This window comes from Halictus rubicundus, chromosome 9, assembly GCF_050948215.1.
Source record: "Halictus rubicundus isolate RS-2024b chromosome 9, iyHalRubi1_principal, whole genome shotgun sequence".
NCBI classification, from domain to species: domain Eukaryota; kingdom Metazoa; phylum Arthropoda; class Insecta; order Hymenoptera; family Halictidae; genus Halictus; species Halictus rubicundus.
This window is the reverse complement of record NC_135157.1, coordinates 12,749,608-12,820,861: the sequence shown is the minus strand read 5'-3', so window position 1 is coordinate 12,820,861 and position 71,254 is coordinate 12,749,608. Positions and strand designations below refer to the sequence as shown.

The following is a 71,254-nucleotide window of genomic DNA, read 5'->3' as shown; positions in this document are numbered from 1 at the left end:
CGACCGGTGACGCTCCGCGCGCCGATGTTTCGAGTTTCACGTGAGCTCGGGGACGCCGGTCGTCACGACTACGTAACGAGAGAGGCGTCGAGAAAACTATTCACGGACTTTGACGAAATAAAATAGTGGTTCTCTGTAGGTGGCGAGCAAACGAGCGAGCGTCGGAAAGAGAGACGAAGCGAGAACGGGAGAGAGCGAGAGCGCAAGAGAGAGAGACGTGGTCGAGTCGGTATCGGCTCGGTTAAATGAAAAGAGAAAACGGGAGCGGAGGCATTACGTAGGCAGCGCGAACGAAAGTGAGAGCGGAGATCTCGTTGGATCAGAGAAGTAGGAACGTGGAGCTCGATGACGATGGCCGGGGGTGAGGGGGAGGAGGAAAAGGGATCCACGGTAACGGGAAAGAGAGAGCCGAGGCGGTTTGGCTTACTTCGCGCTCGCGGGCAAGTCGAACGAGCGCGGCGAGAAACCGTTTATGTCTCTCTCTCGTAACCGCTTAACGTAACAGCCGTAACTAGTACCATTGCCAACGAAAGCTGCCGCGGAAAGTAAAAGCGGATGAGCCACTTTTCGCGCGTGACGTGCCTCGCCGGCTAACGGAGGGACAAAGACCGGCCACGGGACCGAACCCGAAGAGGAGGAAAGAACTTTCGCCCATTCATCGGCCCCGCCGCTCTATCTAGCCAGCTAGGCTAGTTAGCCGGGTAGCTGGCTGCTAGCATGCTCGCTAGATAGCCGAAGCGAGCTAGCTCCGGCCTGGCCCAGGCTCTTGAACCGACTCGCCTCGGGATTACTGTTGCGCTTAATGCACCGTCTTACGCGCCCGATATAAATACGTGGCTAGGTGCAGACACGAGGTGCATCTGACCGTGTACGCCCTGTGTGTGCCCACGGAATTGGCACGTGCCGATGCGTTTACGCGCGCGATCCTAAGCGCACGCGTACACGTCGATCGGCGCGGCGCGGCGCGCGAACCAACGACCACACGAGCCACGCTAACGCGCCGGAATCTAGGAAACGCGACGAATACTCGGCGAGATTTTACCAGCGGATTCATTTGTTTACTCGCTGGCTTGTTTAACCCTCTGGCAAACTATTCGGGCCGACGCGGAGCCGCTCACATTTATTTTAGTGATTATTTATTGTGGAACTTTGTAGTTAGCTGAAACCTTGCTGTTCCGCTTCGTTTCTATTTACCATTTCGATGGAGACGAAGATTAAATGTTAATATAACGTCGGATATGATTTAATGCATCATCGAATTTTTAAAGTACATTTTCAGAGGTAATTCTCGTTAGCTCTACTTCCTAAAATATACTATAAAATAAAATAATATAGAATAACACCATGTATATATTAATGAATAGAAAATATAAATATTCTTTTAATGGTAAACTAAATTTTGGCATTTTTCTAGGACTTAACATTTAGGACTTAGGACTTTAGGATTTAGGTCTTCTTGTATCAAGGGTGAGTGGCCTAAGTCGAGCCACTTTTGAAACTTCTATAGGAAAAAATAGGATAGGAAAAAATATTTCAGACAGAAATTGTTTGGAGCTGCTTAAGAGATTGGAAGGCAAACTTATTAATTTTTTTTTTAATGGAGCCACGTACCCTCGAACACCTACGTGCGAGCCCTTCCGTTGGCGATTCCTATGACCATGGCAATCCAAGGTAATTCAAGGTCTGAGTTAGGTTTCGTTTAGAACATTGCAAAAGCGAGTGTTTGTGAAGCGTTTATTTAAATACCGTAGATAACGGCTATTTCCTAACCCGCAAAGACACATATTCGTGAAAATTCGAAGAATTCCGTAGTTCAATGGTAATTCGTTTGTATCCAAAATATTGTCGGTATCGCTCGAGTAATGCCACGAGTTAACTCAATTTTCTTTAAACAAGTTTGTACAATTATCGAAGGAGATAAGCAACGAACGAATCCTTCCGGTCGGACAGATTTTACGATCTCGATCGGCCGTCGATCTGGCCGAACCTGTTGAGGATCGTGCGAAATCAGGACAAACAGAATGGTCGGTGTTCGGCGCGAAGCAAGATTAGCCGCGCGGTTAACGCTCGGCAGTTCCGGCGTTAAACGCGGCGAATAAAATGGAGAGAGGATCGTGGAAAAGTGGCGAACACGTGAAAACGAGCGATCGCGTAGAATTCCAGACAGAAATACGCGTTAACGCTCGCCTGGCGTTCGTCTGGCTCGGACAGAATTATTTCCCCGGGAAATTGCCGGTCATTAGAGCCGGCGATCATTATTATTGGCCTTACCTTTCGAAGACCGGGTCTCCCTCTCCTCCTCTCTCTCTCTCTCTCTCTCTCTCTCTCTCTCCTTCTCTTGTACCCGATTCGCTTTTCAACCTTGACGCGCGTTATCCTGTTGCTGCTCTCCTGCGAAGGCAGCGCTTGCTCCTGCAGGAGGCCGCAGCTCCTGGCATTACTGAAAACATGATCTCGTCGGTCACCAGATTCCATCGAGGGACGACGATGACTTACTTTTTCCCCTCCGTTGGTAACACCATCCCCCGGTAAATCTCCCTCTCGTCTCTCCCTCTTCCCTCTCTCACTCTCCGCTCTCGTGTTCCGACGCGGATCGCAAATTTTTAATCATACCCGCGGCTGATTTTTCGGTCAAGGTCGCGCGCGCGCGCTGTCCTTGGCTTTTCTTAATCGCGATCGCTGATAAAAAAAGAACCGGCCGGGTTGCACCTCAAGGTGCACAATCAATGCCCGATGCAGCGGACAGATACATAAATTGCGTGCCGGTAACACACACCAAACTTCCATGGACTAAATACATAAATATGATTCGCTTGTTACACGAGCATAATAAACGGCGACGACGGATACCTTTATCGCGGGAACGCGAACGCGCGAACTTTCACATTTCGCGGAGACCGAGATCGGCCATCGAGATGGCACGACGCACTGTCTCGTCGAAGCCTGGCCGGACACCGTTTCGACTTTCGATCGTTCGACGATTTTTTCGGCAGAGTACGATCTCTGGAGGAGCCATTCTTGTCGGCCCATTCGAGCTCGTTTCTGAAACAGCGAGCCGCACGTTTTTCCGGTAAACGATTCGCTTTTGTTCGCGATTGATTTTGTATCGATTCGCTTGAAATCAACGTTTCTAGAACTGCGACTATGTGCATTTATATCGAGCAATGCGACGTCACGAGTTGAACTCATACGGGTTAAGTATTCTGTGCACAATTCAGTGAACGAAGGATCTTACGACGATCGTGATTGAATTGTTTGCTAATAGACTGCGGATTTTGTATGCATTCGCGAGAAAACTAAAAGTCCACTTATTGTTCGTAAAATTGTAGCTTTATTTTCATAACGCTCGAGTAATTTCGTGAGTTCGTCGGACTCTTTCTTATTCGACGGACGGAACGTCTGATTTTTAAATTCGAAACTACGACTCGGTCGCGTGGAAAAATTGGTTAGCTAATGAATGCGTAATTAGAAGAAAGGCAAGGTTTAACGAGGAAAAATAGAAAATGTTCGACCGATAAATCTGAAGGCAATCGACTAGCCGGGAATTACCATTTTCCGCTGAATTGCCTCGTCGCCGTGCGATTTCATAATTCATTCAAAAAAGAAATTGAAAACACACGACAGTCGTGCCGTCATCCTCGTGAGCAATCGCGACGGAATTCGCAAATTCACTTACGTCCGCCGAGCAATTATACATACCGATTCGGTATTCGCCACGCCAATATCAATAACAGCAATCAACAAAACTACCAGAAGTAATAACAATCCTAATCTATCGCCGTCAACCGCGAACTGTTTTCGCGATAGCTCGGAGACTGTTTTAAAAGCAACAACCGGCATGATATTTACTTATCGCGCACGATTCGATAAAAAGAACATTACACCATGACGAAGAAGAAGCGCTCGAGCGCTCGACACGTTTATCCGAACGAAAAATACACGCACAAGGAGACTGCGAAATAAATAAATAAATGCCGCCGGGTGCAAAATTTCCCTCCGACCAAAATTAAACATACCTCGCATTGCCCTTTGTCCATTTCAATATAAAAATAGTCAAACTCCTCAACAATCTCACAGCGAGCGTGCCCGGGCATCTCAAGGTCACAAACTTTGTGACTTTCATGTCTGTCGCAGTTTTCGGTGAGTAATAGTTTTTCAAAAAATCTGAAAATTGGTACCTTCGGACTAAATTGAAATTATCGCAATTACAAACAAAATTTGTTTAAATATTTTGTACTGTGAATAGTGCGTGAATTTTAAAATTTGTACAGTTTGGGGGTGAATTTGTCCAATAAATAAACTCGCTATGGATTACCTTGAGCTACTTACATCCGAGGCATGATGGGATGCGAAAGACTGCGGACATCGGAGATTCGGATAATCGCGATTCTACTGTATTTGCAAAAAGGTGGAAACCGGTTCGGATAGAAGATCGATGGGAACCGTGACGATATAGCTGATCGGCGTGAACCATTAACCGGCACAGCGAGCAACAGAGTAACATCTCGATCGTAGCGCGCCGTGGTGGTTCGTCCTTTTCTTTATTTTCTTTTTCTTTTTTTCTTCTCGTCGTTGGGAGCCTTGAAATTCCAGAGCGGTTCGATTTCGATGGGAGACCGGGTGCGAAATAAATGGCCGCGGCGTATCGACCGACGGAAGGCTTTTTCTACAGTAGCCGTTTTTCTCCGGGTGTCGTTCTTCACGGATCAGCTCTATCGGATTTTCGGGGGTGGGGGCGGGGGAGAGGGAGGAGGGCGTGAAGCATCACGGGGTCCGAAAACTCGGCTTTACTACCGGTCCAGGCCGCCTTTCTCCGTCACGTCGGGGGAGACTTTTACGGGGGCCGAAAGGACAAGAGACGGTTCCTTAATTACACCACTCTTTCTCTGTCCGTCCCGTTCCTTCCATCTCTCCTGATCTCTCTTTCTCTCTGTCTGGCATCCTCACGCCTCGATTCGCTGTAAAAGAGAAAATGCAAACATCCCCTGCGGCCCGGACTGTCATCGGGGCATTGGGTCACTGGGAACTCCCGTTGCGAAAGGCACGCAATAATTCCGAACAGTATTTCCAAATATTTACATCCGCCCTTAATTTATGGCCCGGCACCCTGTCGTGAAAGCGACGGCTCTCTACAACTCTTCAAAGGGAGCATAAACTGTCGCCTAACGTCGGGAAAGATACACCGGGGGATGGCTCAGGTAAAGCGGAGCCGGTCTCCCCCCCGGCAATTTCTGGAAAAGGCGCAACGCTGATTCCTGCTCCTGTCGGGCTCGAGATTACGCCAATATAATCATCACAGGACGGAAAAATTATGGACAGCCGTCCGTCCGATGGCGGTTCTCTCCCGAAGGGATGATTTAGGCTAATCCTCCGCTGGACGGGCTAATTTATTGCCCGAGCAAAAAATGTCCGGAGAGCAAACGAGATGGAATAACGTTTCAGATGTTGCTCGTCGGACGGATGACTTTAATTTAACTCGTTCACGGTTTAGTCCGCGCGACGTATGCGCAGAGCAATAGCGCGCTGTTCCGAACGCGAAAATAAAAAAAAAGAGCAACGAAAGATTTATCACGGAGGGGTTAATTGGTAACATTGAAGATGCAAAGAAACAAGGTAAAGTAACATTTTTTTAGTAGAAATGGCAGAATTTTCAATCAGAAAAACTGCTAGAAAACTTTTCCTTATTTTATCGGCCCGTGAAAAGGTTAAACGCTCGACGAGCCGAGGAAGCAAACGGTAGCCGGCGCGAGACGATTGGAATATTGTTTTTAATTAGCGGCCTAGGGTTACCGAGCGTGTGGCTCGTTCAATGATACGGCCATTAGGTCACCAGAGATCTGTCGCCACTATGGCAATAACGTGTACAAGCATACGGTTGTTTATTTTTTGCCGTGAGGTAATCACTGTGTCACTGGATTGAAGACACGGCTGCGTTGTTCGCCGCGTTTCGAGGAACAGAAAACAACCGGCGCAGTCGTGCACCGCAAAATTTGATTCATCGGTTCTAATTAAGATCATTTCCAGAAAAAAAATCGCCGGCAGAACTGGTACAAGGATAACGTTCGATTCCGAGTTGATTCGAGTTAATTCACAAATCTGAAATAACTCTGTATCTAAAGTGTGCGTACTTAGACACGCGAATAGAATCCTAAACCGGATCCGTCTACAATCGAACAGGAGCGTGGAAAAAGATTTCCCGCAACTCGTTCATCTTCAAAAATAATCCTGTTGACGAACAGTGTGTTGTCAGAAACTTCTTAGGCGCGGGACATGCTCTTCCACAAGTAAGAACGGTTGCCAAAATCAACACGAGCGTGAAAAATTCGTTCACCGATCTTCCGAAAGTGCGTTCATTCTTTAAATAAAAAAGAAAAAAAAAACAAAGGAGGTATACAGTGTTGCTGGTTACTTTTTCGAAACGTTCTCTTCGTGCTAAAAGTTGCTGCTGGAACCGATTGACCGGTGAGAAATGATCATAAATTTTTTAGAATTATTTGATTATTTAGGTTGAAAGGAAAGAAAAGACAAATTCTTCGCATTGAACTAGAGGCAACGAGAGGCGATGGAAAAAGTTCCTTTTGGTCCCGACTGGTTGGACACGGTTCCCAGTTACTTTTTGAAAACGTTCCTCGATCGCCAGGGATCGGGGCCAAAACCAACACAAGGGTGGAAACCGTTCGTCTGGCGTTGGTCGAGCAAGCAAAAATGAGAGACTCCGAGCGAGACGCGAGCGCGAGAATCTATTACGACAATATCCTTATCTCTCGGACAGATAAGTTTCCGATACGTGGGCGGACACGGTTTCGCGGCCGGATTTTCGCGGCGTTGCGTTCGCGCGGCTTAAGGTCCATTTCGAATTCCATCGCGTGTCCCAGTTGCAAGGTAATAAAAATGGGAGACGACGAGCACCGAGAGGGTCGTCTGGGATATACGTATACATGGTCGGCTGCGCGGGACACGCAGACAGATAGAGAGAGAGAGAGAGAGAGAGAGAGAGAGAGAGAGAGAGAGAGAGAGAGAGACGTGCACACATGCACAGACATGACTGCATGCGCACACGCGACCGGAGGGGTACATCCTTGCTCTTCTACACAGAGAACTGGTCTACGGCGTCCTTTGCCATAGAACGAACGGATCCGCACGCTGAAACGCGCGCACGCGCGACTTCGCATCTTCCTGCGTCCGTGTGCCCGTCCGTTTCCCTGTCGGTGTGCGCGTTCGTGTTGCGCGTCGTAACGTACACCACACACGTTACACGCACACAGAGCGAGGATCGCGAAGCAGTGGTGGGGGAGGTATGCATTTACACGTACACAGAGGGAGGAGGTCTCGGAGCGTGTGCGCACGCGAGCAGTGTAGGTGCACGCGCATGCACGTTAATGCACACACAGTTAGACGTGGTCTCGCGATATCCCATGTGGGTAAGTGTGTCAAGGACGTGCGAACTGGCCTGCAAAACGCCAGTTCGCATTTCGTGGATGAAACAATCCTCTCTCTTTCTCGGATTCTCTGTCTCTCTTCCGCTCCTCCTCCTCCTCCTCCTCCTCCTCCGCTTATTCTTCTTCTTCTTCTTCGTTCGCGCCCGGTTTCTTCTATTTCTCATTTTTCTCTTTCATCCGGGCGGAGAAGACGATTTGCGCAATCCTCGACGGGCGAAAACGTCCCGGGGAATCGTTTCGCAAAGAAAAAGGGGATCCGGAGGACCACTGAAGAAAAAAATAGTGTATATTGTACGCCCACGCGCGGGGCCGTTTAACGTTTCACGCGACTCCGGAAAAATGGTCCGGTGATCCGTGTGAAATCCATACGTGACCACGCTCGATGGATCGCTTATTCTTCTTCTTCTTCTTCTTCTTCTTCTCGATCCTCTAGCTCGGCTAGACTCGGAAGCTTTTCGACGGAGGGCCGGGCCGGGCCGGGCCGGGCCGGGCCGGGCGTTGTTTCATATTCTGTTCGCGTCGCCCTAAATGAATTCGACAGTTCCTCGGTGACGGCACGACGAAAATATATGTGTTACGGTAACGGGCCTCCCTGTATAACAGCACAATGAGTTAGATTTTACTTTTAGTTTCGAAAATGGGATTGCGGAGTGGGGCGGTCCTTGGCACACTTCACACACCGAGACACGTTGTTCAGAGTAGGAGAGAGCAAAAAGAAAAAGAGAGAAAGAGGGAGAGAGACACGCGGGAGTAGAAGAGGGACGCGAGAGAGCAAGAGTGATAGAAAGAGAGAAAGAGAGAGAGAGAGAGAGAGATCGCACCAGGCTCATATTCTTTGCGTCGAATATTACGAGTTATAGATACCGTACCTGCATAGCTAATGCCGAGATAGTAATCAGCCGCTAGAAGTCGATATACAATACATCTCTCTCTCTCTCTCTCTCTCTTTCTCTCTCCTCTTTCTCCCCACCACTCTCTCCCTCTCTCTCTCTCTCTTCTTTTCTCTTTCTAACGGGAGATAGAACGACCTTAATATACATATTAACATTCCATCTTCAAACGCAATGTTCTTCGATCTATGAAAGTAAGATTACTTTCGTTTCTACCCTGAATACATTTATGAGTCTCTGACATAATTGATCTGGGAGCGCGCGCGCGCTCGCGCTCACGCTCACGATGCTAAGTATAGAGTTTAAATGTTACCGTTGCCCGTAACGTACCCGAAGACTCAGTTTATGAGGATTCCGCGTTATTAGATTATTGGACGCGCGGTGCGGCGGATTTTGGTCGCGTGCTCGTTTATCGTCCCGCGAACGGGAAGTGGCGGACTAATTAACCGCACGCTTTATCGATTAGACCCTTCGTCTGTCTCATCGATATCGGTATTGGCCGTGTATTTCATCGCAGTGCGATAAACAGTCATACATTGTTCACGAGGAGTCCCGCTGTTAAACTTGTTCAGCATAAAACCTTATCGAAAAATAATATCTCGCTATTTAGCTTCCTAGAAGAGAAGCGTGTCATTAAAAATCTAGTTTGTTCCAATTCGAAGTCTAACCCGATCACTGGACCGTATATTTGCACATTTGACACAGAAATTAGTATGTCAAACACGAAACAGTAAAAATACTTGCAGAATTTTGCGAACACTGTTGCATTATCCTCAGATTCTTAAGACTAGGTTTACGGAGTGGCTGTTTAACATTACTTTGTACAAAAGTAGGAATAATACATAGATAAATGAATTTGTGGAATAATTCCACATAGTCTTCACAATCTCGATAATCCGTAATTTTAATGGGTCCCTATCGTTGAATATTTATGCGAAATAAAAATTTTCCACCTCGATTGCCAGAGACAGGAGCCAAATAAAAATGTCCGTCTTTCAATGCGAAGATTTTCAATGGACTGAAGACAATTTATTGAAATACCACTGTTTTATTTGCTGCACCATTGTTAAAGGAGCAAGGATGCATCGAATCCGTTGGACTCGAGTCGCGCGTTGACGTTCGCGAAAGTTATATAAATAACATTAAGGTATTATGGAAATCGGCGGTACTGTGTACGACGTACCAGCCTAATCACCGCCATTTCCGCGTCTCGGCGACACGGAAAGGCGGAAACGCTTGTAAACAGAGCTCCTCGCGAGGCCCGGTCTCTATCAAGAGGTAAATTACTTCCGATAGCCGCAATTCCGCGCGTGTCCGCGACGCTGGCTGCTCGCCTACGAGCGTTTAAAGGATCAGCGCGATGCTAATTGACCCAGAAATAGCGTAATGCCGATAATGATCGCGCAATTCCGTCCTAGACGGGGGGAAAAAAAAAGGACTCCGGCGCGCGTTCCGGCGTTGCGCTCGTCGAAAGCGTTTTTCAACGTCGAACGAGAAACCGAATGGTCTATCGACGAGCAATGTAAGGATATTTAACCGAGGCTTCTGGAGCGTCGCTGTCCTTTTCTACGTAGATCAAAGAATAGTTTCTCCTGACATATGACTCTCGCGGACATTTATGGAGAATTCACTGTACATAAAATAAGTAACGCAGGTCATCGGATACGGTCGCGCGAGGGTACGTCAAGCGACCGACGATTCCGCCGAGACTGTTGAGAACGCGTGGGCATGCTTCGTCGTAATTTTTTCCCTTCCGAGGCGGCCGCCGAGTCGTTCGACTCCGGTTCTAACGAAATCGTCGGTTTTATCGGGTGTCGAAACTGTAGAACCCTCGGTGTATAATGATTTATAATTCCCGAACGTGTCGGTGCGCGCGCGCCATTTACATTTCCAGAGTTTCTGGGTCACAGCTTTCACTTTCTTTCGACGGTTCTTCCGCCCTTTCGGCCGCTCCGTGCGCGCCGCGCCGCACCGCACGGCCCTTTTCCCTTTCGTTCGTTCCTACTCCTCAGACTCTCCCGCTTCTCTCTTTTATGGGTCTCGTGGTCGCGTCGCGCACGAACGAAAAATTACGAAAACGTGCCCGACACACGGTTCTTGCGATCGTAACCTATTTCTTTTTCCCTCCGAGCCGATTGGCCACTCGGTTTCGAACACATCATTTCTAAGAAATAAAAACTCGCTCGGTAATTTCACTTTTCTGTCGTGAACGCAGACCTTAACACACTGACCTATATAAAACACCGTGGAGTTCCGTTCCTTCTGGTCGCCGGGACTGCGAATCTTTATGCTAATTCACGTTTTCATGAAACTGCTGCGAGCTGTCTCTACGGCGCTAGACATTGTTCTCAACTTATCAGGAGTATCGGGGAAAGATATTTGTATGTGGTTCCTGTGTCCTGCAATTGACAATGTTCATTTTGCGTGAAGATCCGCTGTCTATCGATCACTTTACGTTTTCTGAAGACCTTGGGAATGCTTCTCTCAAATTTAATATTAATTCTAAAAACAGTCTATTCGGTCTTGTGTACTTGAAACTGAGTCATCTTCGAAATACGAGTTTCTAACGCCATCTTGAAAGTCATTCGGTCTTAAAACTTTTAAGGACTTCTTTTAGGAAAGCACCAAGCGGTTCCTTTTTGAAACTTTTAGAACCGTTTGTTTCCTATTAACACATTTGCATCATTAGCGTATATATGCGCTCAATTTTCCTGGTCACTATCACCAGAGCGTCAATTTATTTTTTCTGATAATGCTGAAATATGAAGTTCTTTTACTTGCAGTCATTTTTGTACTCAAATATAATAAAAAAAAAAAGTTTGGTGACAAAGGCCTTCTTTTCATATTTCCTTACGATGCAAATGGGTTAAAGGAATCTGTAAATAAATGAATAAATATTTATACAAGGTCCCATAATTTTTGCCGGAAACAGCAAAGACTGGGGTTCTTCGAACGATAATTTACGATTTCAGCAAAGAAACTTTATTGTTGATACCAAAAAAAAAATTGTCCATCATTTTCGTAAATGTATCAATTCATTAAAGACGAGGATTGAGGATTGAACAGTTTTTCTTCCCCGTACGCTACTGTATCGTGACCTGTATCTGCACAAGTACTTCGAACTGGTGTGTGTGAAAGTTTGGGAATACAATCTTAATGCGTGGCCCCCATTGATTAAATCACGAAAAAGCGTTACCCTCGTTGACGGGCAAGGATCTCGATGCAGGCTGCCCGCGGCTTAATTATATTTGTTCGTGAATTCTGGAAAAGGCGATTTCGTGCGTCGGCGTTCCATCGTCGCGCGGCGATCGTGATTGAACCGGGCACGCAACGGAACACGCAGGCTCTTTATTCTTTCTCAATGCCCCGATGGAAATAGAATCGCATGTGTGTTGGCATGGTCGTGCCCACCGGGCGACCAGGGCGGGCAGGTACGAGTCGTTTCCGATTTGCTCCCGATGAGACAAAAAACCGGTGTGCACCCGCGTTTCGGCGCGCACACTCGCGCACGGATCGGGTGCATATACCCGCGTGCGCGTTCGGAATCGGCCGCGGAGCACAATGGATGAGAACACCGGAAGCCCGGCTGCGATCGAAACGCCCGCGTTCCTTCTTTTCACGATAACTCGTGACGCGGGCCGGCCGTGCGTTTAAGGGGTCATCGTTAAATAGGTTCGGCTCACTTGTTGCGTAAACGGCAGAGGAACCGAAAGTAGAAAGGGGCTTTAAAGGGAAAGCGGCCGTGTTGCTTCCGATTTTACCCGACCTATTGCTTTTCCACCCGGGTTACGGCTAATCGATCGGGCAGGCCTCCTCTCCTACCCGGCGTCTTAATTAACAATCCAACGGAAACGCCTCTCGTTTCTCTTTTTCGGCTGTGCGAGCGTAACGAGGAACGAAACGCGTCGTCGCGCAATAAACAATCCGCTGTTCAACTCGAATTCACCCTGCTCTGGTGCCCTCTATTCTTGGACCACGGACTGTCTAGAACCTTTTAAACGGATTACAAAATATTCAGAAATAGTTTTATTCCGGTAAGTGGATTGGTTCGACGGTTTAATTTCTTTTTTCAAATTATCTGCAGTGGTAGTTATAGACTAGAAGAACAATCGAAATATGTGTGAGAAGCTACGAGTTGTTATCAGGCAAAAATTAGTACGCAGACTCCGAATACCATTGCAGGGTCAATATCACTAGTTGATACGCATGTAATTTGTTAATTCGTTGGAATAGCGGATTGAACTTATAAGCCCGCCGGTGCGTTCGTATCTCGTGCATAGTTGCTGCTAATGCCTAGACTGCGGATTGCTATGCAAATACGTAGAGATTATAGAAATTTGTTCACCCTGTTAAACGATAGCGTTATCTATCATCGGACAAAACGGTAACTCGACCAAAAAAAAAAAGCTAACTAAACTATTCTTTCAGCTGTAAATAATGAAATGGACGCATAGAATCCGCTATCTAGCCATTACGTGTACTCGCGGTGTGCGATGCACAAGCATATCGGTGTGTGCATATCGGAGTGCAATCGATGCCCAAGCTATGCAACTCTGTCTACTTCCAAATTCTTTGCAAATACTTTCTCGCTCGCTGTGACACGCTGCTTATACTGTCTGCTTCTTTTTTTTTTTCTTCTTCTTCTTCTTCTTTGCCTCTCTGGTGTAATTAAGTGTACGAATATATTTTTAAGTGGTTACGTAAGGTCTATGGAACGAGCGGGTATCGTGCTCGAATCGAAACTCGCCGCGCGTGTTCGATTCTGCCCGTCGATTTAATGTAAACGAAGAGAAAAGATGATTTCCGTTTCGACGGCGATTCGAGCACGAAAAACCCGACCGATTCGATCGGGTTCCGTCGATCAGGTAAAACAAATTTCGTGGATCATCGGTTCATCCGTGATGCCGCCTAACCTCTAGGTGCATTGGATACGACACGAAACGACGACGATGACGACGATGAGACAACACGCTCGCAATACATAGTTGCCCGCGTGCATTCGTCGACGACACGGTGTGCGGCGTCGCATACACACACACACACACACAGGCGCAACGTCTGTACACATACGGGGCACGGCCGCCGCGCCGCACGTAAACGCGTGTACACGCTATTACGGCAGGCGCGCACGGTTACTTGGACGGAAAAGAGCGCGACAATTACGTTCGAAGTGAATAAGCAAGGCGCGGGGCAGAATGAGGGGGCCTAGGATGCAGGGCAGGGGGGCGGGTGAGAGGGGGAGGGCATTCGAGAGAGGTAGTGTCAGAGAAAGAAAATATCCACGCTCCGTCGACGGAGAAAGAGAGGGCAGAGTAGAGAGTAAGAGAATAAGAGAGAGGGAGAGAGTAAAGACGACATGGCGGAAAAAGGGGGAGCAAGGGTAAGACAATAAAGAGAGATGGACAACGGGCAGAAGATGAAAGGAGGAGAAAGAAGAAAAAAGATAGCCGCGCGAGTTTAGGGTGGCGAAGCATGTAGAGAAGTATGGACAGGCTCCGTGCGCGCGTGAAACAGAGACGGAAGACAAGATGGGAGGGTGGGATGCGCGAGCTGGATACTAGAGGGTTACAGAGGGCGAAGGGGAAGAGAGGGACGGAGCAAAAGAGAGAGAGAGAGAGAGTGAGAAAGAGGGAGAGAAAGACATAATGAGAGGGAGTGAGTCGCGGCTGCGTCATGTTCTCAGCGAACTGGGTCAGTGGGTCTCCCCACCTTCTCGCGTCGTACATCTACTGCGACGTACACACAGAGAAGCACTGGCACTGTCGGGGAGTGCCAACGGCGTTACTGTTGACCCAGCCACGGCCTGTATGTGGCCTGTGCGCCTGCCCTGTGCCCGCTTGCCGCGACTCTCTGTTTGGCTCCCCTGTGCTCTTTGAAAGCAAGAGTTGTTCGCGGGACTCTCTATACAGTCTATCCGATCTTTCTCGCGTTATCCTGCACGCAGGCGAAAAAAAAAACAGGACCGTGCGTACACGCACGATCAATTGGTAAATACGTCGCGTCGCGTTACACCGGGCGCGTCCACGAATGGGGAAAAAATAATAATTCGTCTCGATCCCCCCTTGTCCCTTGGTTATCAAGGCTCGGCTTCATCGAACGAACGCAGTCGGCCGCCGGTAGTCTCGAACTGTTTGAAACGCGTGTTCGGTGAGAAAATCGGTCGTCGGGATCGACCGGGGTTCGTATCGATTCGGATCGGATCCCGTGCGAGCTCTCGTGTGCACACGTGCGTCGGGGTATTCGCCGGCAGCACCGACGACAAATACGGTCGACAAAACGGCGGCGGTAACGGCGGCAGACCGGCGCGGCGCGGCGCGGGAGCGTACGGGGACAATACTTCTTCGGCCGACATAGACCTGGTTCCGTAAGTAGGTCATCCCCTCCATCCGGCGTGCAACCTCCTTCTCCCCTCCTCCCTGAATCCCTTCGACCGCGGCAATACCTCCCGACCTCCCCCGCCCTCCTCCTCGCCCTGGTCTCCCTCTCCTCCCGAACCGCGTGTCGCCCCCCCACCAGACGGGGCCCTCCGAGGCACCTCCACTACTCCGTCGGGCACCTGGCCGCGCGCGGTGGCATGCGCTGCTGAATCACTTTCACTTATGCCGTGCGCTGTGTTGGTTATACCCGCCGTGGTTCTCTCTCTCGCTCCCGCGGTCTCGCACTCGACCCGTGCCCGTCGGTAAAGGGACACACGCGCGCGCTCGTTCTCTCCTCTCCTCTATACCCACCGAAACGCGAAGGGAGCCGAACACGGTGCGCGCCTCTCGCCGTTCTCCCGGTTCTGCCAATTTTATTTTACTCCCGACGGTGTCACGGTTGAAGCGCGTATCCGTCTCTACTTGTGCCGGCCCGAAACCGAGCGTGTTTCGTATAGGATCGCGAGCGCGGAGCACCAGTGTGTCTTTCGTGAACGCGCGTGGTGTTTGTTAATCTCTCTCTCTCTCTCTCACTCTCACTCTCTCTCTCTCCCTCTCTTCCTCTTTCTCTCTGTCTCCCGGCAGTGACGCGTGTTTTTCTGTCGCCCGTGAATCGACGCAACAATAACGACAACCCAGCCACAGGACCCCGTGTGGATCGTCGTCTCTTCGTTGTTGTACGTTCTTCGTCATCGTGCTCGTCGACGTTGCTGCTGGCTAGCTGGCTGTGATATACGTGACGTGTGTCTCACGAGACGGTTCTCCCGACTCTACCTACCTCCATGTGTCGACGGTAGGGCGGCTGCGGGGAGGGGGCGGGCCCTTCGGGAAAGCAACGAGGCGAGAAGACAACTAGTCGTACGCAGATAGCCGAGCTGTCAAGTCGTGCGTCCGGGGAACTGGAGGATTCTCTTTTCCTCGCTCTCCCTCTATCTCTCTCTGTCTCTCTCTCTCTCTCGTTCACTCTCTCCTTCTGCATCGGTCTATCGGTTCGTTCGTGTTACTCGGTTACACCAGCCGGACATTTGGTTACGCACCCTCTTTCTCAACGGAGAATTACTTTTGGATTATTGCAGTGTGTGTGCGCGCTACCACGACTCGCCGTCCTATTTACCTCGCGGGTCTGCGGTGTTACTAGTTCTGTGACAACGCCGTGGATTAAACTTTGTTTTTGCGTGCGCGCATGCGCGATCGCCCCGTAAACCGAGCACCGGTTCGCGTGTTCGAGGAAACGACCGGGCCGATTGTTTTTTCTGCACGGTGAACCACTCGAGGCGGTCCCCGGTTGCGTGGACAGCCGGTTTCGGTCTCGTGTTGTGCCGATCGTTGGTTCCGTGTCACGATCTAACGCTGGATTATCAGTGTCTTCGCGGCGAGATAGGAACGAGGGACGACGACGTGGTGGTTTGTTGTTCCGCGAGCATACGGAGACGCGTCCACGGGGCATGCGACAGTGACAGCCATCTTTCCGTTTTTGATATATTTATGGGAACACGACGATCACGTTCTACGATGATTCGGACGTAGTCGCACGGGTACGGATGAAGCGAGAGTGGTGCGCGATGGGTTCGTTCTTTGACGTGTGCCACGGAAAAGCGTGACTGGTGATCGATATTATACGTGCCAAGGGAGGACCAAAGTGTGTTTATGCGCTCGCCTTCGTGTATGTTGTCAACGTCGTCGTCGTCGTTGTCGTCGTCATTATATTGTCATAAGTTACCGGTGGTACTCTAGCATCGGGAGTACTACAACCTTGCACGCAGTTCGTGCGCACCGTTTACGCTTGAAAGTTAAAGTGAATCTATAACCATCGCTGCTATTGCACACACGCTCACACGCCGATAACACACAGGCACACACATACACACACCCATACACGCGATACGACATTTGCAAAGACGAACAAACCAAACAAAACAAGAAAAGAAAAGGAAAAGAAAAAAGTAACACCGTTCCCGTCTGTGGCCGAGTCAACTGTACCGCGAAGTATCCACAGCCACATATATGAACCGATACGCCACGAGCACGTTCCTCCGTGCAGTGCTTGCGCAAGGGTGATATGTTATTGGAGATGGAGCAGCATTCGGGCCTGATATCCCTGAATATGTCGCCGTTCCATCTAAGCCCGCAGGGTAGTCCCCAAGGTGCGGCCGGTGCCGGTCAACAACAGTCCCAGCAACAGCAACAGCAACAACAACAGTCGCATTACGGTTCCTCGCCATATGGCAATTGCGCTCAGAGCCCGCCCGCCACCATGTGTCACCAATCGCAGTCCCAACAACAACAGCAACAACAACAGCAACAGCTGTCGGTGCACAATCAGGCCCACTCGCAGACCGGTATCTCGAGCTTCGACGCGGCGTTCTTCGACTCGACCGCTCTGGAGGAACGGTGCCCCATGTGCGGCGACAAAATGTCTGGCTATCAGTACGGTCTGCTCACGTGCGAGTCTTGCAAGGGTTTCTTCAAACGCAACAGCTCGCCGTGCAGCAGCAAGAAAGTATACACGTGTTTGTTTTCGCCGACCGGTGGCGGGGGAGGTGGCGGAGGAGGAGGAGGAGGAGGAGGAGGCGGCGGTGGTGGTGGCGGAGGAGGTGGCGGAGGCGGTGGAAACGGTAACAACGGCGGGACCGGTGGCTGCGCCGCATCTTCGGCACTCGAGATCGGATCTTGCGGCAACAAGAAGGTGTACACGTGTCTATTCTCGCCTACAGGGGCCGGAAGCGGGGCCGGAGGTAATGGCGGCAACAACGGCGCGGCTAACGGCGCAGGGGGCGGCTGCGGAACGTCGACTGCCCTCGAGAATGCCGGAAGCGGTTATAACGGAGGACCCGCCAGCGGCGGAGCGGGTAGCGGTGGTGCGGGTGCCGCTGGCGGCAGTGGGCCCACCGCTGGAAACCCCGCTGCTGGCGGCGGTGGTACCGGCGGCGGCACAGGCGGCGGAGGATCCGCTACGGTAAGCGGCAATGTCGCCATTCCAACTACCACCTACTCTTTACCAACTGGTACCCTCTGTCATCCTGGATTGGGCCAGGTCGGGGTTGGCGTCGTGACCGGCTCGATACCGTGTCCGTCCGACTTCCCCGACACCAAGGACATCGTGATCGAGGAGCTGTGTCCTGTTTGCGGCGACAAGGTCTCCGGCTATCATTACGGGCTACTCACCTGCGAATCCTGCAAGGGTTTCTTCAAACGCACCGTCCAGAACAAGAAGGTCTACACGTGCGTCGCCGAGAGGTCCTGCCACATCGACAAGACGCAACGGAAACGGTGTCCCTTCTGCCGTTTTCAGAAGTGCCTCGAAGTCGGCATGAAGCTTGAGGGTGAGTTTTCATCTTTCTTACCTAACGCCTAGGCTGCTACGCCGTTCCCGTGGCAGATCATTCTGCGCCTGCAAAAATTAGAAGAAAGTCCATACCGTTTTGTTTTCAAACTGTCAACGATTAACCCTCGAAAGGGTAATTCACTTTCCATTTCTTACCTAACGTAGAATATTAATTTTGTAATGCTCCGTGAATGTAGCGTTGAAGAGGCTTGTGACAGCTGTACGTTTCTGTGTCTCGCACCACAGTCTTCATCAAAGGCTGTTCGAACGCAAACATGATCGCAGAAACTATTAATCGTTAACAGTTTGAAAACCAAGCTACTACAGCGGTCTCGTCGTTCGTGATTTTCATCTTAGTTCTAGATATATTACGGAATTACCACGAGTATTCTATTATACGTAGTAGATCATTCTAGAGAGGTTATGTCGTACCACGCGTTACCGGTACACGCTTCGCTGCAATCGCGCAAGCGCGCGCGTTTATTCCGAAAGCATCCGCGAGATTCCGAGACAGAGACGGTCCGGAACGATTACGAATGGTAAATAGCGACGGGACGAATTTCGTGAGATTTCGCAAGCAGATTTTATTCGGTCGACGATATGGGCGCGTATTCGTTTTTTCTTTTTTGGGATGTGAAAGCGATGCATGCGGGTGTCGTTCGTCGTGACTTTTTATGCAGAAGGTGAAAGATCGAAAGCGCACGCGTGTGCGCTCGCGTAGACTTCGATATCGAATTATGCAACATAATCGTGTGTCGCGGGTTTCTCTGCGCGCGTGCGCATTCAACGTTCTGTCGGAAGCGTCCCGTTGAACCGGGAGCGTGAAAAATTTTGGCGTAGCACGGTGCACGCTTTTGCTACTTTATCACCGGCAACAGGTTCATAATGGGTACACGCTGACGAAATATCGCCGGTATGTAAATGGCCTCCACTGTGACCATAGATTATACGGGGTAACAAATTTGAACTTTTTTACGGGTTTCAACATTCAGTGGGCGATAAAACCGTTTTCCTCTGTTGCATTCGATATTTAAACATTTCGCTGTGAATGGTATTCAAACGTTGAGCCTACAAAAGTATTCGAAAAATTGGAGCACCGTTGAAACGCGATAAGAAATTATCTCGAATAAGTAAATCCATGAAAATCATCTATTTGTTTGCGGGAGCATCGAAAAGTGTCGGTCTCGAATTCTATTGTGCGACAGGATTATTATTTACTTTCACCGCGTGTTAACGAGCGACCGGAATAGCTCTCACGATATCGGGCCGTGCGTTTAATGTTACCACATTATTATCAACCTTTTCGTTATCTCTTATTCAATATCTTTACGCGTACACGTACCCGGCCGATACGTCAAAAGTCGTTTACGCGCGAGAACGCGTGCATGTCGGTTCGGCAGGATTCGGCGAACCTCGGCCAGTCCCGTCCGCGCGGGTTCGGCCCCCCTCGGCGAACCTCGGCCAATCCCGTCCGCGCTCGACCGTTCTCGCATCACGCTCCTACGAACTTAACCTTATTACACGCCGCAAAGCGATCAACCGATACTGTCTTCCTTCGCGAATTCTTTCGACGTTCTAACGCTTTTTGACGCGATCCAACGAGCATGCCCTCCTCTCTCTGTTCCGCAACGTCGATCGAACACACGGCCGCACGCGTTCCATTGTCAATTTTAATATCGTTACACGGCCGCGCCGCGGCATGGTTCGCGGACACATTCGAACACGAAACCGATTAAGCAAACCGTTCTTATACATACGCAATAAAGGAATTCGCGATACGCGGCGCGCTGAACGAAAGTATTGGCACATCGAGATTACCATCGTAAATATATTAATAAGGAGAAAACGCGCCGCGACGGCAACTTTGTTCCTTAATGAAGTACTAACAAGGGAGCACGCGCCGAAGTAGCCATTTTCGTGCAACATCGGTAGAAAGTAGTTCATCTACGGTCTTGCGTTAACATATTTCAGGAAAAATCATCTCTTTTCGCAACGCTCGAACCAGTTTGCACACATTTTCCTTCGGATTCTATAAATTATTTATTCCTTCTCTTTTTTTTTGTTTTGTGAGGTTGGCTAAACTGTCCGTTTCGATCCAGAACGTTGAGCAACGTTCTATGTTGAAAGCATGAAAGCAGCAAGTTGGGGGCGGGATTGGTTGTTGAATATTTTGGAAACCGCTAGAGATAGAAGGTTTGTTGCGAACGACAAAGTTGTGTACTTTTCAATGAAGATTGCAGCTGTGTCCTCGAAACATTACATTTGTTCAAATAAAGAGGGCGTAGAATTTCTCCGACATAATCGGAGCCGAAGAGAAATGAAAATATTCGATGCAAGAAATATGTAAAAATATTTTCGTGGGAGCTGTACTTTTTTAGCGGAGAATTAATTCGCTCGTGATTAACGGTACCTCGGAGCGTTGTTAACATTGCAGATTTTGCCACGACGCTTTGGCTGGTTTCACTCCGGGGAACCGAGTTGTTTTTGCACGGATTCTTATTCGATTCGAGACGGTTCGATTTTACGGGAAAGTCGCCGGGCAACAGATTAACCCTTTGCACTCGAGTGGTGACTCTGAAGCACCACTAGAAATTGTTGTGGCATTATTTCAAAGAAATTACAAAAAATATTACAAAATATTTGTTACATTACAAAATTTGTATTTAATAGATTACTAAACATTTAAATGTAGAAATCGGATCGGTTTCGTATGAATAAAATGAAAAGATTGTAAGACGGAAGAAAAATTTAGTTTTATATTGAAAATAGCGCCGAGTGCAAAGGGTTAATGAAATCCGAGCGTCGAGCGCGTCCGCCGAAAAATTTGTGTCGTTAGGGGGGAGGGGAGGGGTGGGAGGGCCTCATTGCTAGGTGGACGACGAGAAGCGTCTAATGCAATTCGAGTAACTGGGTCTAGGCCCTCAAGGCCCGGCGATTAAGCGAATCTCGAAACAGGCTCTGTCGCAATTGCCGCCTTTGCACGCCGTTTTCCACGGCGTTCCTACACCGGCGCAGAGGATTGCTTAACGCGGAAAGTTTCCAGAGTGCTTGCGAGTGTTTACGAAAGGAAACAGTTTCTTACTTGCACGCTATTCAGAAATGTAAAAACACTCGTCACCGTAGAAAAGTTCGACCGTTCAAGCGGAACGGGTCTTTCAAAGGGCCTCGTCGCTTGTTAACCAAAATTCATCATTTTTTTTTACTCTGAACCCCTCTGACTCATCCACGTCCACTAAAAATTCAGAAATCCGAGGCTCTTGGTAAATCAATTTGATACTTTCTTTTTCTCCGTTAGGTAAGAGTTACCTAATTTTAATTGAATTGAACAACTTACCGGGTTTTAGAATATCTTTCAGCTGGGTAAAAATCGAGTCACCTACATCTGAAAGAAAGACCGCTCGATTAGCTCCTTTCCGTTGAACGAAGTTCCCGACGCGCTGGAGCTGTTCAAACACTTTTTCTGCTGCTAAGGCATCATTCCAGCGATGCACATTTTTTTTTAGAAATACCGGGATCCGTCGTATCCATTACCTACAACAAACTTCGTTCGAGTTTTGTCGTGGAGCGGTTCTCGCGCAGAATCGGCCCGGTCTTAAAATTCGAGATTACGCAAATTGAAGCTGATGGTCGCACATCGCACACCTTTGTGTGTTTCTCGAAACGTGCCGGCAGTACGCCGCTGCGGTTTACGGCTTTGCGAACGGTGTTTAAAGACGAGTAGAAATCGAAGTTGAAACAACAGTTAAATACACTCGTAATCGTGCGACGACACCTGTCACGGTTCTGCAACAGACCTGGCTGCTTGCACTGGCCCATGAATACGGGAGCAAGGCTCATTCAGCATAATGAACGTTACCTCGGATCTGCTTTCGAGTCGATTGAAAACCTGGAAACTGCGAGCACTGTGCGTATCGACACTTACACGAGATTCTAGAAACTAGTTTTCACGGTACTCTGATACAATTCGCATTATACTTTTGCGCTACTCGGATCAGCTGATTGATCAACTGAATTAATCGTCACGGTTCTGTCTTTGCGAATTTAAATATAACATGTGTTTGATCGATCAAGAAAGAAATAAGTAGAAAAAAGAACACATAATTGAGCGATCAGAGAGGGTATCGGTGATTAGCCAAGAGCTTCTCGTAATCTGAAAATTAGCCAAGTCGGTTAATAGAAACCAGACGTCGTCGTCGCTTCGATCGAATTTTCAATTCCATTTTCGAGCGCGTGCCATATGCCCGTGCGGTCGCGATCAAATATTGACGCTTCGGTTTCGCAGCTGCGAATAATTTGCCGGTCGGTCCACACGTTTTTATCTATTTCTCGCCTGGCCGGCGAGCCATCGCGGTTTTGTCGTTCGGAATCGATGAACAAATTTCGTCCCAGTTCGACGCGAAAAATCGGTACGGCGCTCGAGTTCCGTTTCCGATTTGTTCGTAAAATCGCAACGTCTCGCAGCCGGGAAAAAAATCTGTTCTCCGCGCATTAGGCGAGGAACGGTCGCGGCCGGCGACGTGTACGCGAAGGCAAACACGAAGATCAAACATTCGCGAGGGATCGACGATTCCGCAATGTTTGCGTCGTGTAATGGTCGAAACCGCGAAAACGTGTCGTGCAACAACAGCAATCGGGGTGAAGGGGGGGGGGGGCATACGACACGGTGAGCCACGGTGTTTGTGTTTTGCAGTTTTAACATAACAGGCTTGCCCAGCGTTACTTCCCGAAATACGCTCGTAAAATTATGTAACGAGATAATTGGCCGGAGCGACCGATACCGTCCGAGGCACGATTATCGCGCGAAAAAGCTTGGGATATCTAATGCAACGATAATGGCACCGGGCCTTAATTTTTTAACGAACCGCCTTCTTGTTGTTGCGTTCTTTAAAACGGACAACGACGTTCTTTCACTCATTCATGCTCGCGCGAATCGTTTCACGCGAAAAATATTTTTTTCGTTGCTTTCGGAAACACAAAAGACGTCTTTGTAGCCATCATTATTTTTGTCGCAACTTCTGAAGAATTGGTCTTGCGAACGCGATCGTTGAAACGACCTCACCGAGGCGTGTTCCGAGCTATTTCCTCCGACACAATGCTCCAATAAACTATTGAATTAATGTATCTAAATAACTAGCATCGTTAACACTTTATTTGTACTAAATATAACCCAATTATCTCTGATCCGAGGAGATTAAAGGCGCCGGGAGGTTTAACTGCAGCTTTTATCCATTCACGGGAGTGTACAGATGCGTAAAGCGTAATGAAACCGGAGCATTATCATTTCACTTCGACTTTATATGTATACTTTAATGATACGAACATGTGAAAGTCATACCACCAGGGATACAGCCTTACGAAAATCAGATACAAGTTTCATCAGGATAATTATGTGTAATTAAAGTATCCAGTGTTTAATTACTCGAACAACTACCGCGTACATTTAACACATTTCTATATTAATATATTTATTCCCTTCGTTAATAATTAATAACGCCAAGTAAATTACGGTAAAATCCCTCCCCGGTTGGATCGCGGATTTTATGGCAAACGTAAAACACCATACTGCGATTCGTAGCATTATAAACCTATTAAATTGTTAAGTGAAGCTATAACATTCTACTTAATTCACATTTCCGGCAATTGGTGCGAGAAATATTTATTTTACGATGGATCACGCCCGAAGACAGGTTCCTTACGGTCAGATTGCGGATTTGGTGGCAAACGTAAAGCAACATACTAAACTTACTAAATTATTCAGAAAACAACACTCTATTAAACCACTAATTGGAATACTGGGGTCTCTCGTGACCCCGACAAAATTTTTCTGTACACTCACTTTTTGTTTCACGTGTTGCCCGATAATTGCAAACACAATTTTGTCTCGAGAAACGGCAAATGGCTCTGGAATCAGTGTCGCCAGATGAGGGGAGGGCGCACGAATCGAGGGGAAGAAGTTACCCCCTCTCCGCCAGTACCGGATAGAGACGAAACGCGTCACGTGACCGGACCGTGGTGGAAGCGTGGGGGAATAGCGCGGTGGAAGGGGAAATTAGAGTGGGGGAACAAGTCTTGATCTGGCGAATCGGCCACTGCCGTTTTTCGGATTAGAGTGCCTATTAGACTTGCCTTTGTTCTCGAGTGGCCGTAGAGTTTATGGGTCCTATAAAGTTGAGAAGCAACTTCAAAGTTGCTAACACTAATTATGTAGTGTTTCCCGTAATTGATGCGTGAAATATTGATGGTACGTTTAAATACGCAGCCTATCTCTGACGTCCAGGTGTCCATGGAAGAGAGGGATAGCAAGGATTAAAAAATCCTTTTTTAGCCGATCCTTTCAGCGGATTTTCCGTGTGGGCAACGGCAGATTGGCCACGAGTGTTCGTCTCCGGGCACGGCAAACCGGTAGAAATTGCGTAAGCGGAATCTAGAAATTTGAGGTAGGACGTTGCCGGGCTCGTTCGCATATAACACACACCGTCCGGTGAAAGCCTTTCGGCTCGGCAATTTCTATTAGACCGCCGAAATATATTTTCACCCGGCGACACCGGTCACGGTGAAATTATACCCGAAACACTCACCGGCCACTTTCGACGCCGAAAGTCTCGGCTCGTTATGACACGGCGAGAAAAGATTCGCCGGGAGCGCGCGTGCGTGCGCGCGCGCTACTTAAGTATTACTTAACGGTGTTACTTAACGAAACCGCTGATTCGGCATTTCTCCTGGTAATCGGAATACATCTGTTCGAATTTCCCGCCCGGTCGTCCACGTAAGGAATTTTAAATATTTAATTTCTCATCTATAGAACGGTGGTTGGGTTTCGTTACACATAACCGTTGCGCAAGTTGCCCCCGAAAATGGTAGTCTGTTCGCGTTGCCATTTTCTCTGACGCAGGGATGCTCGGTTTTGCAGATGTAGCTAATGCAGAAACTCGCATTATAAATACGGATAACTGTGTCCCGAAGGAGAGAGACATTTTCTTTCACCTAAGATTTACTATTGCAATTGCTTATGCCGATTTCGAAAGGACATGTGTTCGAACGGTTGAGTTTATGATAATGGCACCTAATGTGGCCCATGTACAATGGTTTGGTGGAAGGGGCGGCGGTGAAATTTTTCAAGCGTCGAGCGGTTATGGTACTTCGTGAGGCCCTAAGTCCAGAGCGTAATTGGTGGATGTAAAGGAGGACCGGGTCAGGGCCCGACGGTGTTTTCCCGTCGAAGAGGAAAAATGTTGACAGCCGAGGGGCCTGTGTAACGGCGGCAAAGACGGGCCATTAAAAGTAATAACGAGAGTACGTCGTTTACGACTGCGAAAAACACCGGGACACATCTTCAGCATCTGCCGGCCACATGGATATTCGTGCACGTTGTCGACGAACGGTCCCTCTGGCCGGGGAATATTGAACGTTCGATTAGCCCCATCGATTCTCGGGCACGCGGTTCCTGTCGTAAAAGTGAGAGCGGTCAATGGGTCTGCGGGCCACTCGAAATCGGTCAGGTCCCCTCGGCCGGTTTCTACAGAGTGTTCCCCGAGCAGAGAGACACGGATTATTCTCTGCGCGAAACAGTGCGCAAGAGACACGCTTTCGTAATCGCTTTTACAAATAATTATTCAAATATCGCTTCGCTTCCGGTTAGACCCCGCGGCACGCCAAACGAATTCGCGATTGAACGGAGAGCTTAATAAGATAGTTCCAGCGATTGAGATTTTTGAGAATTTGCATCTGTTTTTTCGCACAGTGTCTAATTTACGGTCACTGGTAAATCAGGTTCATCAGGCTCCTCGGGAAGCTTAACCCCTTAACTTGTACGCTCGAGTTAATTCGAGCGCGCTAAACAGGCCCAACTGTGCACACTCGAGATAATTCGAGCGGCGTTGTATTTTATGCTGCTATAATTTTTCACACTCGAATATAATCGAGCATTGAAAATAACAATGTGAAAGCAAAGAAAAAAAAATCGTTTTATTGACATTTATCATTTACATGGGATTGTAAGCTATAACACTTATTTATTCAAGAATAAAATATAGCCTTTTTCCATGGAACAAAAACACAGTATATCAAACATCGATTTTTTTGGCCGGTTTTTAAAAAAAAACTGTGCGTTAAGGGGTTAAACGTTTTTGTTTCCGCATGTAACGATTGTTAAACCTTCGTATTGTACCGACTCCATAATTTTTCGATTTATCTCGCGAGATCTATTAGGTTCGACACACTTTTATCTATCGCTGTTCACTTTCTAGAAGGCTCAGCAATCGTTATTTGCATAACAAGTTTATTCTTCTGTTACACAGTTTTTTTTTTAAGCGTACACTGTTCTGGTAGGCATGTACGAAAAATTACTGGAGAAATATATTATGAGAACGATGAAAAATAGACGATGAAAAATAGACCAGCATTTTTTTATTTTTATTCACAATTCGCTAAGCGATATTCCATCGTGCCAACGCGTGAAGATGTCACATTCGTGTTTCTGGCATCACTAAAGGACACTGAAACGCGTACTCGTAAATCATGGTTAGGATCCAATCGTCCGCATAAATACCCTTTGGGCATACAATTGGGAACAAGAACGCCACCGAGCGCCCCTAACGACGAGTAAGAAGAAGATTAACGCAACTCGCGAATACCAAAATACCTCCGACCCATTCGAATAATTGAAGAGAGAACGGTACGCGGCTAATTTCTCGCAAGTGACGCGGATAATTTTTATTCCGAAGATCCGCGATCGTTGCGCAAGATTCCCCTGCACAGAAGCGTCTAATTCGAAGCAACTATAACGTTAGCCAAATTTCGAACACCGCGAGTGTCCCGAACGGTGCCGAGTCTCCAATTTCAGTTCCTCTGTCAACCGCAGAACTTAGTGGCTTTTAGCTAGAAGATCGGGGCCAAATCCATCGTCTGCCAAACTGTTTTCTAGATCATTCCGTTCCATATGCTTGGCGGGACATTGTCACCAAAAACAGGATTCGGAAATCATTGTCCCCGATATTCGCAGTGGAGTGGGGGGGTGTGGCTACTGGGATCAGAAAGAGTGTACAAAAATGGCGGGAAAACGGAAATCGTAGCGCTCGGGGGCCGCCTCTGTTTAGAAACTTACGAATTTCATAATTATTATATTATGTTGCAAGAAGCTGGTATACCTGGCCGGCTGCCTGCTTGTCTGTCTGCCCGTTTGCTTACCTGCCTTACCTCTGCCTTGCCTGCCTTGCCTGGTTGCTCGACTCCTACCTGCGTTGTTCGCGCGCGACCGACGATGGTGGGGACGAAAGGTTAGGTTGAGGCGGGGATTGTGTAATCCCTCGCTGAGTGGAACCTCACCGTCTTCTTTTCGCCGAAGCTTTGATTTCTTTCCCGGCCTCGATCTCTCTGGGTCTCCATCTTTATCGCGCCCGAATTCGCACGACCGCCTCCTCGACGCTGAAAATTCAATGGAAACTTTGACCCTTCGCGACACGACTCTTGCCGTTTAGGTTACAGATAGGCCACATTCTGTCCACCATTTTTTCCGGATATATGGGGGCCCCGAGTTATCCCCACCAATCGATGGGAGTGCTCGAGGCTCCGTTTTGATACGAGCCGAAATTCCTGGGAATTCATCTCCTCGGATACGTGGCCAGCGCAGGTCCCGATCGGTGGCCACTTATCCGAACACAGCTGTACTCCGCACGGTTTGACTGTGTTGAATAATCCGGGGCCTGGGTAACATCTGTATACTGTAAAGCCCCATATAACGCAATCAAAAGATTGTTTGCGCTTGAAGACTGAAGTTGCATGCCGATTGGACGCGAACTTTTTACTGTTTCGAAAACGTGTAGAAGGTAGTATGATAATTGTAACAACGCTTGAGAGATAGCTGCTGGCCATAAATGGCTGACTATTGGAACAATTACTGTAGGTATCTTCTGGGACAGTAAACGCACGAACAATTGTTTTACTGACAAACAGGTTTTTACCAGTAGGTTTACGGAGCTGTAAAGGTGATTATTTTACTGTATAAGAATGACGAGAATCTGTCGAAAACTGTGCCCAAGGAAATTTGTAGAATTCCTAATGAATGCATCTTTACAATGCCAATAATAGCAGATTGGATATATTAGGACCTGTCATTGTTACGGGTCCCGTAAATCTAGTGATTATCGCGGTTAATGAGTTTATGGTATGCAGCTTTCCCCGCAGCTATAATCAGGTTTATATTGTTCGACTTCCACGGCGGTCATACCTGACTTTTTAGGAACTATTAGAATCTGCATTGTAGTCTTCGAAGAATATATTATTATTGGAATTACTATACTATGTTACGAAAAACGCTTTCTTTTACGCGTTTCCGGATGAGGGTCAACGGTTTCATTACAGGCGACCTAATTAGCGAAGGTTTTAACTTTCCTACTAGTGCGAGTGTATTCGGGTCGATGAGATTATTTAATTAATAGGAGTAAAAACGCAATGTGCGCGTATCCCCGTCGTTCGGTTATCATGCATTGTCAAGCTTCGGGTAAATTGGCGGGTATTGATGTAGCTTTCGCCACGCAGAAATGCTTTTGAACTTCAATTCCGATGCGAGCGGGATTGCGGTTCTGTGGAACTGGCCACCCACGCTTGTTCGACTGGAAGTCCTTATTAACTAGCATCCAGACCGTAGAATATTAAACATTCTGATCCACTGCGTTGTAATCGGATTTGAGTAACCTTCCGTTCGATATCGACCATTTTTAAACACCAATATCAAAATGCCAGTTTCACATAACGCGATTCCGTTTCAGCCACTATCGTTACAATTAGACAGAATGCAAGGAAGAGATTATTTAACACTTCGAACGCCAACCTAGAAACCCGAAAAATTCCATAAAATCAAAGTAAGTTATTTAACGAAATAAAAATTGCAAAAAATTAAATGTATGATACTGAGTAATCCTCCAACTTTCTTGCATGTTACAGATCCCAATTAAGTTTAGTACAATGAATATATCAACGTAAAAATTCATTTTAAAACCTGCACAAATAATTCCGTCAGCCGCATATGGCCGACGCGGCGTTCAACGTGTCAAAGCATTGGAAAATACTGTTGCGTTACTTTTTACACTACTAAAAATTATTAAAAACGGAAAACCATTTTTATTCATAAATCCAAGAAATTTTTATTCTGCCTAAAGATCCGCGGTCTAGCGATTTGCGGTGTCTCCCAACATAAAAATCTCTATTTGCATAATCTTGGACAGTGCGAAAACGTTCGAGTCTCGGTATCTAGCAGGGACATTGCGGACGCGCGTTCCGCGATTCCGTTCACGTAGTCTCTGATGATCGACCGAGAAGATCATGTTCTTTGTTCGGCTAGAAATTCGGCGGGGATTTTCTGGCCGACGATTTCGTCCTTTTTTTTCTCCCCCTTTTTTTTTTTCTTTCCTCCTGTTGTTTCGCAATGCGCGGATGACTTCACTAACGGCCAAGGCGCGACGCGTCGAGCGGCGCGTCTCACGGGAGGGAACTTCTCTCGCCGTGATTGGTCCGGTCGTGGGCGACGGTGGTCACGTGGTCGCACATTAATTTCTATGGGGAGGGCCTGACGTCACTGGACCCGTGGACCAGATTTGCCAAGTGGATTTCCCTTTCTTTTCGACGCACGCGCTCTCGGGTTCGGCGCTCTTGCGTATTTATCGTCGCCGCACGCGGACCTTGCGAGCCTGACGTGGGCTCCATTCTTCCAGCGGCCTGCACGTGGATCTGTCCTGTCCGCGCCGCCTGTCGATCGTTCCTAGATCATGGAAATCGTTGTCCGAGTACCGATACCGAACAAAAATAGGACTTTATTAGCCATTGCTCGTTGAATTGCAGCGACCAGAATTTTATTTTGTATAAAAATAAAGTGGCGTTGCGTTGGCATTGGCATTGGCCGAGCCAGAATCCTCCCGCTGTAACCGCTCTCCGATTGGTCCGTGTTTTCCTCCTTAACAAAGCCACGTAGAACATTTTCGCAAAGGAAAAAGTTACTTGAAATCACCTCGGGAATCTTTCAAGTAAGTACAACATTTTTGGGACACCCTGTATATCTCCATTAAGCGTACTTAATCTCCTCAGTCACGCAAACATGTCCAGTGCACAAAATTAGCAAGTACAAACACGAGAAAAGTGAAACACTGATAAACCGTGTAACGATTTGAAAATAGATTTAACCAGGTACTTGGAAGAAGAATAAAATGGTAATAAAATGTTAATGCAAAGAATTTTGTCAACACTAGCCGGAAAAAAATATTTTTTTATTAAAGTCCAGTGAACGTCCGCGACATGGTGTTCCATTACGGGAGAGAGTGAGAGTCCGAAGGAAAGATTAGTACGCACGATATGAGAATAAATAGTGAATAGAGAGAAAAAAGCGTTGATCTACTAATGGAAGTATTAATTTCGATCACGTGCGCACACAGCATTAGTGACTTGTAATAAGCACCGCTGTGACATTGCTACTTTGTTAATCACAGTTATAGTTCACCGGATAGATCGAGATACGGATTACGTTCTCTTTGATCGAACGTGGACGGCACATTTCTATGCAAATATTCGATGCGTAAAAAATGATTTATAAATATGGAAGTATCAATTTTCATTTCAACGAGTAAGTTGCGGATCTTTATGCATTTATGACAACTGTGAGATCTGATTACGAAAGAAACACGTGTACGCTAACAACAGTTAATAACGTTCCGATTCTATTTTTATCAAACAGAGAATCTTCAGAAAATTGCTTCCGTATTCCAGTTGTTATAAAAATAGGAAACGGAAACTGTTCACACGATTGTTCATCTAGAATACATTTTTATACGAATTAGATGAATGAAGGAGATCACGTGGCTGCAGTAAGATTTCTGTAGCATTCTAGCAAATAAGTAATACCAGAATTACGTTCTGCGACCCCGGAACCCCCTCAAAAGCGTTTGTAATTACCAATGTATAATTAACGGAGAAGTTTTGCCGAGCTTTTGCGATTCCGGCCCACTGTGCATTGCATGCCACAGTTTCCGGAGGACGGCAGTTGAACTCTCCCGAAACAGAGCCGCCATACTATTTAGCGCTCGGAAGAGTTAACGTTCCACGAAAGCGTGTCGCAATGTTTGCCCGGTCAAACATTTCCTGTCTTCGGCTGTTCCGATTCTCCGAAACGAGCAGCGTTTGTCCCGGTCGGCCATCAATTCCGCAAAACGGTGGCGGTGCGATGGAGACGCGACAGCAACAAAAAAAAAAAGGAGAGAAATGAAACTTTTCCGGTAGGCGTGCGCTTCGCGATTGCATAACCGGCGAAGCCACGAGAGCCGCACACGAGTGTGCACGGTTTCTCTAACCATCGCATCGGCGATCGATGCAAAACCGTCCCCGCGATGTATTTAACGCATTTATATGCGGCTTTGGTAACGCCGACTCTCCTCTCTTGCCAAATCCCTGCGCAACCGGAGGAGAGCTCAGAAATCCTCATAAATCGAGGAATACTATTAACCGTGTTGCCATCGTCATTTTCCTCCGGGGACACTTGTTCGACGGCTAACAATAGAGCCCGGCTGTATTTTCATCGGCGATATTCGCGGACGCGCGAGGTTCGCAGACCTCTCCGCCACTTTCGCCTCCGAATTTCCTCCGAACGTTGCTTTTCCTGTTTTCAACCCTTACTTCTGGTTTTTCATTTTCAAAGAGTCCGCAACACATGTCTCTCAAAACACACTCTACGATAAAATAGTATACAATTCCTGCAATTTTCATTTTTCAAAAAAATAACGTACGCAGTTCGAACGTCCATGAATATGTGTGCAAAATCCTGATGCAAAAGGTTCGACGGTTCTCCTGAAAAAAATTTCAGAAAGCGAAATACCCGCGCGAACGGCTCGGTTGTTAGCCCATATTCCGAATTAAGTAGAAAAGGACATAACTCGCGGGATGACCCGGCATAAGGGGAGCGCGATCGGACAATGCGAGCCACGCATTGTCGTTTCCCATCACAAAGGCTGGCATTGTGCCGGTCGGTGAAATTTATCGATAATTCCGGGCAACGTAATAACGGAATCGGGAGTTGCTTGAAACCGGATCGGGGGCGGCAGAGGGGCGGAGGGGGAATTGCGATGCAATTCCGCTCGCGTCCCGTGAAAACTTCCGGTTGTTACTTCGCCGAGATATAGGCACAATGTTCCCTCGAGGTTCCGACCGACTGGGTGCCCCGGTATTCGACTCGTAAATACCATCAGCGTCGCGGTTTGGCATGTATATTTGACGATCGGCCGATCAAATCGAAACCGTGTGCCGATACGCTAATACGACCGACCCACGCTCTCTGCCACCCACATCAGCCCGAGCCTAAGCTCGATTTTCTGATCGCGCGCCGCGCGCGTTCACGGTTCAGCTGTTCGACGAAAACGCGGAAAACGCGCGAGCGAGCGAGCGCACACGCGACACGTGCCTCCGAATATGCGAGGCCGAAGAAACATTTTTGCCGCGACGATCAATTATTCATCAATCCAGAAAATTGATTTGCTTCCTCTTCGTTGAACCGGTTACGAAACCGCTGGTAATTATAATGTTTCCCATCGTTTGACTTTATTCTTTGATTTCAATGCGTTTCGCCACGAAAGGCCAACTTTTAATGTCACCGAATTCCTTGACAAAACGCACGAAATGGTTATTCTCTCACGTTTCAATTAGAAACATTACAGACCTCTTTCTTCGATAATTCTTCCACGTGGACACGTGGAACCTAATCTAGATTTTTCTTAAACAAATTTTCGGTGGCACGGCGTGTTCAACATTGGGACAAAGGAACCTCGGACGTTGTTTACAAGCATACAATGTAGCATAATTCATTTATTTTGGTAAATAAATTTTTAAGTGCTTCGCGAAGGAGGTACGTTGCTTTTAGCGAACATTTATTCTAGGCTGTGTGCGCAGTCCGAAATACATTGTTGAAATACACAATACGCGTATTGTGTAAAAGTAGGTTGCTCTGAAAATTGTATGCAGTCGTAAGGCGGCTTTTATGATCAGGATGACTAATTCGGGAACGTATAAACTGGAAATGGTCAGAAAGTAAAAAACCGTTTTACAGCTTGGGTTATTAACCACTCGTAGTTTCAAGTGACCACTGAATGCGGTTTATCATCATTAGCTGGAGCTAGAATCATGAGAATCCAGTATTGCTTCACTGGTTTCCAATGTTGCGTTTAAGAAGACATAAATTGAAAAGGGTAATGCTGTCAGCGAGGCTGTCGAGGCTGTTAACAATTAGTCTAGAGGAAGAGGAAGTGTTTGGCCAATATTCTTTATGAACACGCTGCCTAGAATGGAACGATCTAGCTAGAAAACGTGATAGATCATTTCAAAAACAAATCTACTCGTTGAATCAATTGCGAAACTTTTTTAAATTTTAACATGTTCACGTCATTTTAAGATAGCGTAGTCATTTATAATTTATTACGTAGTCATTTATTTTTACATAGTAGACAGCATAGTAATTTTTGCGTTTAGCAATTTTTTAAGTATGCTGCTGAATTTAGTTGTCGACTCATTGATTAAAACATTGGAAAAGGCGTAATTTTACCCTAAAAAGTGTAGAATTTCTCGAGACCGAAGAAACAAATTTTTAGTTCGCAAAAAGATCCGCAGTCTAATAATTGCAATGCATATTTTAAGGTTGGAAAAATATCGAATTTTTCTCCGGAAAAATGAATACGAAAAACTTGCCAAATTAACTCCCACGACCGACAATTTGCGAAACAAACTGGTGCCGTTTAGCGTTACACGGTGTAACATTTACGGCACAACAATACAGGAAAAGAGGTCGTGGGTGTAAGTGAAAGTAGTTTGAGTCAACGCAGGAATAATCGCATTATAATCGGCAAATATTTGTCGGCCGAAAAGAACGGCCGGATAAAACTGGCCGCGGTCGATTACTAATTCCGCACGGTGTCCGGCGAGACGGGGTCCGCCGTGTATTTACGTCCGATCGAAAGTAAATCTGTCCAAACAATAGTCATCGTTTGCGAAAGCGTGGGTTCGCTATCTCGCGGCGTGCGGTGCTCGCGTGTGCACGCACTCGCGATTCCGCAGTTCCTCGTTGCACCTGGCGTCGAATTGAAGGCGGGAAAGATGCGTGCGGGGAACACCTACGAAGGCTGGGACCGCGGGAAACAAGTCCCGGGGTTCGCTCGTAGGACGGCAATAAGTCGGTTCGAAAAAGAAATCCTCCGAGCCGTGGCTGGCCGAGAGTCAAGTTTAGCCGTGATCCATGTTTCTTTGCTCGTGGCCGGGTCTTTGGTCTCCCTCGGTTATGCGCCACCGCGCGAGACCCGGGGTGAAAAAGAGGAGAGAAACGAGCAGAGAGAAAGAACGAAAGATGCATATGGCGTCGATAGTTTTCCAGTGCACGGTTAAATTTAACTAAAATCTGCACCAGCCGCAAAAAGTCCCTCAAAAGGATCCCGTGACCTCGCATTTCAACAATTGTCTCACCAATAACGGGGGTACCAAGTGGCGTCACGATCCGTACTGTAGAATCATGACAGGATCCCCACCTAGGTCCCGAATAGACTACACTATAGCTTCGTGACGTCACTCGGATTCTGACTGTAGCATTTATCCCAGAAATCCCGCGATACCTCACGAGACACAGCCGAATTAGAACTGTGTTTCGACTACCGATCTACGAATACAGTATTCGTCCCAGAACTATCCCCAATACCGTGAAGATCTCAAAGTATAGCATCTCCCAGCCAATATACGTGTTTTGGACATATATGCAGCTCCGAGTACAGCCGAGCCTTCGAAATAAACGGAACATGCACTCCGGAGTCCGACTTTGCGGCCATTCTTCGTAAATCCCGTCGCGGTGCAAGTCCCGTGCTTCGTGATCGACACCACAGTGATCTAGACGAGAAGTACGGGGGAAAGCGAACGATTAAAAAAATCGGCCACGTCGCGAAACGACTCTGCACGTGTCCCGATAAGCCGGGACCTCACCTACGGGGCCTGGTTGCGCGGCGTGAACCGATCGGGAGAACAAGTGGCCGAAACCGACAACCTGAAAGTCAAGTTTAGCAAGTTTCGTTGTTGGCTCGAGGCTCGGCTATTGTCTGAATTGTCGGGCGAGTCGGTCGACGCGCCCCGATGAAAGAAACGCCAGGAGACTGTCGCGTCGCCGGCCGAGAGACGTGCCCCGCTTAATCCTTGGATGATGTATGACGCTTCGCTCGCATAATGTCCGTCGGAGCCGACGACCGGGACCCCCGACAGAGTAATGGAGTCCGGGAAAACATATACGCGGTAACGAGTGTCAAGTTTACGTGCGCTGCGACGAGCCCTGCTACTGTGCAGGGACCGTAAGTTGCCGAACACCTACGAACCGAATAGCACAGGAGCAGAGTAGGCTAGCTCTGCCTAATCCCCTCCAGGAAGCCCCGACTACTAGATTGTTTGCGATAGTGCAGTCCGCGGTACCATCTACTAGATAAGGCAGGCGGGCCTGGTCGAATCGATTAATTTTTTTAAGAAATTCAGAGCTGTGAATCACTTTTGAAATGTATTGTCACTAGCGAACCCTCAACGACGGATTTCGGATCTTTTCTTTTGCAATTCGTGAGGTTATAGAAATTTGTTACGATACTGCTTCATTCAAGTACATTCAAGTGATATGACAGACAACGTGTTAAATAGAAAATAAGAGTAATTGACGACATAAATAAATGTTCTTTGCCACTTCTGTTGCCTCTTTTACGCTGCTTGTACACGTAGTATTGAGGGCATGATAGTAGAACTCGCTGATCGTCACGTAGAATCACTCCATTATCGGATTTGCGTTCATTCTATACGAGAATAATGCGTTATATTAACGTGTTGAGCACTGCGGTCAAATCAGATTGTATCCGACTCCACAGAGAATTGGTTAGTAATAATATGTGTCGATCTTCCATAAGTTATAATCCTGATCAATATGATACCCTCTTGCTACCAGACTTCTAGGAACTGGTCGCTGGTCTTCCAATGTAATGTTGCAAAATTTGAATAGACTCTATTAACGAGGTAACAACTTACAGTAACTAGCACAATAACCACTGCTTGGTTGATTACGAATTTCGAAATTGCCTAATCGTATGGCGTACGCGATAGAAACGTTCAATTCATTGTTTCGAACCGAACAGTTTGGTTTCTGTAGATAAGCACCTTCGTTACAGAGCAAACGAAGCTGTTGATCTAGTACTGTACACCGAACCGGAATCACAAATTATAATAGTTACCAAGCGTCTCTGAGCGTCTTTATTAAAGCAACTATGTGCTACAAGTTTGATACTCATTGTTGCTTCTACACAACCAGAACTAATTGCGCACGTCAAACTTCGATTAAACTGAAATTGTGTAGACAATCAGGAAGTTAATCTACCGTACGTTCTATAAATTCGCTAAAATCGATCGGTGTGCAGATACATTCTACAATGTTCAAACACCAACATTTACCTAAAACCCATCATCATCTCTCATGCATGAAGGTCCAAATACTCTCAACAACAATTGCCAAAATTCATCACCGACAAACCTCTGCAAAGTGGAATTTTCACGGGACGCGTTCTAATATTTTTAATTCACGATTATTGAGATTGAGAAAATGAGGAATTCAGCAAATGCATTTTTCTTTCGGAGTATTTGATTAACCCTTTGCACTCTAAGCCATTTTAACTCTAAAACGAAACATTTCTTCCGACCTAGAATATTTCCCTTCTATATATATTTTTCCATGCTATACATACGGAAATGGTGCAATTTACTCGTACAGTACTGACATGTTTAGTAATCTATTAAATACAAACAAATTTAATAATGTAAATAATATTTTGAATAATCGTACAGGAATTTTTAGTGGCGCCTTACAGTCGCCATTCGAGTGCTAAGGGTTAAAAATGGCTAAAAATTGGGTGACACACGAACTCGTAAACTATACTACACTAACTCGTAAAATAGTCGTTTCCAGCGATCCGTGAACCCAGTGTTAATGCCGAACTTCAAGTAGCTCGAAATGCTCGGAATAATTAGATCACCTAACTGTACCAGTTCCGCTAATAAAAACCACGCGCGCGTTGTGTCCGAGGCGCAGCTAACGAGCAATAAGAAAATCAGTGAACCCCGATTACGCGACCCCGTTTCGTCCGAATCAATGAAACCCGTAGCTATACAAACACGCCGTCTGCATTTCTGTCTACAACGAAAAATCCACTTGTCCATCGGTGACCACGGAGAGACACGAGAGACAACCAGGCTCGGCCGAGTTTCTTGGCCCGCGACGGCGACGCTGAAAAGGGCCGGTGGGGGGACGAGAAAGGGTGTCGAAGTTGGGCTGTTGCGGGGGTGAGAAAAGGCGCAAAAGACCGAGACCGAATGGGAGGGAAGGAGAGGGGAAAGGTGGCGGCGGAGGAAACGGGCAGAGAGAGAGAGAGAGAGAGAGAGAGAGAGAGGAGGAGAGGAGGCGTAAGAGCGGGCACACACAGGGTGGCGGAGGCGGCAATGTGGATCGGCGGGGCGAGGTGTTCGGGGGAGTAGGGTCGAGGGAAGGGAATAAGTAGGGTTTCGAAGGTGGACGGAGGGGGGGGGGGTCGGAGGTATAGTCGGCGGTATAGTTGTGGTGTCGGGGGGGCCAGAGGGGCGGCCCTCCTCCCTCGGCGGGGCGGCGCAGGCAGAAGTGGACAGGCAAGCGATTCAACCTCCTTTCACTTTCAACGAGCTCCGCGGCACCGCGCTTGCTCGCTCGCTCGCACGTTCGCCCGGTGTGTTTCATGCGACGACGGATAGCAAACACTTCGTACGAAAATAGGCAACGCCGCCATTTTAGCCGCCGCCGCCGCCGCCGCCGCTGCCGCCGCCGACGCGGCCGCCCTATAAATTGTAAACCGCTCGAAATCCTCCCTCGATCGCACCGTGACCCTGAGGATCGACCGTCGTCGTCGCCCCGGACACCTCCTCCTCGGAAATCTTGCCACATCGAGGACTCCGTGAACCGCCGATTGGCCGAGTACCTTTTATGGCAGCACGGTTTCGACGTTCTCTTTCTGTTTCTATTTCTACCTTTTTTTTTCTCCCTCCCCCCTCCCCCATCGCTGCTCCCGGTGAGGATGCTTAGAGAGGAAGCGCCGGGGATCCTCGGCGAGATCGATGGATCGGCGGGGATGATGCTGGCTTTTCGGTCGCGGAATCCTTCTGGAGCCGTTTTCGTTGTCGTTGCGCGTATTGTAGGAATTCGTGAAATTCTGAGAGACCGGGCATCGGTGAATAATGAGGTCAGTCGGGTATTGGCTGGTTTTTGGGAGAAAATGGCCGATGTCGCTGGTCCACCTCGTTTCTGTTATACTAGAAACGTGGGAGTGAACTGCTATGGACAGACTCCAGTTTTTTCGAAAATCAGACCATCAGTTGCTGCCAGACTACGGATATTTGTGCAAAAATTTTCTTTCGTCCTTCACTTGATACTTTTTTCATCCTTCTACTATTTAAAACCGCAGCATTTTGGTCGCATATTCCCACAATCCGCAGTCTAGATTTTATATTATAAAGTAGGTCTTTTTATTCGTCGTATAATGTTAGGTCAGTAAGAATAAACAGATCTGAAATTATTTCGGCGGTGAACAAATATTTTTGTACCGACCATTTACCAATTTTTGCCCACCAAATACCACTGAATATTCTTTCATGAACACTCGCTGAAAATGTGACACATTAACGGGAATTCTCTTTAAAGAAGTGGCTGAAGATACATGTTTCCCCGCAAAGTTCAGAATAAGGAAGTTGTGCACCGATTCGCGGAAGCGTTCGATCATGTTCCGATATCGAGGAAAAATTGTCCGATCAGTGTCTTCTTCGTTCGTGCTCAATAATCTCGAACGATCCTCACCACCGTACGAAACATGATTCTGTGTTTGCCACAAGGCGGAGAGCACTCGTTAATTTTATTTATCGTCAACTCTTCGAATGCCGTCTTTCATGTATAACGTCGGGCAACCAAGAAAGAGTTCGCGCGCCACTTCTAGGTTTTATCATCGCTAAACTGTGCACGGTGAGCTCAGCTAATCGACTCATTAAACTACTATCTCATTCCACTTACGAAATGTAGGCTTTTTGATACCACAGGCAAAAGCTTTCGCAAGAGAACGAAGAATTGTTGCATTGTTGGAAAAAGAGAAACCAAAAAATAAACATTCTGAACGGTGTTCGATACGACACTTATAAAAATATAAATATAAACATAAATTTCTTCAACCTTCGAAATTTTAATCTTTCTCGGAGGGGTGGTTTTTCTTTCGGGGGTGTCGACAGTGGCGTCCATTGACCTTGACTGATGGACGCAGGGTTTCTGGTAGCTCTCTACATTTCCACGGAACTTCGCGAGATTTTTCTCGCGGATCCGTAAAATTTTCGCTGGTCGAGGGACCGGGGTCTTAACGTACGCGACTGCGCAGATTTTAATCCCTCGCAGACGAGGGGGATCCATATCGAGTTCCTCCGCTAGGCCACTTCCGGCCCCGAGACCACACATCTGGGGATCCCTTGTTTACAGTGCGAACCTTAACTCGGAGATGCAGTAACATACTCGGATTCGGGAACGAGCGTTTAGAACGTCATTCGCTCGCGTACAGTTGGAACCGTTTCAATCGATGCAAATCATACGGCTCCGCTGCCGGTCGGACAGCTTCGAAAGTAGTATTCGAATCTGCCTCGAAAAATAAACTACACATAATTCGACTAAACTACACATAATCTCGCTCGAATATTCTACGAATATTCTAAATATTCTAGGATACACCGACTATCTCCGGGTCTATATTTTGAATCAACAGAGTTCTATTTGTGGTGTCGGATTCTACATAAATACATTTTGCAACGTAAACAGCACGAAGATCAAACTCTTGCAGAAATAGAAAAGGGGTGAAATTTCAGTCCGAGGAATGCACGAAAGTGACTGCAACGTGTTGTAAAAATATCAAGAATTCTAACGCTTCGCTGTTTAAATTTTTGTACAATTTCCGATGGATCGTTACACAATTTTACCGATACTTTTCCGAGACGGCTTTCTTACAAAGAGAAAGGCAAAAATCTCGCAAAAGAATACAAGATTCGAGGAGAGGCTCGAGCAGTTTGGCAGCAGATCGGAGGAGGGAAAATTCGCGCCTCGAACCTCCGGGAAATCGCGAAACCTCGCGATTACGTGGTCGCCGATTTCCGCAATCGGAGGAATAACTGCGCAAGCAACAAGCACAGTTGAATTGGTTCGCGCCGAAAGCCGCGCGGCTCGGGTTCAAATTAATATACATACGCGTATTAGCAAAGCGTCGGGTATGCGGAGTATGTTAACAGGTTGTTCCCAGCGGTTAATCGCGAGCAATAAATAATCGGCGTTGGCAGTCGCGGCGTTTCGCTTTCAATAGCGACGCGTTCAACGTGCCAAATAACACCTGCAGCATTCGTAGGTGGAGATCCGTGTTGTGCACGCGGTCTCGGACGGTTCGGCACGGGGACTCGGGTTCGATCGGGAAACGCCGGGGAACAGGAACAACCAGGAGCTAAGCTGTCGAGCTTTTTGTCCTATCGCCGGCAGCAATTAGCCTCGGCTTCCGCCTTCGTTGATGGCGAACTTTGAATACTCGAGGCCGCATGGCGCGCGTTCGCAAAATTGCCCGGATGATCTGTCTCGTCTCTAATAGCTAAAATCTAAATAGCTAAAATTATAATAATCTTGAATTCGCATTGCGACTTGATATTTGCGATTACGGTGTTTACATATGTCCCAAACGCCTAGGCGATAAATGTCCCAGAACTACCCCACTGCTGCGAGGTGTACCCCGTGAGGGGTTAAATAATCTCTTGGCGATATATGTCCCTGGCAAGAACCGTGCTTTGGACATATATCGAGTAAACACTGAATCGTGCAAAACAGTAGCGAAAGTTATTGTCACGAGGGACTCCGGTATACTGGCTTAGGGTTGATAACCAATTTCGAAACGGGGAACATTTCGAAGATAATAAAGATTTCACAGCGAACATATAACAACGGTGGGTCTCGCGTGTCATGCGCAGTACGCGCGAGTCTCAGATAAAAACGATTTAACAGTTCGGCGTATCATCGCCCGCATACGGATCGCGTCTTCTGGTTTCAGGCTGAAAATTGATGTCCGCGGTAAAATGTAGGATCCGATTGTAAAATGTAAGGGGTCCGTTCACTCTTGTGTGATCTTTATTGCGCCGTATCGAACCACGAGAGAGTGCTATGCTATGCACTACGATTCATTTTATTACAGTAATTAGAAATTCTTTGACGCTTATAATCTACTGGGAAACAAAATGGAGTTTCATTTCACTTTAAAGGGGAAACTTATTATAGGATTTTCAATAATTGTGCTAAAAGGAAGCTTGTAGAGTTAAAAAGAGGAAAAATTACGAAATGATCGGCGGTGCGTGTATGTTTAGTGGATGTTGTAGTACGAGGTATTAACGTAGGATGATTTTTGTTTGCAGCCGTGCGGGCGGACCGAATGCGAGGCGGTAGGAACAAATTCGGACCCATGTACAAAAGGGACCGAGCGCGAAAGCTCCAAATGATGAGGCAACGGCAGCTGGCACTGCAAACGATACGCGGCAGCCTCGGTGATCCATCGAACTATCCCTCCGCCGTAACGCCTTTCCTGCATATTAAACAGGAGATCCAAATACCTCAGGTCTCGAGTCTAACGTCTTCTCCAGATTCGAGTCCATCCCCCGCAGCCGTGGCCGCTGGTCTGGTCACGACACAGGCTGGCAGCGGAGCTGGTCAGCACCAACTGATCGCACCGTCCTCCCAGCCAAACATTTCTGGCGGTAATCACCTGCACAACCTCAACCCTGGCCTGGATAGCAAGCTGTGGGCTGCCAACTCCACCACCCCAAGTCCCAAGCCCTTCAACTTCGGCGAACAGTCCACGCAACCTCACGGAGCCGCCGGATCCGCACCCTCGACCGCCGCCTTGAAAACTAGTCCGATGATAAGAGACTTCATGCAAACGTTCGACGATCGCGAGTGGCAGGCGTCCCTTTTTGGACTGTTGCAAAACCAAACGTACAATCAGTGTGAAGTGGACTTGTTCGAATTAATGTGCAAAGTGCTCGATCAGAATCTGTTCTCGCAGGTGGACTGGGCTAGGAATTCGGTGTTCTTCAAAGATCTCAAGGTGAGTCCTCTACGATCTACGGTCGCACGAATTATATCCATTTTCGACCTAACAAAGCCGTTCACGGAGTCGGGCAGTAATCAGTTGGTTATCGATTGCTTCTGTAATTGGTATTACGAAAAGTAATCATGGTAATCGTAATCATTAATCAGTAATCGTGATTGCATTTGGTAATCTACGGTCATCAATCAGTACTCTGTAATCACGGAATGAGTGATTCAATCGTCTTCTACTAAAATTAACGTTACATATACAGTGTTGAATTCGAATTATTATAGCTACCGTAATACCAAACTTTGCAGTTAATCATGATCAAAAAAAGTAATCATTTTCACGACTTACTTGGCATTTTCATTATTTAATTCATTCCTGAGCATTATTTATGAATGCCGCGATATTTGTAATAATTACAATTTTGAGAACGGTTCTAAAAAAATTAAGTGTTCGACACGGGACTTGTTTTCTGTTATCTTATAAAATGGCGACACCACAACCAGATGTCTTCGTGAACGAACTTCTCCTGCACGATGATGTACAAAACTTTCACATTTTCACAATTCACCTAAAATATGGAGATGAGTCTCTCTTATATAAAATTTAAAGGGGCGTTAGGATTTCTGAAAAGTAATTTATCTTTAGTCGTCTACTAGAAACCTATACACAGGTTTTGTAATGACTGCTGAACAAACTTTAATCATTTTCGTTCAGGTAATAGTCTCAAAAAAGATTATTAGATTGTGTTTATGAATCATTTGTCGTTAATTTGTAAAGGTCTATCAAGCAACTGCCGCTGGGTAAAATATTGATTGCAAAAATGTCCATATTTCAATTGCAACTAATTTCCATTTATGTAGCGCGTCGCCATTTTGTGAGACAAACACCTTTTGAGCAGTCGCGTTGATCTAACCCTTGCCACATTTACAGCCAATCGCATAAAACTGTACTTTCACGAACTGCGTTTTAATAGCCGCTTACGTCATTTTTAATTCTTAATTACATGAGTTTGTGAAGTAGCAGAACATTTGTATCAGTCCCAATAAAAATATGTTTTACAAGCGTAATATTTTAAAACAGATTCTATCATCAACATCAATCGTATTTGCTGATTCTTTAATTGTAAATTGACGTTCTCACTCGGAATTCCATAAAATCCTCCTAAAGACATAATCGAATCATTAGTCAAATCACACGAATTCAATAAAAGCTACAAATTTAAGTTCAAATATTGCAATGATCTAATAAGAAGTGAGATAGGGTACGTTAGAATAAAAACAAAATGGCGTACAGCTGGAAGTCCATCTGGAACATTTCATTTTCTTCGCATAATGATATTTATTAAAAGGAAAATATTATAAAAAGAGTATTTGGGTATTTAGAGGAGAAATTAAGAGTAGCTTATTTTTATAAAGAGACTGCAGCATGTAAAAACGTTCAATTAAGTATTATTGGTTTCTTCGAGACTCCACCTGACCATTTGAGGGCTAAGAAGTATAGTGCAATGCTGTATGAATCTCTTCGTGGCAGACGTCATCGGTGTAGGCAGCGGGAGTGGAGATGTTACCGTTTTAGTAGATCCATCGATCGACGATTTTGTTTTTTTTTTCTTCTTTGCTTATGGACTGTAGCAGTCCTCGGAATTGTACACAACGATTTCTTTGTGTACGGTTTGACGACTGGTAGCTATAGAGCATCGTTATCGAGCGATAAAAATTTAACGATTTTTAACCGTTGTTGAGAATCTTTTCAAAGAGAAGTTAGTTCTTACCGATAAATAACTCGTCGCTGGCCTGTTGGTGGTATGAGCGGGGATGTGAGGTAACCAACAGCATTGCACAATCACTGAATGATTTCAAGCATCGCCTCATATCTAGGTCATAACAAGATACGTTTCTGGGTTATGGCGGTTGCCCTAAAGCAGGCCCATGTTAATTATAAACTGTCTACTTAACCTTTTTCTGTAGTTTTTGATTTTTAATATATATATATGTATTTATATATATATATACACACACACGCGCGCACGCAATCGCGCGCGCGCGCTCGCAATATGTCTATATCCATATCTATATATAAACAAAGGTGTAAAAATATCTGTCACGGTTTCGAGTCCTACTTTTAATATTCTCTAGACAATATGGAACGTAAATACGATGTTTTTACAATTTTATAAATCGTTTTCTACGAGACGCGGTGTTGCGAAACATTTTCGAAAAATTTGTACCGTTTTAATATTCACGAGTCGCGTTCGATGTATTATACGAATCGTTATCGCGAGAAAGTTTGGATGTTTAAACGATTCTGTATTTATTTATGGAAACTTGCTCGGATTGAATTGCACGTTGTGGGAACGAGAGTTTTGTAAGGTGACATAACAACACGTTGCATACGTATATCTAACAATTTATTAAATTGTTTGACAGGTTGATGACCAAATGAAGCTGCTGCAACACTCCTGGTCGGATATGTTGGTGCTCGACCACCTTCATCAAAGGTTACATAATAATCTACCTGACGAGACTACACTTCATAATGGCCAAAAGTTTGATCTCCTTTGTCTCGGCCTACTTGGAGTTCCTTCCCTGGCAGATCTTTTCAACGAGCTGTCGTCGAAACTTCAGGAACTCAAATTCGATATTTCGGACTATATATGCATGAAATTCCTGATGCTGCTCAATCATGGTAAGTTAATTGAAAAAAAAAGGAAATTTCAAATTATAAGAGCACACTCTGGTGTACACGCTGTAATTAAAATCGAACGAAATACATATACACTCACTGTGAACAAATTTTTTATTTGTACAGAAGTTCGTGGACTAGTGAACAAGAAACATGTACAAGAGGGTCATGAACAAGTTCTACAAGCTCTTTTGGATTACACGTTGTCACGTTATCCATCTGTAACGGTACGTTTTTTTCATTTTTTTTTTTTTTGGTATCTTTGTTGTTTTATTGTTTATTTGTTAATCGGTGAGAATTGGTACAAATTGGCGAAATTTTTCTGTACAGGATAAATTTAACAAGCTGCTAGCAGTATTACCCGAAATTCATGTGGTAGCAAGCAGGGGAGAAGATCATCTTTACCAGAAGCATTGTAGTGGTGGAGCACCGACTCAAACTCTTCTCATGGAGATGCTTCATGCTAAAAGAAAATGAAACGATAGATTTGTTTGGCAGTGTTGCCATGAGTTAGTCTATTGCTATATCTCGAAAATCACGATAGAGCCCCTTACTGTCAAAGTGGACCTCAAGTACCTATTAAGAGCTAACACTGCTTAGGCATTGGACCAAGTTAAGGGGCCCTGGTTCATAAAATACCTATGCAAAAAAACAAATCAAGTATAGACGTACATACTTTGCATATATACATAATATGTGTATTATAAACTGTATCTAAATATATAAACATAATGACATATATTTTCTATATTTGATGTTGAAGTTTTAGAGATGTATCCATGGAGAATTACTACCCCTGTTGGTGGGTACAAGCGCAGGGAAACAGTAAGCAAGATGCCTTGAAAACAGTACAAAGGGTGGTTAACAAAATATTGGTCAAAGGGCAGGCAACTTTTGTCTAAATAAGCAAAGCTATTTTTCTAATACTAGAAGCGATTATTTTTAAGCATACCACTGAAGCCTTGCTCTCATCTTGAACAAAAAGAAAAAAGAAAGAAAGAAACAAACAAACGATATCCTAATAGTAAACACGAACGAAGAAGGTAAAAAGATGAACGACAAACAAAGAATTATCGACGAATACAGTCAATCGTGCTTCTTGCAAGGGATTCAATGGGCATACTTGAACGACAGTAAAATTTCATGTGATATACTTATATATACATATATGTCGCACGGCCACCTGGGCATCCTTAGAACTTCCTAAGTAAAACAAAATCTGCATTTTGTCACACTTGCACACAGCAGGGCTATTATATTGTAAATACTAGTTAACACATTCCAATTATGTTGTAAAGTATAAATCATGTTAAATATGTAATTATAATATTTTGTGTATAGTTTAATGAAATAAATATATTTCTGTTGCTTACTGAGAAAAAAATCATTAGCTACTTAATGTCTTCACTAATTTTAGAACTTTATTCATGTATTTTCTCTTTTATTATTTTTTTCAAATAGGTGGCGGAAAAAAAATAACCACGAAAAATGCGATATTTTATTATTGTATATTGTATCATAATAAAGATTCTGTTTAAGAAATGAAAGAATCATTGGAGCAAGGTTTATGTGGTCCTACATTATCTAGCGATTATTAACTAAGTATATAAGATCAATATTGTCTTATCGCAATTGTTAAATAGATAAATATTTACTGAATGTTAAGATAGCGATCGAACCGTAGTAATTTTTCACTAATAGATTATTATTATTGTTTAGTCAATAGTCAGAAACTTTTCAGTGCTGTGAAGGTTGTCTTTTCGACGCCTGTGGTATCTAAGCCATCGGTAATTACACGTGCTAGATTCGAGGCTCAAGTGTGGCAACAAGAACAGAAATCTTTGCTCGTACTGGTAGGCTGGTAGTACCACCCTTTGCAACTCCTACTGTTTATATCCTCTATCAAAGAAGTACCTGGAAAAAATGCTATTTTACTACTTTCACTTTTCCACCGACTTCGTAATAAGATATTAAATATAGATGTAAACAATTTGTTGATGTACGTAACAAAAAATAAATAATGGAAGAAAAACTCGATGCCACATTAGATTAAGAGAATCAAGTGTTGAATCAAACCAGAAGGAGTTAGCTGCGAGTATTACTACCATGGAAGAATATAAATATAAATAAATGAATAAATGAATAAATATATATATACACGTATATATTTTCGAAAACATGCATGTACTTATCGTGTGAGTAAAGATTTGTGTCCACGGTCAAAAAATTTTTGAAATCTTCGATATAGATAACAAAATGTAATCAACGTGTTCCCAAATTTTCAAATCGCCTGGTTCTTTTCAAATCAATCGATCGAAATGAAAGAATGTTTGCATTATTATCGGTTGTCGATTTCTTGCAGAATAAAAAGGAAAAAGAAACATGAAAAATACTTTCAAAACGGTTAATGTTTATTTAACTCGCATATGAATGTCTACCTCTTCGTAAATGTATTAAGTCTTACATTTTTACATTTTTAGTGAACCACATACCTCAGAATAGACACCCAGATAGCAAATTAAATGGAATGTATGAGTGTTACCTTACGTAGACTTGATGTCTACGGCTTCTGTAATATGCGTAACGACAGAATGTAAAAGTTCCATTCAAGTATTGTAACCGTTATATATTTCCATGCTACTATCTTAGTTTACTACTATGTTTATTCCAAATTAGATTATACTTGTACATGAAATGTATAATAATATATTTGACTCGAAATTTCACGATTACCAACGAAGCTTTGAAAGAACTTCAAATCCCATGTTGCTGTTTGGGTAAACCACAAGTGAAAACCGTAACACTTTATTTATTGTAATTTCATCTGTCCTCGAAACTTCTTGTAGAACGTGTCGGTCTGATAATTTTGGAACAACTTCACGGAAATCGCAAACATAATTATCTCGGGAAAAAAAAGGAAGAAAAAGAAACACGAAAATTGTCTCTTCTAAATATATCCCTAAATCAATGATCTTTGTATGTGTCCATCCTATTTAATCGTCCGCTCGATTCTGTTACAACGTGTTTATTGATAATTGTAACTAGAAAGTACGATAATACTGGTGTAATAAGCATTGTGTTAAATATGTACAGTTACTAATTATAATTGGCAAAATAATCTAATTTAATATCGATGTGATTTTTTGCTCCAATAAATCATTGGAATTAACATTTAAAGATGAACTATTCTGCGTTGTTAACACTGCCATTAGGAGTTGGCAATTGTAAATTATGTAGAAAAAAAAATAATTGATTGTAAATATATCTTTATTATTAACTAATAACTGTTCCTTTTTAGGATCGACAGTGCTATTTTTTATATATTATACTGATTGAACTCCTTTTAAACAATGATATTCCCCTTATTGCACTCCTTGTCTTTGGTATTATTGTAAAATATGTACAATATCCATGAGACGTAACGATAGATTTCGAAAGGAGGGTAAAGGATGGTACTATGTAAATTATTAAGCAGACAATTTTCAGAAATTTACAAATAGTATTTGAAAACATTCAATCGTTTCTTTATATACACATGTTATTATAATTTAAATGCGTTTATGTACAACAAAAAGTTTACTATAATTTGTAACAACAATGGTGTCATTCGTATATCGAATAACATGTATATTAAAACATTTGTTTGCTTTGTACAAATATGATAACAAGATAAGAAAATGCACAGTGGTTAATAAAGACATCAACTAACTACTGCACTCAGCTTCATATTCTTAATTCATAATGTTCATATACTACACCTCATGTATCGCATTAAGCACATTCGCCCAATCTTACATAGAAAATTATATGCCTTTGCATGGCTCACAAATATAATATGTTTTCTACCGAAGAATACGATACGTTTGTTTTATGAATACTTTCGTAATTTAAATTCATCTTATTCACGTCATAATGGTTTTTTCTTTTTTTCAATCAATCGCACGATTAATTTAAAGACGTTAAAAATTTTCAACGTTTTACGTTTGTATGATGAAACATTGTGTACTAACGTGTAAACAAATGTTTGTTACTTCATGCTTTAAAATAAATAAAAATCCTTTTTATATTCATAATAGATTAAACTATTACTAACAGAGACAATTAAACTACTACTGAATAATAACTTTGTATAGATTTACAGCCAAAGATGCTTAATGCTCATCAGACTTTAGAAATTTATTATAAGCTTCTTCATTGAGTAGTGTTTTGAGTTCATCTAGATTAGTTAATTCTATTTTGAACAACCATCCTTTGTCATAACACGAAGAATTAACTAAGCCAGGTGTTTTTTCAACCGCTTCATTTTTTTCTGTTATCTTTCCACTGACCAGACTAAATAATTCAGAAGCAGCTTTTACTGATTCTAATGCTCCACACTCGGCTGTAAGAATTAAATTTTGTTAAATAGGTGGACCAAGAGATCGCTGTCTTATTTTAAAAGATAAATATATGATTGTACTAACCATCCTTTTCTATTACAGATCCAACATCTGGAAGCTGAGCGTACACAATATCACCCAATGATTCTTGTGCGTGATTGGATATTCCAATTGTACCTATTTTTCCATCAATACTGATCCACTCGTGTGTTTTCGCGTATAGTCTTTCTAAAAATTGAAAATTTCATATTATATGATATTTATAAATCCAGGCTATCAAACAAATACTTAATGCAATATAACAGCGTGTTTAAAGAAACAAACGTTTTTAAGCTATACTAAAGTCAATTTCATAATAATGAAATCTGTAATATATACTAAATAAAGTATCAATTTACAAGTACATACCATTGTATTTGCAATATTAGGTAGTTATTATGTGTTATGTTCAGAGTGGGACAATATTCGAATACCATTAATGAATCGTAATTAACGAAAGTAGACGTTTAATCATCACTTACATTAACGATTAATGTTTAACTATAAAAGAATCTCAATTTAATTTCGATTCAAAATTAACAATTGATAATTAACGATTAATATTCTAATCAACTATTTATGGTTAACGATTAATATCATCAATCGATTGATCAACCGACTCATTTTTTTTATTGGAAATGCTAATCAAGCAATTAAATAAAATATTGTAACAGAACAATCCCCCACTCTGGTTACGTTTGCTATCACAATTTTCTCATTATCAGTGAGTTTTTTTTATCAAATTTGTTTTCAAACTTACCGGCTTTTAAACATTGAGTGGTAGCTATAGAACGTGAGAGATGTATGGATACTCTTGAAACAGGATGTGTGAATAAACCTGTTCTCGAAGCACACGAAAACGTCTGCACGGTACATTTAGCCATTTGTGCGACCAATTTTGCCATTTTAATTTTATAATTTATCAAGTGGAACCTCGATTATTCCGGTCAGGTCTGAAAACTTAACCTTATTGCAGTCGTGTCGTCTGCAATGTGTCGTCCTTGACAGAGTTCCTAAGTTTTCCGTAACGGAGCGAACAGAAAGGCGCGATACGAATGAATGATTAAACGATGCGCATGAAACAGCATATGTTTCTTAAATTATCAACCTTTTTTATCTCGTAGAATGTATTTCATCACCGCATAAGCCTCCGCTAACGCGAAACAAATATGCTACCGCATGTATAATTACCTAACAATAAAAATATTCATCTCAAACGATAACCTTAAACAATCAACGTTGTCCAGTTTTCATAATCATTTTAACATTGATGTACATTGATAAAATTGTACGAATTTATTATTGTTTAATGTACCATTTACAGATGCTTGAGCCTTGGTGCAGATTTCATTCTCGGGATGAAAAATTTTAGTGTCATGTAAAAGGAAATTGAAAAGTGTATATGTAGCAATCGATTGATATTGATACATAAGATCCTGAACACGAGAGTGAACATTATTTAACAAAAGGTCAAAAATAAAATCTGATAAAGAAACCATGGGAGTAGGAAAATACTCATTTAATGTCTTCAATATGTATTTAATGCATTTAATATGTATTTAATCTTTTAATATATATTTAAATAGAAAATGAATTGTTTTACTTTTAGTGTAGTAAATGTCAGGTTTTCGACAGCTTCAGAAAATGTTTAATGTTATTGAAATCACGTGAGGTTAAGAGGTCAGTAGAAACACACTTGGGAGATAACTTGTAATTTATGTTATCAGGATTGTAGAGTATCAGTGACCTCCAGGTTCAATGTGAATAATTCACGTGGAAAATCGTGAATCCCTATTCTAAGATCACCATTTATCGAGTTATCTCCATCTATTTTTCTGGACCAAATTTCTATTTTTATCCGACAACAAATTTTATACTTACTAATTACTAATTTTAATACGTACTCTTTTTAATGAAAAGGTACTTTAATATTTCTACAGTAATTCAGTAATTTTTATAAATATTGCATTATTTAGTTAAATTGCGAAAAATGATAAATTGCATTACAAAGATGTTTTGTGCAATCTCGAGATAATGACAAATATACAAAATTATAAACCTATATTATAAGAACGTCCTCCAGGATTATGAATAGGTCCTGAAATGGGCTTACTGATGCACCATTCGTACCAGACATTTTTACTGCTACACTGACGCCAAAAGTGAACAGTTATTTGCTCGCCTGCTTTCACCTGCACTGGTTCCTGTGAAAAAATCAAATCAAGTATCATATTATTTATAAACTTTGCAAAGTTTTATAGTACTACGCGTATGTATTTTATATTTTCTCATTACCCTAATTGGGAAAAATATAGGGAACCAACTGAACATTTTCGGACTACGTGTGCTCGGTTCTATACTCAGAATAATATCTTTGTATAAAACTGCATTGAAATATCCAGAGAAACCATGCAGTACAGAATTTTGTTGTACGTCGAACGTTTTAATCTCGTATCGTGTATTATCAATGGCAGTCTCTGAAATTATGATAATACCAATAGTACCAATATTGAAAGTTCATAACAAACAAACAGAGCAGAACTGTTGCCTACCTTTATTTGGGTGTTTAAATGTAAACAATGGTTGTGGTATTGCTATGTCATACTTGTTTTGCAGATGAACTACATATGATGTTTCAAAATGTGCCAGTGAATGTTTGTCTTTGTCTTTACAATGTCTTACTTCGTTATACAGCTTCGAAGATTGTACAGGAGCAATGTAAGATGTGTATGAGCACGGTATGCTTATGCCATCATCTAACATAGTTGAGTAGTTTGGGATGATTACGATATTCAAATATACATGTAGTAAATACAGTAATATAGTAAATTTATACCTTTCAAGAATTTTTGAACTCCGTCTAAACATTCCGGAGATAGTTCATTGTCACCAAAAGAACCAAGTAATTCGGACACTAGAATATCAGCTTTCTCAGGCGCAACCCATTCTCTCATATCACACGACACCACCGACACTTTGTCTATCCACATATCCCTCTCAAGTGCCTGTAATCTATATGTAACAAATCGTAAGTATCTTCTGACTGTTTTAACAATGAATAATTTGTAACAATTAATGTTTTACGTTAATACTGCGTTAGGATTTTTTTCTACGGCGTATACTTTGATCTTCTTCTTTGCCAATTCCGCGGCATTTAGAGATGCAAAAACAAGTGGCCCTCTTCCAGCACCGACTACCATAATTACTCTACGATTACAAAAATATTTTCGTATTTATTCTCGCAATTGTTTGTACGTTCTCGTGATATATTGTATATTACATTTTCTCATCTTCATTATCCGTTTTCCCGGCTGATTTGTTCGCGATTCCAAGAATTGCTTCGTAAATAGCTGTTTGGTACTGCGTATATTTAACAGGATCTTTCTCAAATATTTCGTACGTTTGAGATTCTAGATTATCCATTAGCGGTTGCAGAGGACATTGTAAGTAATCTTCATATCCACGAGCAAATCTTTCTACTGGACCATTTACCTGACAATTCTATAAACAATTTTTAAGCTCAAATGGCCAAATTAAAATAAAATTGAATAATAAAACTGCTCGCACTATTTACCTTCCATAAGTACTCCAAGTAATTGTGATAATAAGTAATATTTTGATGACGATTTGCTCCTGTGAGTACAAACTGTACTTCTAACACTGAAAATTTTTTTATTAATGTTTGATGGGCTTTGCTCAAAACAGGATATCCTTTTTTGTTTGAGATAAATAATGTAGTAGGTACAATCAAACATTTGATTGGTTCTCCTAGCCACCTGTCAATCTTGCAATCAAGTCAACTTTATTAGATTTCATTTCTTCATACCTATATCCAATTAGGTGTTTCAACTAAATGGAGCGCCTCGAATATATTCGAGATACTCAAATTAAATGGAACACCTTGTATGTAGGAAATAATTAGAGGTGTACGAGAGCCTGAAAATGTCAGGTCGAGAGTTTTATTTGGGATCGAGACGGGTTCTCGAATGTATCACAAGATTCACAAGCATATTAGGGTTCTCGCACACCTCTAGAAATAATATTATGATGTACCTCTTCTTGTTCAGGAAGATCATGGCTTATAATTAATGCAACACCTATCTTTCTGTCGTAATCACATACTATTCTAAAGGCATTCCACCATTCCCATGGGCTTTCTACTGAATTACACTCTTCATTTCTATAAGAATAAGCTTGTTTAACTGGATTTTCCATAGGTATTTGTATCCACACCTACAATGAAATTTAGAAATGCTACATATTATAAGCGTATAAGTTGTAAATCTAATCAATGTTTATACCTGCAAAGTACACGCGTTTGATACTTTATCACAGATAATTCTAGCTAGATTAGCATTATGTTCTATTCCACCCATCAATCTAAAAGTGATTCCTACGAGGCCCAAGTGTCTTGCCAATGCTATTTCTTGATTCAAAGTCTCTTCGCTATTTCTCTTTAAAGTAAGATTTTTCGAATCAACTTTAATGTGTTGTGATAGTTTACCAATGATTAAATGATTCCAATCTGCAAATTAAATTATAATTATCTTCCTAGAACGATAAGTATATTTATTAATTCACTAACCAGAACTACATAATACTATGTCTGGTCTGGTAAAAGGACCAACACGTTCTTTTGCAGCACCAGAAATGAATTCCCTTTTGTACAATGGATGAATGAGCGGAACAAATACAAAGTCATACCTGTAAACAAATCATGCATAAAATTTTCAAGTGATTCATCAAATGACACAATTGTATTGTTTACTAGATACTGTTTTTGTTAACTTACTTAGACGAGTTTGCCGCAAACAGACAGCTACTAATGTCTGGCACAGCACAGAAGTCAAGACCACAGGAGATTGATCTTTGATTTGACATTATATATTATAGTTAAATTCAACTCTTATTTCCTGGAAATTAAAAAGAAATGAAATGGCTTGTTAGTATCATATTTTATAACACCGACGGTTACCGGTAAACGATTACAGACAAAAATGCATTCAACCGTAATAAATACTATGTAATTGTACCTCAATTTTACTATAAATACTTTAATAACATTATTCAACGAATTGTTGATAAATTTGTAACACTTTCGGTATGTAGTTATTTAAAATTATTGTAAAATTACAAATGCTTGGACGCTGATTATAGTTTGCACGTGCAATACTATTATGTTCATCCACAGCCTCTATAAAAACATTTGTATGTACACAGTTCCATACATTATTTTCTTGCATGAAAAAATTAAACATTTATGTGTAATTTATTAGTTCTATATTACACATGATTTCATTTTTTTTAATTATTCCTTTTATAAAGTGGCAAAATTTGGATAAAAGTACTTTGTTTATATTTACATATGTAGATATTAAGAAAATGAAAATGTGAACCAGCCAATCAGAAGCCAGTCCGGAACAGACTACTCCTTGATACATTCTACCAATCAGAAATAGAGTTCCTTGACAGAGTCGACCATTTTGAATGCTGCCTTCGTCGGTGATAGACGCTTGCATTAGTGACTCCATTTCCTCGAGCGTTCCCGTTTCGCCTCATTTTCTTGTGCCGAGCTCAAGTTCGCCGTTTCTTCAGTAAGTAGTCTTTTGTAATTGTTTTTAGTTATAAGATCTATTACAATACCTATTGCGAAATGTTGTTTACCATTTTTGTGAAAGTATGAAAGAAAAATTCCTCGATATTGAACTTCGCGGAAATTGAACAGTTAGTCACATTGTACGGCGTCATTTGCTGTGATATTACCAAGCGAAAAGTCAAAATTACTTGTTTCTTTTCTGTTGTATTAGGACCTTCTGTCGATTTCTATTAAATGCGCTACGCATTGTTATGTATTTCTTTGTTATATAAGTAGAATTTTCGGCGGTATAAACGCCGCGATTTAGCTGAATTCACGTATCGGAAATAGACGCCCATTCGTACTCCATTTATACATTAAACATTTTTGTTAAAATCTTGTAAGATTGAGAACAGTGAGGAGATAACACGTTTTTAATTGAAGCCGGTTATTTCAGAATATTTTTAAAAGTAGGAATTATAAAAGATAAAAAAATTATGAGTGTAAAAAATATGATATATTTAAGTTATCCTAAATGTAATCAATACACCATATAAGGTGAATGTAACATTTTGAATAAATTCTTTCAGATATGTCGTTTAATCGAGGAATAAAACGCGATTCCTTTGGGAATCGGAACTTCAATAACCGCGGAGGAGGTGGTGCAGGTGGTGGCGGCGGCGGTGGCGGTGGAAGAATTGGAAACATGGGTGGCGGAGGAGGCATGGGTGGCAACATGGGCGGTGGAATGGGAGGAGGAGGTGGAGGTGGTGGAAGCGGCGGAATGAATCCATGGGAAGGAGGGATGATGCCTGGTAGAGGAATCTTACCGACTCCAAATAATAATCTGTCTTTAGCATCGCCCCAAGCACAGTTAGCAATAGCCAGTAATCTCCTCACAAACTTACTTCGCAACCAACAAGATGTTCAGCAACAGGTACAAACTTTATTCAAGAAAAATGAAAAATATAAAAAATGAAAAGTTATGAAAAATTATATGTATACATAACTGTACATCTACAGCAGGTACCATCGCTCCTTAGTCTGGGTAATAATTTCTCCGGACCAGGGCCAAATTTCCCAAATCAGCAAAACTTTCAGTCTGGACGGTTCAATGATCGGCCTATAAGGCACCCAATGAAGAATCAACGGCCCCAACCATATAACAAGGTATGATTATACAACAATTATCATTCTATCGTATGAACATCATTTGTAATAGAAATTGCAAAAGGGCAATTTTTAGTCTACACTCTTGTTTTTACATCAACAACACCAATTCTTAAGAAGAAAATGTATTAATTCTCCTTCTTTATGTTCATTGATCGATTCATTAATGAGGCTTTCAGTCAGTTACTACATGGCTACCCTGTGAAGTATAATGAGATATATATATATACAGTTTTGCCATATACAGATTTTCGTAGGAGTATTTAATTGCCATCGCAATGTTATTTCATTATAGAACACGGTAACGAGACGTGTATTGATTTCAGAATACAGTTTCTCATTTTTAGTAGTGGATGTTAACTGTGTGGTTTTGTGCAGTAAAATTTCAGCAATGACAAGCAGATACGTTTTCCCTCTGACTTGGTTCATTTAGATATTCCATCCAAGTCTTCTATTCATCATTACAGTTGAGACTGATGGAAGTATGTTTACTCAAAAATATTGATTGCAAGCTGCATTTTTGACCGTTTTAATGTCTTCTTCTTGTTGATTATTTTTCATTCAGCTTTATTGAACTACGTTCAAAGGAAATGATGTATATGCGTTTTATAAATATCGTATCTTATGATCTGTACGATCATTGCCTGTGCAAAGTTAGACGATGCCATGATTGTGAGCATCTTCAATTATCTATTCATTAATTTCCTTTTCCCCCCTCCACGAAAACGTGGAAAATACTGACCTTTGGTGTTCATTGAAACACCGATATACGTCCTGCTTCCAAATCGTGTAGAATATTTTTCTCCCATCAACAATCCTAGAGGTTGTAAAGACCGAATTCGATTCGTGAAAGAATCGCAATTACATCAGATACTTCTCATGACGGTTTGGTCATTTGACCTACATGACTAGATGGGCAATCGCGCCCGTGATGGCCCTGCTGGGCGACGTGGTCCATCTGCACAACAATCTCGTGCACCCCAGTCTGGCAGTCAGCGTATGAACGGAAACCAAACTCAGCATCGCAACGATAAATCTTCTAAACCAATTCCTGCCTCTAAACAAAATCAGACTGCCAAAAAGGAACAGCAGGACGTTAAGACCTCTGATAATGAAAAAGCAGAAGCACCTGTTGTGAAAAGGTAAGCTCCTGGTGATTGTGAATAGTTTCTTCAAACTTCAGTAAGTTCTCATTCTATCACCTGTCTTTGTATGCACGGTGCTTCTTACGTGCATACAGTATATTATTCTATAAATATCAACATTGTGCCCTTTTTCTAAACTGACTTTTTAAAAGAATACATACAGATTTATGTATATACACATATAAGTTATATTCTCTATGAATATGTTATATTCTCTCTCCCTCCCTCATTGTTGATGAAACTCGTCTCATATTACAAATTTTAGTTAGAATTTCTACAATTTCGTAACACGTAATATTCTATAATTACATACATAAAGAATATACCCCGATATGTTCTTCTTACTATACACATTATTCAATATAGATTGTACATAATAACAGGCAAATCAGATATCTTCACTAGACATGAATATATCATGCCCAGTTTCTTTCTAGTTTCGATGTTACAAATTGTATTTACCTGTGCTATGCCTAAAACAAATGGAAGAAATATAATTATTTAAATCATCTTCAAAAAAAAAAAAGAAACTACAACAAGGCTGGTCGGAATCTGTCGTAGTTATAAAAGAAATTGTGCATTTGTTTCTACATTAGCGAGGTCGTTGAAGAGTCTGAAGACAAGAAACGCTATTGGAAGGACGAGAAGAAAGAATTGGAGAGCGCTCAAGTTACTAAGACCGACGAAGGTGAAAAGCCTCAAGAAGACGCTGAACAGAAAACAGATAAAACGTCTACCGACGAGACGGAAAAAGATCTGAATGCGTCGTCTACGTCTGAGAAAGACGCGAAGATGACTGGCAAGAAATCCGAAGCTAGACATGCTGAGAGCCGTTACGCAGAGGTCCCAATGAGCCATATGTTCTGCCACATTTGTAATAAGCACATGTGGGATGGATATGTAAGTTTCATTAAAATCGAAGAAACCACGGATATGTAACGTTCCTTGTTCTATAATTTTCATCAATTAATAATTCTTTTAGTCCTTCGAGAATCACTTACGAGGACGTGCACATCAATTGATGATGGAGAAGTTAGACGAAATGTACAAATTGAAAGTTGACTTGATGAGGCACGAATTGAGAATAGCAGAAGAGCAACGTGAATTTAGCTTGACTAATTCGAAACGTCGTGGAAAGAAAGTGTGTATATAAAAACTGAAATATCTTGCTATTTCATTAAATGTATTCTAACTACGACCGCTATTATTAGGTTTCCGTGGATCTCAACGTTAGAGAGTACTGTACTATGTGCGACTTAAATTTCTACGGTACTTTATCAACGCATAGGAAGAGCGACAAGCATCAACAGTTGAAGACATTCTTGCACCCAAGATGCTTCCCCTGCCTGAAAGAGTTCCCGTCGCGCATCGAGTACGACGAACATTGCTTAACACCTGCACATATGAAGAATGCTGTGCAATGTGAAGAACAGCGAAAGAATAAGAAGAAAGGTAGGCGAAACACGCATAAAAGTATAGGAACGTATAAACAATATTTTATTTAGTGCTTTTCAAATGTTCACTCTCTTTTTTTTCATTGCAGACAAACTGGCCAAAGGAGAAGCCGAAGTACGCACTGCCGAAGATGAAGAGAAGGACGTTGGAACTGAGATTAAAGCTACCGAGAAGGAAGAAGAGCCTGCTGGAGAACAGGAATATATAACGGACATCACCGAGAATCTGGCTGAGAAGAAATTCAAAATACCATCTTACAAATACTGCCGTCAGAACCAAATTTCCATCGGTAAATTTCATCTGAAAATTTTCGAGAATCCGTCCCCGTCTCGAATAAAATTCTCTATTCGTCCCGATTTGACATCTCTAATTTCTGCTAATAATAAAAATATTATGTACCATGTACATTATTATAGGGAAATCCATGGTGAAAGACGTACAAGGATTTTACTGTGAGAAATGTCGAAGATTCATGATGTTAGAAGAAGATATGAATGCTCACTTGCGCAGCATTACTCATTATCGAAATTTCGTGCAAGAAGTAAAATCTTTAACGTCTACTAATGAGAGCGCCGAACAAAAAGCAACCGAGAAAGAAGAGGTATGATGTTCATCGAGACAAATTCCAATGAAGATATTTGGAACATAATAAAATATAACTCAAAACGATTGTTCTATTTTTACAGTCTAACGATGACGCCGCAGAGAATAGTACAGATTACGAAGGTGGTTGGAAGCGTCGTAAGATTTCTAATTCCGAGGAGAAGGACAACGAAGAGGCGCAGGAATCTCAAGAAAATAACGCTGAGAACGCGAATGCACAGAAGAAGGCTGACGGGGACGAAAAGTACGATCCCCTCGAGGCTGATGCCGAATCCGAGGAAGAAGAGCATCACGAAGGCGAGAGCAAGAGTCAACAAGCTACTCCAAATGACACTAACGCTCAAGACAAAAAGACAACACCGGCCGACAAAGCGTGGGCTGATATTGACAATGACAATGACGCGGAAATAGGAAACTTAATTGATGATGGGGAGGAGAAGGAGCCGCCTACTGAGCCAGAAAAAACTCCTCCAAAAGTAGTAGAGAGAGACCAGACTCCTCAAGTGAAACCAACTCGGGGACGAGGTGGTTTCGCACGTGGTCGTGGTAGTCCGCGATCACGGAGAGGTCGGCGATAATAGGTACTCTATACCTATGCTAAGAGTAAAGTAAGCTTGGATATATCGTGTAGTTATACTATTTAGTCCGTTTTTAGATTTCACCATTTCGTCTATTTTCCAGTCATCGATATTCAAATAACATTATTACGAATCATACGTGTAACATATGTATTTCTGTACTATGGGAAATATGCAGGAGGCAATTATTTATTTATCCAAGCTTACTTGATAAACAAGATTTTAATTATGTACCACTCACAATGATTTGTAGTACATAGAGTCTCAAATAGGCGGTGGGTAGATTTGAAACTGAGAGGATTAAACGAAAAAGTCATACTCTCGTGTATCTTACAACTATTCCATACCAGAAAATATGGTTAATATTCGAGTAATGAAATATGTCAATGGTTTTTTAAATAATAACCGTACCATGAAATTTATAATGAAATTCATTCCTATTAGGCATGTGTTGATAAAATATACGAAGTAACTTGCAATAAAATTAAGATATTAATATTATTTTATTCAGTTTATGTCTAGCGTAATAAAATACTTATAATCAAAGTCTATATACAGTATATCATAACGATTTTATTGTCCTTATGATAACGCGATAGGATTTTACTGTAGGACTTGTATGTTTTACGTGATCAAAGATGTATTGTAAAAAATACAGATATGGAAAATGCAAATAGTTCGTCGATTGCCTTATAAAAATGTTGAAACATTTACTTTCATATAATAATTTTCACTTCACCTTTATACCTAATGTTATTGCCTTTATCTAATATCTTAATTTACAGAAAATCAAATTATGAAACGATTATGGTCACCTATTGTATCTCAATCATACAATTATCATTACTTCTTTGTACTAATTAACTAAGCTATTAACTGAAGTAACATGAAGAAAAATGATTGTTTACAAGAACAATCGAATAATAAAAAATTGACATCGTATGTTTAAAAAATCATCTAAAAGTCTTTTCATTCCAATATTCAATTCTTCTACATCAGTATTGTAGAAAGTATAAAAATAAATGATATTCAAAATGGATTGGACTTTCTACCTTCCCCATAAATATTTGATAACTGATATCACCAAAATACAGATACAACTTTGGTAGAAAAATTATTATTTACAATTAAAATACAGAACTTAATCGAATACAAAGTGCATGAGTTGTTATAAACAATATTAATCCATAGACAAATGAGTGGCCAGAAACTCGTCAACAGAATCTGTATCCCATTTGTGAATATCCAAAATATCTTCAACTTTGTTGTCAGCATCCAATAATTTAATAATTGGATCTAAGCCTCGGATGTATTTTATTTGCAAGTTCTTGTATTTAGTAGGTCTATCGCTTTTTATAAAAGCTGAAAAAAAGTATAACAAAAAAATTATACCATATTATAGATATGAAGACAATATAGTTTACCTATGTAACTCTCTTTTACCTTGAATTTGTGGATATGCACCAAATTTACATGTGCATACTTCAAGAATAGCACGTGGATAACGTTTGGATCCAGATGCATCATAATCGTCATCTTTTAGACAACATTCCTTGCATTTATCCCTGGAACAGTGGAATAATATATGGCGAATTATACAGCAGAAAATTAAAATAAAAATATGTCCCCAGTCATAATATACGTTCTACTTGCCATATCTCTGATAAGCCACGTTTATTGAATTCTTCACACGTAGAACAAAGTAAATTGGCTTTATTGAAGCCCAAGCTTTTACAATCATCTGCTGAAAATTCAGTACTCACACTATTCATCTGAAAATATGTTACCAGTTTTATGTATTAATAAAGATCATAAGTAATGGTATATATAATAAACAGTACAAAGATTTCATTCTGTCATTATACTGTTTCATCCATGCGATAATTGAACACGTATACATGTTTATAGTAAAAAATAAGAGGTTAAGTAATGACTTATATACTTGCCATTAAACTAAATAAAAGTAACGGTAGAACTGTTAAAATATCCATTGCGTTATCTGGTGTATATTGTGTGTATCCAATAATTAAAAATTTAAAATAATCTGTAACTACAACCAACTACAACCAGAGAGGAATGATGAGAGTACTCGCGCTCGGGGTTTGAGTGTCCCCACTTTTCTGCATCATCTTTGTAACCTGGAACAGAACCTGCATCATCTTTTTAGTGCCGCCAGCGGCACCTGGCGGTGGAAACCCGAAACTAATCGGCTACAAGCTTGGGCGTCTTGCCACTACGAGGTAATGGCGCTGTTTGCAGATTTTGTCGGAAGATGGACGTGGCGCCACCCAACGGAAGAATCCTGAACACTAATCGGCTACAAGCTTGGGCGTTTTGCCACTACGAGGTAATGGCGCTGTTTGCAGATTTTGTCGGAAGATGGACGTGGCGCCACCCAGCGGAGGAATCCTGAACACTAATCGGCTACAAGCTTGGGCGTTTTGCCACTACGAGGTAATGGCGCTGTTTGCAGATTTTGCCGGAAGATGGACGTGGCGCCACCCAGCGGAGGAATCCTGAACACTAATCGGCTATAAGCTTGGGCGTTTTGCCACTACGAGGTAATGGCGCTGTTTGCAGATTTTGTCGGAAGATGGACGTGGCGCCACCCAGCGGAGGAATCCTGAATACTAACCTGCATAATCTTTTAGGCTGGATCAGAGCCAACATAGAAGAGCCTCTTTTAACGTAGAAGTAGTATCCACTCTGGCATTATTTTGAATCCGCTGCTAATGATGCAGGTAAGATGATGCAGGTTCTGTTCCAGGCAAAAAGGTGATGCAAAAAAGTGGGGACACTAAAACCCCGAGCGAGAGCACTCTCATTTCCTCTCTGGTAATACCTCATTTTTGTCTCATTTGCTTCGCGAAACGTTCCATAGGTAGTTCTGGCATCGCTGATTGCACGCGTTCAAATAAAGATCACAGGATACATGCGCAATTTAAAATTCGAACATTAATAAAAACATTTCAGCAATAATTATTCGCTGAAATTTAAATTCACTGAGATTTTCCGTAAAAATAAATGTTCACCATTGAGAACATTTTAACGCTATCGAAAACCCACGTAATTATTTCATCGATTATTACTTCGTTATTTTCGAAAATAAGTGTAACACTGGAAGAAGGACAGAATGATAGAAAGGGACTAAAAGGGTGATGGGGAGGGGTTGGCGATGACGAAGGTAGGGGCAGGGGGAGATGGAAGCTAGCGTGAATATTTTTACCCAAGCCTGTTAACTACACTCTGTTATTTTATCTCACGTACACAGGTTTTCCAGCACTACCACACAGCCGCGCAGGAATATAAGTTTTAAGGCGTGTTTTGATAGCGTCAGGGTGTGTCAGCCGGGGCTTCCTACCTAATGGATCACTTCTTCGTTTATTCGTACATACTTTTTGAAGTGTGTGACCCCATGATACCTACAGTTCCTTCAGTACCACAAATATGCCCGATTAATTCCATCGTTTCATGACGATTTGCTTGTGTAAGCACAAATACAAGATTCTCTTTACTTTTATCACAGATTTCGCGAAATTATTGTATTTATTGTATTTAAGGCAGTTAAATAACGATAAATTATTGCTGAATAAATAGACATCTCAACTTCTATAAATTCAATTTCAAAATTTCTTTCAATTTTAGAAATATCTTAGTATAATACGTCCGAGTAAACACTGTCTCAAAAGAAGTAGCAAAGAGATCAATTTTTTAGAAAATGGCTAACCGTAGTACCTCCTTGTCCCAGAACCTAATGACCGTCGATGAATCCCACGTTTGCTGATGAATGGAAACTGTACGAGGTGGGCTGAATGAACCGGTTCGGCGGCGTACGCGCGGCCCACCATGAGCCACGGTATTGTTTTGGTTATTTTGGCAAACCTAACACAACATCACTTGTTGTTTAACAAAATAATTGATTTTGTCGCCTAGTCTTTGAACTATGCTGCGGTCCTCTTTCACGGCCTCAGCCTCGATCTCTGTCTCCCTCACTCCTTTTCCTCTCCCATCTCTCTTTCTCTCTCCGTTTCTCTGTCTCCCCCCGCTAGTTCTCTTTCACTCACTGTCTTTCGACTACTATGTGCCGCGTGTGCAAGGCTCGCGTGCCAGATAGTTGACTACTTAGGTGGCGTACAAAAACAAATTATTCGATCCCGTTTGTTTATCCCGGGTCGAAGTCCCGAATGGATTAACGGCGCGGCTCCCATTGTCACTGATTGCTGCCGCGTTTACGACGAACCTCGCAAACGATCGAGCATGCCACCTGCAAGGTGAACGCGGTCAACAGGAAACGGCAATCGTGAAATCCCGAGAAAGACCCAACCAATTCTGAAAGTATTTCTGTGCGTCAATTTTTAGAAACATATTTGGGACCACACCTTATTTATCAATTTTTTAAAACATATTTCATACTTTTCTCGCGTTCTTTCGATAACAGGTTGAACACTGATACCGAGGTTTATACGAGCGTCGAAAGAGACGGCAGGGACGAGGTCGACGAATGACAGTGTCTTCACGTGTCTTCCTCGCGTAGTTGAGGTACTGCACGGCAGAAGAGGAACAGAGAGGTTGGTCCCCTGTCGCCGCCTTTTTAAAGCCAACAAAAATATTGTTTCACGTAAATACGCGACGAACCACTTTCATCTCATCCTTTTCACACCTTTTAAGCGGTAAGCCTGCGATTGTCAACGTTCTGTCTTCGTGGGTTCTCGCGAAGAAGGCGACTTCGCAGCGTAAGGCAGCACTCCTCTGAAAACATCAGTAGGTACAGTGTAAGTGTAAATTTCATAGACGTGTATACAATGTAACGTGTAATTGACAGTATTGATTGATTGGAAATTGTGTTTTGAATCTGCTTCAGCTGTACATCCTCAACAAGAAAAGTATTTGCAGTGTCACTAGTGGTGCTAATTAACCATGATTTACAAATTAGGTTCAACCAACTAGACGTTCGTCTAAATTCGGCTGCTCTCTCTTGCTCAAGTGAAATATTTACGGAAACAGCACTAGGAGAATTAAATAACGATCTGCGAATTCTAATTTCAACAGCGTTCTGGACAGGTCACCCCAGCATCGACAATGAATCGATAGAATGTTCCGATCGGTTGTTCTCGATTTTTCCGAGATGGAATGACGACTTATCTCGGCTGAGGACTTACAGTCTTCAATAGATGTTCTCGCACGCTACCGATTACCAGCTGATCGGACTCTGGGAAGCCCATCGCACGTAGCGTTCACGTAGCCAGCGTGTACACGTAGAGGGAGAGCCGCAAGAGCGAACGTTGTTATTACAGATGCCACTCGTTCGGGATCCTGGCGTATATTTCAGGCACAAAGAAGCCTCCTTCCAATCCGGAAGAGTGACGCCTAATTTTCGGGATCGCGTGTTCGTGCTTTTCTGAAAAACGGCCGAGGGATCCGCGATACGGCGACGCTACTCGTTTTGGAAATTTGTGCGTCCATAATTGACTTGGATACCTTTAATGTAGCATAAAAATCCACAGCCTGGTGTACTATATTCGTATAGTATAAAAAACCCAATATTTAATTTCTCTCCTTTACAGTTGACACAGTTCTTCTGCATAAAGGCCCACCATCTAGTGATTTTAAAGGGGTTCCAAGCTCACCCTTATTTTGCTAGTATCCCGCCTCTACTGCCATCGCTATGACTAATCATTATAGCTATCACTATTACTAAAAATTCATTTGCTTCAATGTATTACTGGAAAAATTGACTTCTAATATTTAATTTATATTTGCAGGTGACACAGTGCTGCAAGATCCACCATCTAGTGAACCTCTAGTTTCAAGGGGGTGATTTCATGAAGATCTAATTATTAATAGCGAGCATTCTCACCTAAATATTGAGAAGAACGTGTGCCATTGGCGACACGGAGGCATTGGTGGAGGGCTCGCGTAGGAGTCGAAGGATTGCCGTCGGATCGCGTCGCCGTGAATCTCGGCGCAGGCGTGTCGGTGAATGGGTCCCTCGTTATTTATTCAACGCTCATTCCCGTAATTTTCGCCGGCCGCCGGACAATAAAAAGACAAACAGGCGGCCGGAGGTGGCGAACAGTTGTCACGGCCGTGAATGGTCCGTGAGAGGTGGGGCGGCCTCGTGGGGAGGGATTTTTCACGAGCCCGCAGAAACGAGACAGCCACTGAATCGGCCAATTGTTCGATCGTTTCGCACTGTTATTTTTATAATTCACTGTATCCTCGATCTTTCTGCCGGCGCTCTCGTGCCGGCGCGGCGCGCGGCGTGCCTTGTTGTTTTTATTGGCCGCGTTTAGGGAACGGATCGGGAGAGACTCTGTACTCTGCTGGCCTGTCGAACAGAGAAAGAGAGAGGGAGGGATGAAACGGTGGGAACGCGGTGTTGTTTCATCCCTCCTGGCGGCCCCGTCTCTTCTGTCCCGGAGAGCACCTACATTCTAGCGACCAAACTAAGCCAGAGCTAGGATAGGTCGGTCTAGGGGAAGAAAGATACGGTTTCGAGGGACGGAGAGGAAAAAGAGAATGATGAAAGAGGGAGAGAGATATAGATAGAGACGCGGAGAGGTGCGCGAGTTAGGGGGTTGACAATGCCACAGTCATCCAATGTTATTTCAGCACGAATTCCGTCCCTCCTCTCCTTCCCTCCCCCTTTATCTCGTTCCTTTTCTTACGCCTTCTCTTTCCTTCATCCCGTCTTCTCTGTCATTCTGCTTCCTATCCTCCCCCCTCTGTCACCGTTCCATCCACTTCGTCGTCCCTCTCTCTCATTCTGAAGCACGATGTCCCCGGCACCGGTCCGTTTCATCCAACGCGAAAGAAAACATCCCTAGCCCCGCAATTATTGCTTTCCCGGATTCTCCGCGAGCATAATCGTCGCGCGACGGCGATGACAGTTATGGGCCATCCTCAACGACATTTTGATAGACACGTCCGAAGAACGGGTGACAACCTACAGCTGTATTCGTAGCCTTCTCCTATCAAACGCTATGAAACGCCTCGATAGCCGTTGCTGAAAACATTTCTATGTGGGCTCGATGCGTTTGTGACAGAAACGATCGAATGCAAAACAGTGAACAAAAGTAAAAATAAGAAGACTGTCCTATTACTTTCAGTTCATTCAAGTCATTAGGAAAAGTAATAACTAATTACCAAAGCCCCTGTACCTTGCAATTGATACAATTATCGCTTCACATTAAAATCCTCAGTCTGCTTGCCATTTTTGTGCGAACTGTTAAAGTAAGAATGTTCTATTACTTTTTATTATACTGTTCTATCACTTTCAGTTCATTCAAATCATTAAGAAAAGAGATAAGTAGTTACCAAAGCCCCTGTACCTTGCAATGGATACAATTTTCGGTTCACAGTAAAATCCTCAGTCTGCTTGCCATTTTTGTGCGAACTGTTAAAGCAAGAATGTTCTATTACTTTTTATTATACTGTTCTATTACTTTCAATTCATTCAAATCATTAAGAAAAGAGATAAGGAGTTACCATATCCCCTGTACCTTGCAATTAACACAATTTTCGCTTCACATTAAAATCCTCAGTCTGCTTGCCATTTTTGTGCGAACTGTTACAGTAAGAATGTTCTATTACTTTTTATTATACTGTTCTATTACTTTCAGTTCATTCAAATCATTAAGAAAAGAGATAAGTAGTTACCAAAGCCCCTGTACCTTGCAATTGATACAATTATCGCTTCACAATAAAATCCTCAGTCTGCTTGCCATTTTTGTGCGAACTGTTAAAGCAAGAATGTTCTATTACTTTTTATTATACTGTTCTATCACTTTCAATTCATTCAAATCATTAAGAAAAGAGATAAGTAATTACCATATCCCCTGTACCTTGCAATTAACACAATTTTCGCTTCACATTAAAATCCTCAGTCTGCTTGCCATTTTTGTGCGAACTGTTACAGTAAGAATGTTCTATTACTTTTTATTATACTGTTCTATTACTTTCAGTTCATTCAAATCATTAAGAAAAGAGATAAGTAGTTACCAAAGCCCCTGTACCTTGCAATTGATACAATTATCGCTTCACAATAAAATCCTCAGTCTGCTTGCCATTTTTGTGCGAACTGTTAAAGCAAGAATGTTCTATTACTTTTTATTATACTGTTCTATCACTTTCAATTCATTCAAATCATTAAGAAAAGAGATAAGTAATTACCATATCCCCTGTACCTTGCAATTAACACAATTTTCGGTTCACATTAAAATCCTCAGTCTGCTTGCCATTTTTGTGCGAACTGTTAAAGCAAGAATGTAATAAAAATAATTTTCCCGTGACCGTCCACTGTAATGTTCAATCGATTGTTGACGAACGGCGATGCCGAAGTAATTTTTGGACCTCCAGTCTCGTGTTACTCTGCCGAGTTTCGATAGTCGAGTCGTCCGATGCGTGCTGTCGATCGGCGTTCTAGAATTTAACGAGATTCCCCTACCTTGGATCCCGATGTTTTCCTTCTTTCCATCGGAATTCCTCAAATTTTCTCCCGCTTTTCGCGGCATCCTCCTCCCCCGAGGCTCCCTTCGCGCTGCACGCGAGTACACGAACGCCTACTCGCCTCGGCGAAGTCAAAGAGAGATAAAATCTATAAATATGTGGGAGGCGCACGCGACCCATTCCAGTGTTTGTTCAACCAGGAATAACCTCCGTTTCTTCATCGTGCGCCGAACCCCGAGAAGAGGCTGGTTTTGTGGCTTGACGCAAGCCTAATCCGGGGTGATGTTTCGTTAACCACCTCCGGGCCGCGCGGCTGTCGAATCTCCTCGTTCTACTTATTCGTCCGATATCCGCGAAATTCATCCGGACCAGCCGAGAATGAGAGAAAAATCGTTCCTGTAACTCTGCCGGAATAAGAAACGAACGGTTACGATATCTTCGAAACGCGAGACGACTCAGAGTCTAGTACCTTTTATCAACTCTCTAGATATAAAACGCTTACCGGACAAATTAAGTTTGGACCTTCTGACAATTTAACGGCGGGCCTTTACGCGACAGAAAAATGTTTTGCCGGAATTGCGACAAACTGAAGTGAAATAGAAATTAATTCTCTTTCAGAGAGAGAGAAAGGCAAAATTGGTACTAACTTTTTAGCTAAGAGTAGATTGCGGAGACTGTGCAATTTCCAATTTTTATGGACGAATTTTGAGAAAGTGGAATGAAATAGAATCCTATTTTTAATGGGAACAGTTTTTGTAGATCCAAAAGAAGTAAAAATTGTATTGAACTCTCTCAAATTTTGTATTATAGCATTTTTTGAAAATTTCCATAAGCCTGCGTAAGGATCCGCAGTCTAGTCGTTAGTATGCTGCGGAATTTACGCGTTTCTGGCAAAAGTGAGTAGTCGAGACTGAAAACAGTGAAAGTATTCGATTTCAAGGATCCAACTGCATTACTGCTTCTGGCAATCAATGCAGAAAATTAGTATTTCGCATAAGGGCGCGCAAGCTAGTCATTAGTCCAGCGCTCGGCTCGCTTCCGGCGAGCGGAGTATTCTCCGCGGAACTGGCATAATTGTTTTCAGCGAAAATTCGTTCATTCGGATTCGCGTTCGTCGGTGGTCGGTCGAGACGCGTTTCGCCGCCGTGAAATTCAAACAATTTGTCGGAGGCCCGAAAACTTTAGAGGAAGTTCTCTCTCTCTCTCTCTCTTACTCTCGCTCTCTCGCAAGCGAGCGGAGAGAGTTCTCGTTCCGCCGTTGGCAAAAGTTAGTTAGGTAGACGGGAGCCGGGAGCAGACGAGAATTAGTTAGCGGTAAACACACCTCATCAATCTTCCTCGAACGTCGTCGTTCTCTTCATCATCGTGCCACCGACGATCTAAAATACCCGCGGACACGTGTCTCCATTAAAGTGGTGCTTGCTAGGAACCCCGGTCGTGTACGTCATTCCCTGGACCGAATCATCGTTTATACCGGGAACCTTGATCGCCGTCATGCTGAAAATATATTTTTTCGGAAAGACACGCGCGACCTGTGACCGGATTTCCGCGCCTCTTCGGGGAACCGGCTCTACGCGTCTGCATTCGACTGTCGGATTCTACTTTCCGGAGAACCATAGTCACTTTTTCAGAGTCGGTATAATTTCCATTCACAGACTTAAGATCCGTCTTGGTCTTGATCCGACGGGTCCTAAGTCTGTGACTAAACTCGTCACATTTTTTCCTCTGTATTGTCGATATTATGAATCCTGACGCCAGAAACGTGCTTCAAGTTTTTCGCTTTATTTCCCAGAGAATCAAGACAAGATATAGCTCAATTTGTAGATGGAGATAGTTTCTAGCGCGCGCTGCTCTCGATTTCATCCGGAAAACTCATCCAATGGCATAAAACTGCTTGGATTCCACCGCACGCGCATCGTCAATTTTTGGCCTACTTCTATCGCTTGTATTATCAAATATCTGCATGATCTCGTCAGCTCGTGACCAGCGCGCGCTAGATTGAACCTTCCTCTTTCGAATGAGCCCTTCCCCAGCGAAAACTATTCTCATACAAGGACGAAAAGTTGAGGCGCGTAAAACCATTTTTCGCCTATTTTTGTCGGTAACGTGGTCACTCTACCTTATCGCGAATCTACGGAGTCTTGGCTCCGAAAAATATTCTCATATAAGGACGAAAAGTTGAGGCACGTAAAACCATTTTTCGCCTATTTTTGTCGGTAACGTGGTCACTCTACCTTATCGCGAATCTACGGAGTCTTGGCTCCGAAAAATATTCTCATATAAGGGCGAAAAGTTGAGGCACGTAAAACCATTTTTCGCCTATTTTTGTCGGTAACGTGGTCACTCTACCTTATCGCGAATCTACGAAGACCGGGTTGGTAGCTCTTTGAAATTGCTAGACAGACTTTTTCACAAAAATAAATTTCTAAATTCTTTTCTGGTCGTTTCTGTCGCGAACGCATAAAATCCGCAGTGTACTCATGACGTTACAAGCGTAGAAATCCGCAGCGTCGTTGCAAGCTGAAGATTTCCACCGAGTGCCGAGGACGCTGGCGCGGTGCGTGGACTTGGGCCGCGGAAAAGCGAGGAAAATCGCGATGGCAGAATAAGCATGGGAATCGAGTGCAGGAGCGAATTATCCTTTCGAACGTACACGGGGACCCACTTTCGCCGGGTGTCGGTCGCGAAATCCGGAAGCGGCGGTTCGCCACTCCCCGTCGCGCGTCGCTCGCGCAATTAAACAGAAAATCTTTCGCGCGCGCGTTGCTCCCAAGGAGTTGAAGTGCTGTTAAAAGCATAGGAGGGCCGACGCCAGAAAGATCCGCCATTCCCCGACACCTGGCAACAGCCAATGGTAGGATAAAGCAGACAGGAGAGAGAGAGAGAGAGAGAGAGAGAAAGAGAGAG

At 43.3% G+C, this 71,254-nt stretch overlaps 5 protein-coding genes across 6 annotated transcripts; 2 read left to right on the top strand and 3 right to left on the bottom strand.

Moving 5' to 3' along the window:
• Nucleotides 1-15,443: 15,443 nt before the first annotated feature.
• Nucleotides 15,444-45,966, top strand: Ftz-f1 (ftz transcription factor 1). The gene is given in 7 exon segments (XM_076792969.1): nt 15,444-17,701; nt 17,780-18,068; nt 41,591-42,279; nt 44,700-44,958; nt 45,082-45,182; nt 45,286-45,333; nt 45,335-45,966. Coding segments are annotated over 7 exon segments (2,418 nt in total). The 5' UTR covers nt 15,444-16,804; the 3' UTR covers nt 45,470-45,966.
• Nucleotides 45,967-47,353: 1,387 nt separating this feature from the next.
• On the bottom strand, nt 47,354-50,568 carry Ppl (glycine cleavage system H protein, mitochondrial). Its single transcript, XM_076792981.1, has 3 exons — nt 50,134-50,568; nt 49,419-49,562; nt 47,354-49,336 (listed from the first exon to the last, which is right to left on the bottom strand). The coding sequence occupies exons 1-3, from the start codon at nt 50,276-50,278 to the stop codon at nt 49,107-49,109; spliced, it is 519 nt and encodes a 172-aa protein (XP_076649096.1). The 5' UTR covers nt 50,279-50,568; the 3' UTR covers nt 47,354-49,106.
• A 714-nt stretch (nt 50,569-51,282) lies between these two features.
• Nucleotides 51,283-54,558, bottom strand: Csul (protein arginine N-methyltransferase 5). Its single transcript, XM_076793946.1, has 12 exons — nt 54,407-54,558; nt 54,166-54,286; nt 53,959-54,077; nt 53,675-53,898; nt 53,427-53,606; nt 52,948-53,157; nt 52,654-52,874; nt 52,458-52,580; nt 52,210-52,385; nt 51,926-52,129; nt 51,669-51,850; nt 51,283-51,577 (listed from the first exon to the last, which is right to left on the bottom strand). The coding sequence occupies exons 2-12, from the start codon at nt 54,252-54,254 to the stop codon at nt 51,425-51,427; spliced, it is 1,881 nt and encodes a 626-aa protein (XP_076650061.1). The 5' UTR covers nt 54,255-54,286; nt 54,407-54,558; the 3' UTR covers nt 51,283-51,424.
• A 272-nt stretch (nt 54,559-54,830) lies between these two features.
• Pep (Protein on ecdysone puffs) lies at nt 54,831-60,852 on the top strand. 2 transcript variants are annotated; one of them, XM_076794027.1, is made up of 10 exons: nt 54,831-54,967; nt 55,539-55,885; nt 55,975-56,118; nt 57,031-57,260; nt 57,860-58,163; nt 58,246-58,404; nt 58,475-58,715; nt 58,807-59,007; nt 59,135-59,319; nt 59,405-60,852. In XM_076794027.1, the coding sequence occupies exons 2-10, from the start codon at nt 55,541-55,543 to the stop codon at nt 59,897-59,899; spliced, it is 2,304 nt and encodes a 767-aa protein (XP_076650142.1). In that variant the 5' UTR covers nt 54,831-54,967; nt 55,539-55,540; the 3' UTR covers nt 59,900-60,852. The 2 variants fall into 2 exon arrangements, with proteins under 2 accessions (XP_076650142.1, XP_076650141.1); XM_076794026.1 differs by having other exon boundaries at nt 54,832-54,967; nt 55,972-56,118.
• Nucleotides 60,853-61,000: 148 nt separating this feature from the next.
• Nucleotides 61,001-62,018, bottom strand: LOC143357497 (selenoprotein F). Its single transcript, XM_076794028.1, has 4 exons — nt 61,846-62,018; nt 61,553-61,671; nt 61,343-61,464; nt 61,001-61,261 (listed from the first exon to the last, which is right to left on the bottom strand). The coding sequence occupies exons 1-4, from the start codon at nt 61,888-61,890 to the stop codon at nt 61,080-61,082; spliced, it is 468 nt and encodes a 155-aa protein (XP_076650143.1). The 5' UTR covers nt 61,891-62,018; the 3' UTR covers nt 61,001-61,079.
• Nucleotides 62,019-71,254: the final 9,236 nt, after the last annotated feature.

Coding starts and splice junctions, on each gene's coding strand:
- Ppl (XM_076792981.1), bottom strand. CDS start 50,278: ATGGCAAAATTGGTCGCACAAATGGCTAAATGTACCGTGCAGACGTTT. Junction 49,563..50,133: donor CACTCAATGTTTAAAAGCCG/GTAAGTTTGAAA, acceptor TTCAATTTTTAG/AAAGACTATACGCGAAAACA. Junction 49,337..49,418: donor ATCTGTAATAGAAAAGGATG/GTTAGTACAATC, acceptor TAATTCTTACAG/CCGAGTGTGGAGCATTAGAA.
- Csul (XM_076793946.1), bottom strand. CDS start 54,254: ATGTCAAATCAAAGATCAATCTCCTGTGGTCTTGACTTCTGTGCTGTG. Junction 53,607..53,674: donor CAAACGCGTGTACTTTGCAG/GTATAAACATTG, acceptor ATTTCATTGTAG/GTGTGGATACAAATACCTAT. Junction 51,578..51,668: donor CTATATTTTTCCCAATTAGG/GTAATGAGAAAA, acceptor ATTTTTTCACAG/GAACCAGTGCAGGTGAAAGC.
- Pep (XM_076794026.1), top strand. CDS start 55,541: ATGTCGTTTAATCGAGGAATAAAACGCGATTCCTTTGGGAATCGGAAC. Junction 57,261..57,859: donor GAAGCACCTGTTGTGAAAAG/GTAAGCTCCTGG, acceptor TTTCTACATTAG/CGAGGTCGTTGAAGAGTCTG. Junction 58,164..58,245: donor AGCACATGTGGGATGGATAT/GTAAGTTTCATT, acceptor TAATTCTTTTAG/TCCTTCGAGAATCACTTACG.
- LOC143357497 (XM_076794028.1), bottom strand. CDS start 61,890: ATGGATATTTTAACAGTTCTACCGTTACTTTTATTTAGTTTAATG. Junction 61,465..61,552: donor CGTGGCTTATCAGAGATATG/GCAAGTAGAACG, acceptor CCACTGTTCCAG/GGATAAATGCAAGGAATGTT. Junction 61,262..61,342: donor TGCATATCCACAAATTCAAG/GTAAAAGAGAGT, acceptor ACTTTTTTTCAG/CTTTTATAAAAAGCGATAGA.